This window comes from Sceloporus undulatus, chromosome 6, assembly GCF_019175285.1.
Source record: "Sceloporus undulatus isolate JIND9_A2432 ecotype Alabama chromosome 6, SceUnd_v1.1, whole genome shotgun sequence".
Taxonomy (NCBI): Eukaryota; Metazoa; Chordata; class Lepidosauria; order Squamata; family Phrynosomatidae; genus Sceloporus; species Sceloporus undulatus.
Window position 1 is genome coordinate 161930580 of NC_056527.1, and position 72089 is coordinate 162002668.

The following is a 72089-nucleotide window of genomic DNA, read 5'->3' on the forward strand; positions in this document are numbered from 1 at the left end:
TGAACTTCCTTCTCTTTTAGTATTGCTGACCATGGGATCATCCCCAGCATTTCTTTACGTTACTAAAATCAGCTTTCCTAAAGTCTAGAATGTGTGTCTGACTATGCCTGGCTTCTCCTTTCCACTGTATAACAAACTCCAGGAGAACACAATCACTCTCATCTAAGGATCCCACCACTTGCACCCCATTAACCAAGTCATCCCTGTTGGTTAGGATCAGATCTAAAATAGCTGATCCCCTTGTTGCCTCTTCCACCTTTTGGACAATGAAATTGTCTTTGAGGCAGGTGAGGAATTTGCTAGACCTTGAGGATTTGGCTGAGTTTGACTTCCAGCAAATATCAGGATAGTTGAGTCACCCATCACTACTACATCAGTGTGTGGTCATCTATTTATTGAGGAATAAGAAAAGCATAATGTAGGTAATATTCTTTTCATGAGTGATTTTTAATTAATATTTAAGTTGGACCTATGTTGCAGGCATTGTTAAAGGTGAGGAAGATCTGAGTTCTATGTCTCATTTAGAACTAGATGGGGTTTTGGAGAAGAAAAGCCCAGTTGTGTAGCAACATGGCTGTCTGTCCCTCTGCTGCCAGCCCCCAGCAGGTTAGTACATTTTTTAAAGGCTAGTATCTTTGGGAAATGCAGCCTAAATACCCTAAAAGGCACCAGAATCCTGTCTGAACTTGAACGCTCAGGAGGCCAAACCCTGGCTAATACTTGGATGGGAGAATACCAACAAATACCAAATGCTGTAGGCTACATTTAAGATGAAGGAACTGGTAAGGCCACCTCTAAGTATTCCTTGCCTAAGGAAACCCTATCAAACTCATGGGCTTGCCATAAGTCAACAGACAACTTGAAGGCACGCATAGATATACACAAGGTCTGAGAACATGGATGTCATGCACTGCTGTGCAAGCTAAAGCTGAAGAGCAGTTAATATTTTTAATAATAACAGTCACCACCAAACAGATGTCCAGTGATCAACAGTGGCTGCATGAAAACTGCTATAACATTAATACAATATATATGGCTTTAAAAAAAGGAGTTTAGTAGTACCAATATTATCTTTCTCTGTTCTCCAAAATATCTTAGCAGAAAAGTGTCTTTGCATATGCCTCTTTGTGAGAGGAATATAGATTTCCCACTAAAGAATAAACATTGAGCCTATATTAACCTGGTAATTCCCTACCTGACAACACACTGATACACAACACATACAACCTGGCTCCATATTTACTCATCTGCTTCTTTCACAGCAATGAAATGTTAGGATGCATTCATCTGTTCCATTTGGCATTTGGCATTAAAGAAGGTGGGAATTTTAAAACACAATTGCATGAATGAAAATGAGCCCATATCTGCTTATACCTTCTAATATGACAGGTACAGGGCCTTTTAACATTTATTTTAGGGAGACTCTGGAGCTGCAGAGCAGTAAGAGATCTCATTTTGGACTAACAGACATGTTCCAAGCATGTGGAGCATGAAAAATAACACTATCCATAGCTACTAGTCATGATGGCTATATATTACCTCTAGCATCACAGACTCTCATACTAGTTTTGGGGGGGGGGGGGGAACACAAGCTAGAAGGTGATACTGTGTTTGTGTCCTGTGATTTCCCATAGGCATCTAGTTGACCACTATAGAAACTGTACTGGCATAGGTAGACTGCCTTTCTGACCTAGTATGACTCTTCCTCTCATATTTTTGGAAGCTTCTAGGGTAGTGGTTAGTGTGTCAGAATAGGACTAGGAAATCTAGGTTCAAAACTTCATTTAGTTCTAAAAGTGATTTTGTAACTGTGAACCAGTCACTCCTTTTCAGCCTATTTTTTCTTACAGAGTTGTTGTGAGTCAAAAAATGGGACTAAGAACAAACCATGCCTTTTTAATCCAAGGATGAAAAACCAGGATAAAATGCAATTAAATAAGTGTAGTTGAGGACAGATTGACCTTAGAAACCTATCTTACGCTATGAGTCCATTGAGTCCAGTATCAGCCTCTCACATTGGCAAGAACACTCCAGGACATCAGGCAAAAGTGTCCCAGGTCTGATGCCCAGGATCTTTTTAAAATATCAAGGACTGAATGTGGGGCCTCCTGCATGTAAAGAATGTGCTCCATCCCTGAGCTGTATGGCTCCTCTCCAAATATTGATTTGAACTAACTGTCTGTAGGTCCCTGGTGACTTGGAAGACATAAAGTCTTCTGCCTGCACTGTAAAAATATAACACAGTGTGGCCTCATTTCAATAATTAAGAAAGATTTAGTCTTCAGTTCTTGCAACATCCATAATGCAAAAATGCGATAGAAATATGGAAGGGAAAACAGCTTTTGGTGTGCCAAGGTGGTCAGGCAATGGTTCACCCCATCTCCTTTCCCATCTCATGGAGAATGTAATAAATATCACAGAATGTAATAAATATCACAGTCAAAGGGCTAACATTGTTCTATGTCATCATTTATCCCATGGTTGGACTCTCCTTAGGAGTTGCTCTGTCGGGGCTCTGGCTGAAGTAGGGAATCCCCATGTTTCTTTAATTTTCCAGGCACAGAGATAAATCTCAGGGCACTGTAGTACTAGAGGAGAAGGAAGTACTGGAAGAAGAGTAGTAGTAGTTCATATTTTGTATGTGAGATGGATTTAAAGCTTCTGCCCATTCCCAGCTGGCACCAGATTTCTCTGGCTTGGTGTGAAGGTGTTTCTGTGTATGTTGCATTAATACAATGTCAGTGTACCAAACAGCCAGAAGTGAAGGTAGCAGTTTTGGAGAGAGAAGTGTCAAAATGTAAAATCATATTTGAAGCCAGATGGGGAGTGCAGGATCACCAGCATTGCGACTAGTGAGTCTTCTTGTTATGCAAGCCATGGTAACAGTGGTGCATAACTTGAAACAACTCTGTATGTCATGCGTTGCTAAAAGTGTGAGATGTACTTTGATCAGAGGCAACTGCTGTAGCAGGATTGTTGGGCAGGGTCCCCCCCCCCCGGCTCAGGATTTTCATACAGGTCCAGTCTCTTTAATCCAAAATGTTTGGGACCAGAAGTTTGGGGGATTTTTTCCCAGTTTTGGAATATTTGCATATACACAATGAGATGGGACCCAAAGCCAAACATGACATTCATTTATGTTTCATATACACCTTATAAACATTGCCTGATGGTAATTTTGTAAACAATATTTTAAATAATTTTGTGCATGAAACAAAATTTGTGTAGATTAAACCATCAGAAAGCAAAAGGTTAATTTCTCAACCACCTGTGTGGACAATTTTGAAAGTTGGAGCGTTTTTGATTTCAGAATTCTAGATAAGGAAAACTTAACCTGTATTATCTAAGTGGTTGAGTATTATCCAGTTTCTGGGCTCATGTATCCAAATTCTCCTCATGCCTATTTCCAGAATCAACTGACCCAGAAAGCAATTCTGTCACCCATGTCAACCCTTGACTGCTACACTTTTGTGACATCTCAGAGGTTTTATGTTTTGGCTATGAAATCTCACAGAATGGGATGCTGCTGATGTTGCAACCCTACTCTCACCACATCACAGTCCTGTCACAGGTTATAAATAACTTTGTTGTTATGAGTAACTGAAATCCATATATATGTTGGTCTAAATAGGGCAGTACTTCCTATACAACACAATTTGACATGTTGCAAATACATAAGAAGTGCTCACAGAAAAATATGCACACAGTATAAGGAAGGAACCACCAAGAGCAACTGGATGATGTAGGTGGGGATGTGTGCCTCAAGTCTGGTTTATTAACCAGACATAGCAGTGGAGCTGCTATGCAGACCTCTCATGACACAACTGGAACACAGGAGTTTGAACTCTGCAGAAATGGTGGGTTACATGAGTTGGGTGGTGATGTTGAGTTTTATCTGGATTCATGTTTATGTTCCATTCTCTATCAAGGAGACCTCAGCTCCAGACCCTCAACACATTCATCTTCATGAGATGCAACTACAGCTACCAATGAGACGTGGTGGTTTATTTCTCCAGTATGCAAAGACATCTTGCAGCACCTTTGAGACTAAATGAAAGATAGAAGTTGGTAGCATGAGCTTTTGTAGACTTGAGCTGACTTCCTCAGATGCTCAGGTGAAGTGGAAACCCCAGGGATTGACTGTCTCCGCCAAATCAGGACAATTGGAGGGTATGCAGATAATTAAAACACCTGGAGCAGCCATCCCTGGTTGTAAGGACAAAAGTCCATGTGAAAGAAAATAGTCTTAACTATTTGGAAAATCAAAAGGGTGGACCGTGCTTGACATCCCTTGGGAAGAAAGTCTTGTCATGTGTACCCTAGTCTCTTAGGGTGGTGTGGTGGGAAAATGCCTCACAGATCTAATGGATACTGAGGCCTCCATTTCAGTTAATTCAAGCAGATTATGAAAAGTAAGTTTCCACTCTCCAAAAACAGACAAGAACTATGAATCTTTTATTGTTAGGAGAGTTCTTGTCAAGGTCAGAGTTGTTGGCAGGAAGGGGGAGACCCACTGAGTTGAGACAACATGCTTAACCAGAAGGCATAGAATTTTCCTTTCCTTCCTGTCAAAGATGATGAACGCTTTCTCAATGGCAAAGAGTGCAAGCATCCCTTAATATAAAAAAGAACTCTCTTGAGCACTGTCAGTCCTATTTCTTCCATTGGTTGAGAAATGATTATCTTTCTAACAAAAAGAAGCTCAAATATGTGCATTTCCCTTCATTCAACCTAAAGTAACTCTTGCCTTCACTTGCAATTCTATGTTCCTGTTTATCCTCGCATCTCCTTACTCTGGTTTGCACTATTCTCACTATTCTGCATTGAAATTTTTAGACTGATAATGACCCGCCTTTGTAGCTGTTTTTATTCACATGCACACATGTTCAGTCTGTTGCTTCATAATGGTGTGGAAGCGATTCTGGGCTTCGGAAAACTATGGCTGGAGAACAGATGCTCTGAAATGGAAATCCTATGAATCTCCAAGTCACCCTGTCATCATCAGTGCTGCTCAGGTTTTGTTGACTTGGGGCCATGGTTTCTTTAATTGAGTTTATCCATCTGGAATGTGGTCTTCCACTTTTCCCTACTGCCTTCTATCTTACCAAGCTTTAATGTCTTTTCTAGTGAGTCATGTCTTTTCATGATCTGGCCAAAGTATGACAGTTTTAGTTTATATATCCATGAATAGCTGTGTTGGCCATAAAGCGAAGTACAATAACATCCAAAATCTACAAAACAGTGATAACTTTATTGGAACAACCAAAATGCATAAAATATATGTTGCAAGCATTTGAAGCTCCACTGACTTCTTCATCAGGCAAAGGTGTTTAATATCATATAGGACAGGAAAACATGATGCTAGAGTCACAGGCCTATGTTTTGTCAAGATATTGTTCTCTGTTAAGATGGCAGGGAGGGATAGGCCATTCCTTTTGGCCATGTGAGTTTGGGAAACAATAGTCTTAAAGTCCAGACTTTCACAAATGCTATGTTTGTGCATAGAAGGGAGTTGTACTAGATGGCCCTTGGGATCCCTTCCAACTAAGATTCTATGATTTTACCCCAGGTTTCCAGTGATCTCTCTTCCAAAAGGATGCCCAAACCTGTTAAACACTGTTCCCTGCCATTCTTGCTACTCAAAGAAATAACAGTATATTTATTTATGCTTATAAAATAAGGCTTCAGTTCTAAACATACTTGCCTGGGATTAAGCCTCCACTAACAGTGAGATTTACGAACATGAAAAAGAAATACATAGGAGGACTTTGGTGTAAATCCTCAAAGAGCTAAACACTTGTTATATTTTTCACAGTCATTCAGAACAGAGTATTTAGGATGGTGGGATGTTATGCAAAATGTTATCCCTCCCCCCACTAGACGTGTTCAGATAATTTTTATTTTTATGGCCCTATGAAAGACATATCCATTTTTGCAAGTCTTTATGGTATTGGTCAGCCTATAATATGTTTTATGGATGACGGAGACATCACATATTGGTTGCATGTGTTGCTTTATATTGTACGTTTATGAAAGCTGCACACTGCTTTGAAATCAGTTGATGTAAATGGTTTATAAATATTCAGAAATATTCACACAGAAAGAAAGAAGATGAACATGATCAGGACTCTCTCTTATTTCCCCTTTAAGGTAAAGGTAGTCAGTTGGCACACACTTTTTTAAAAATTGTGCCTAATGTTCTTTATCCTTTGGACTTTGGATTTCTGTTTTTATTTTTGAATGGCATCTCCCCTCAAATCCTGTCTCCCTCCCGCTATGGCCCGACAATGCTTCCTTTAACACACCAGACTAGAGAGAGATAACTTCTAATTCCTTGTCACCTCCATACCATGCATTTAAATACTGAACACCTTTCCTTAGCCTTATTATTGTGTTAGAAAATGCACTGGCAAATTTAGCTTCCAAGATTGACTTGCAAATTGCAGGAGGGGGAACACAGAGGTTTAAAAACAGGTAAAGTGCCCTTCAGATGGTGCAAGAGTGCCAATTAGCTTGTGCGAAACACACATACCCTCATCCTTTCTTATCTGATCCTCAGTATTGTGCCTTTTAATTTCTTTCCCAGTGGGCTGTTTGCTTATCAAAAACCAAAACCTATGGCTGAGGCAAACAAGTGACCACAGTTAAGGCAGGGGTGTGAAAGTGATTGTCAAGATCACGCAGACAGTCAGGAGGTGAATTGTTCCAGACAGAAAAGCAGGGAGCCCTTCTGGCTCTTGACACAAGCAGGTGTTGCTTGGAAAACCAGGCACTCTCTCGCGCCACTGTGAAAGCAATGCAGTAAGCGATTCTGATATTGCAGCAGACACTGTTTTCTGTGATTAGTTAGCAGCAACTGGGGAAGCCTAGCTGCTTTGTAGCAACAAAGCAAGTGAGAGAGAGGCAGTTTCCAGACCTGGATCAGTGTCAGAGCAGAAGGGAATCTCTCATTGGTCCTTTGGGGTTCGGGAAGCAACCAGAGGAATTTCACCGCTATGCAAGGATGCTCAAAGATTGTGCATCGCCTCTACGCATCGCAGGGGAGGGCTTGCTGCTTTGATACTCCTGGACTGAACAAGTTCTGATAGGTTGGTAACTCCGTATTTTCTGGCTGTTTCTTAGAGGGAGAAGGATGCTTCACAGACTGCCGCCTTTGCTCACCTGTACATTGCATTTGCAATAATGAAATCTATTGGCTATGAAGGAATAAATAAATAAATAAACCTGCATGTGTAGATTGAAATTGAGCTTTTAAGACTATGCAAGGACTGTTTTGTTGGAAAAGGAAGGCACTTGAGAGTTCCAGTAGTCTACATATGGATTATTTGATAGAGAATGAGATTCTTTAATTGACTGTAAGTGGCTTTGGTCAGTTTCTGTTTAGTTTTACCTGAGATTCTAGGTTGCAGGTGAATTTTCTACGAAGCTGCATCCTTCCCAAAATATGTGTGTGTGTGGTTGTGTGTGCCTGGGCAAGCACATCTGTGTGCAAATGCAAATGTGCAGAAACATTATACAAACATTTTGATATAAAGGTGACTAATAGCATGATTTAAAGTTTCACTTTGTCATGGCGCTAAGGATTTGTGTCTAGTCAATGAAAAAGAAGGTAGGAGAGAAGAGTTTGGAATCTGAAAGAATACTTGACATAAAAGCTCCGGGCGAATGGGATCTCTAATCCTGAAACGATATACTGAATCTGATATCATTCTGGGTTGTTTTGTGGGGTTGTCTTTTTTTAATGTTGTCAACTCATTGCAGCAGTGGATTTTTGCAGAAGGAAATAGATGGAGTTTGGGAGGAAAGTACTGCCGGTACTTTGGATGCTAAAGTATGGTCAACTTCATATATTGCAGTAATATCAGTCACGAATTGGTTACCATATGAAATGCTATGATTCAGAGAGAATCAATATTCACAGTTTCAGCAGGTCTTTCTTTCCCACACAGATTTGTTCTCAAGTGCCACCGCTGATTTAATATTCCTTACTTTTGCAGAAACCAAAGGAAATCATAATATAGTCATCAGCATCACAGCATGGTAGCAAACTATCTGCATTTATTGTAATGAACCAAATCTGTTTTTCATTTTTCCATCTAAATTCACCATGGAGCATTAAGTTTAGGAATACCTCTATATTGTCTAATGTACAGATTTGGCTATGCAATATTTGTTTTGCTTTTGTATTTTTATTCCTGTTGTAATCCCACCTTGATCTGCAGGGAGAGTCGGGAAATATAAATACATATTATTATTATTATTATTATTATTATTATTATTGCTTCTCCCCATATATTTTTGTGACAGGGTGTTGTTTAAAACTTCTTCTGAGCTTTATAGCTTGCATCCATGCATGTTTATTTCGACAACAGTCTTATTGTGTTCACTGGTATTTACTCCAAAATAACAATTGATAAAGCTATATTTTGACTCTTTGCAACCACAAAGGTACTGAAATTATATGGCCAGTTGTAGCAAGTGTACTTTTTCATATGCCGTGTGTTAATGCCAAATGTTATTTAAGTAGTGATGCAGACGGTTTTTCCCAAGTTTTTCCTTTTTGATGGAACAATTATAACATGGTTCCCATTCAGTCTTACATTGGATGGCATTATCAGACAAAAGTAATCAATAGCAGTCTTGTACACGTTTACTTGGAAGTAAGCTTTGCTGAGTACAGTGGGACTTCTTTGGTATAGGATTGCATGCTTGGACTTCACTGCAAGAAAAGAAAGAAAGAAAATGTATGCATTAAACTTATTCTACTGTAGACTAACTGCAAATGTGACAAATTAGAAAAAATGAGATTCTGAATCTAAATAAACCCTCTCACCATGGCTTTCCAATCTGGTTCAAAGGAATATGCTAATTTTCTGTGATTTATGCATAAAGTAAAATCTGGAGGTATTATATGTAACTTGAATGAAGTACAATTGGAGTGGCATGTACCAGCTTCCCAAACAACTTCCTGCACCTTCATTTCATAAACCCACAGAGTTTAGAGCTAGTTCAAAGGCCATTTAGTCCTCTGGCTGCTCCAGGAAATCCATCGCTACACCACCAAAGCACCCTGATAGTCATCCAGCCGGTCCTTAGAAACCTCTAGCAAGGAAGAGTTTATTACCTTCTGAGACAGTCTGCTCCTTGGCCAATGCAATGCTACATCTTACAAAGCATACTCTTGCTACACCTATTGGTGGCCCCTACCTTAAGAAATTTCGAAAATGGATTATTCATCTTTATGGATTATAGGCCTTTTACCATTAGACAGAAACTCTAGATAGATCACTAGTCAACAAGCAGAGAAGATACCCTCACCATCATGCCAGTGTTTGTGGACCAGATTAGATAGTCTAAGGAAGTGTTTTTCAAGCTACCTGAGATCATAGAATCACAGAGCTGGGAAAGGCCCCATGGGCCATCATATCCAATTCCCTGCTGAATTCAGGATCTCCAGTTAGAAGCAGTGATTCCCAAACTTTGGTCCTCCAGATGTTTTGGACTTCAGCTCCCAGAATTCCCAACTCTTGACCAAGCTGGCTAGGGCTTCTGGGAGTTGAAGCCTAAAACATCTGGAGGGCTAAAGTTTGGAAATCCCTGAGCTAGAGCATCCCCAGCAGGTAGCTGTCCAGCCACTCTTTGAAGATGTCCAGAGTAGATGCCACTATCTCTCTAGACAATCGATTCTATTGCTGAACTGCTTTTACTATCAATAAGTTCCTTCTGATGTTCAATTGATGTCTATCCTGCTGTAACTTCAGACCATTAGACCTGGTTTTACTCTCTGAGGCAGCAGTGAGTAAGCCTGTTCCCTCCTCTCTGTAACCCTTCAGGTATTTAGAGATTGCCATCATATCATCCCTCAGCTCTTTCAACTTCCCTTCATATGTTTTTGTTCTCCATACCTCTTATCATCCTCATTGCCCTTCTCTGAACCCGCTTCAACCTATGTCCTTCTTAAAACGAGGCATCCCTAAATGAACACAGTACTCCAGATGAGGCCTGCCTAGCACAGAATATAGTGGGAATATTACTTCTCTTGACTTGGAAACTATGGTTTTATTAATGCAGTATAAGATAGGAATTGCCTTCTTTACTGTATCATCACATTGCTGGCTCATGTTCAATTTATGATTAACAATAATCCCAAGTTCCTTTTCTCATGTAGTACTGCTGAGCAATGTATCCCTCATTCTATACCTTTTGGCCTATATGTAGAATTTTGCATTTCTCTCTGTTGAATTTCAGGCTGAGACACTATGATCTGTTGGATTCAGGACTTTAATGGGAAGGAATACTATGATAAAGGCATTGTGCTGCATAACATTTCCCCCAAAAGAGCTTGTTTGAAAGGCAAATCAGTGACAAGAAAGAAGAGTTAGAAAATCCAGATAAAATGGTTTATACAGAGGAAGGTATCCAAGTGGGGGAAGTGAAGTGTGAAGAACTGAAGTCAGAGGAGGAAAAAAAGATAAGAATCTTCACTGACACTACCTTCAAACTACCTTCCTTTGTCTTTTTAAGAACATAAGGAAAAGGCCTGCACTGGATAAACCCAGCAAATCTATAGGTCAAATTGATATTATCTCTTATACAACCAGCAAATTCCTTCTGATGCAGCCGAAGCAGAAACGTTGTTCTTACCCAAGAGGGAAATCCAGGTTTTGCAGGGATTGTTGTTGTCTGCCTCCAAGTAATTTCTGATTTAGGGTGAACCTCAGGCAAACCTATCACTGGATTTTCTTGACAGAATTTGTTCAAGGGGTTTTGCCTTTGCATTCCCCTGAGCCTGAGAGAGTCTGACTTGCCCAAAGTCAACCAGTGTGTTTCCATAGCTGAGTAGGAATTCAAACCTGATCTCCAGTGTCCTAGTCCAACACTCAAGCCACTACACCACACCATTCTGGCTCTCTTGCAGAAGTACAAGAACCAAATTTTGTGGTAGTGGGGGGCTCAGCATGTAGGGCAAGGACCCCCAAGAGCACTATGAAGGATGAGGATGCTCAGTGGGCATAAAATAATGATTTACTATTTCTGGAATCAAAACAAAACCAAAAAGCAGGAAAGGGGTGAAATGATCATGAAAATCAGCATAGCTGTCTAGATGGCACCCAGAATAAGTGCATGGCACATTTTGTTTCAGATCTCTCTAATATTGTTGCCCTAGTATATTCTAGAATTCAAAGAGATAGCCATGTTAATCTGTGGAATCAGTATGTAGAGAGATCTTGTAGCACCTTTGAGACTAACTGAAAGAAAGAAATTGACAGCATGAGCTTGCTTTGCATCTGAGGAAGTAGACTGAAGTCTACGAAAGCTCATTCTGCCAATGTCTTTCTTTCAGTTAGTCTCAAACGTACTACAAAATCTCTCTACATACCAGTATATTCTAGTTACTCTGGTCATTCCTGGATGGGTCAGTGTCAAAAAGTGCTAGTGGGAAAGTTCTATTCTACCCCATGAACACTGGCTTATAGAGATAAAATTCAAAGATATAGCAATGTTAGTCCATAGAATAGTATGTAGAGAGATCTTGTAGCACCTTTGAGACTAGCTGAAAGAAACATGGCAGTGAAGAACAAGGCTGAGCGTGCCTGCCCTGATTCCCTGGGGTAGCGGAGGTCTTCTCATGAGGCTGCCGCTGCAATGGCACAGCAGTGAATGAAACGGAGTGGGCATGGCATTTTGGCCATGCCCCCAGTAGCCCCGTCCCCCACATTGGGATGCCACTGGCTATAACTCATGGAAACTGGGGTTGAAATCTCCACTCAGCCATGGGAACACACTGGGTGATCTTGGACAAGTCACACTCTTTCAGTCTCAGATGAAGGCCATGATGAACCCTCTCTGAACCAATTTTCGGTCTAACTGGTGAAAGGAAATGCTATTCCCTTCTCATTATGGGTGACTCATCAGTTTCACAAACATGGCCATACTTGGTTCTCCTGGAATAGGTCCCCAAATGGGATTTCAGAGGAATGATGGACTGCCAACTGTCTAGCAATCCAAATTAATCAAATTCATGTCACGCATGCTTAGATGGGAGTGATGTCAGAAGCCAAAAAACTCAACAGGAAACCCACATTCATATACCTGTTTTGGATTTCCTCCCTGAATAAGACACTAAATTGTGGCTAGGTGTGAAATACATTGAAAATCGCAATTATGATTGTGTGTCTTTCAGTCATTTCCAACATGGAAACCCTTAGACAAATCTATCACAATACCTCAATCAAAAATAAAGAAAATAAATTACATTTCAAAGAGGTAATCTCTAAGAGGATTCTGACTTTATAAAAAGACCACCTGATGAAAGGTTTTGGGTTGTTCTTGGTTAGCTTGCAGAGGTGTGTGTGTATGTGTGTGTGGTGTTTTAGGAATGAGTAAGTAAAAGAGCAACCGAATGCCCTCTTCCCTGCAGCTTGTATCGTTTTCTAGTAATGATATTTGTGGTCTCAAGACGCACTCAGACATTTTAGATGACTGCAATATGTGGCTTAAATGCAATAATAAAAGAGCATGCTGAGGATAATAAATTTTTAATCCAGTTATCCTACTCCATTCAAGATCTTATTACGGCTGCCCAGGAAACCACCCATTGTGTTTATAGATATGCGACCATTGCAAACTGCCTTCCGAAGTCATATCCCTGTGACACATATTGTATATGTTAAAAATAAATAGTTAATGCAAGTGAAGCAGTTAAAATGCTGCCCCAAACTCGTGGTCGTTTTCAGATGTGTAGTAGCTGTGTTAGTCTGTTGCAGCATAAGGGGAAAAAGAAAGAGAAGGGACAAAGAAATCCTGCAGCACCTTTAAGACTGATTTTTATTTTAACATGAGCTTTCATAGATATTAAGCCCATGTCCTCATTTGCAATGACTGAGTGACATTAGCTTCAGGTTATTAAGCATAGTTATATAGTTGTGGGACTTGGATCGAATGTAACAGGATCCAGAAAGATGCAAATCATGACTCACAAATTTTCAAGGGACTGCATGAGCTTCACAGAACACAAGCCTTTCAGACCTTTATAGTGGTCAGTTAGTACTGAGATGTGAAAGCATTAAATATGCTTACCTTGAGGTCAGAGCCTTCTCTGACAAGAGTCCTTTTGTAATGTGTGCAGTTTTGAGGACTCACACATTAATATATGTACTGTGCCATGAAACCATTATCTTTGTTCATGCCTCAGCTGTTTCTCTTTCCAGACTTCCTTTGTAATTTCCTTGTCTGAGAACCACTACTTGTAAATCTCAGATTGTATGTCCAAGAAGGCTGAAATGCTCAATAACTGGTTTTGGGGTATTGCCATATCTAGATTTGTGTCCATTTATCCTCTTGTGTAGAGATTGTCCTGTTTCTCCAATGAAGAGTGAAGGCATGCATTGCTGACAGAGAGTGACATCTATCACATTGGAGGATAAAGCAAATAAATAAGTGCGCATCTGACATTGCGGGTGATTTATTAGCCCCTGTAATATTGCTCTTAGAGTAGATTTTGCCACATGTTAACAAGGCACCATGATGCCACTGATGTATAGGCAAAGAATGAAGAAAGAGGAATTTGTTGAGATAGGACAACCCCATCAAATATTATTCCACACCTAGGCACTCTGTTTGATGGCAAAGGACTGTATCAACAAGGGAGCTGGAAACAGCCTCTAGCTGTTCATTACAGAAAGTATGGAATTCACAGAACACAAATGTAAATAATAAAGGTAATTTAATATTAGTTAATATGGTAAAAAGGAAAACTCTATAGTGGAAGTTTTCAAAAGTATGCAAAGCATGTATCTCTATATTGTGAAGTCGAAGGCTTTCATGGCCGGCATCCATAGTTTTTTGTGGGTTTTTTGGACTATGGGTTTTCTCCAGCAGACAATGGACTATTGCCTGACCTGTGATGATCTTAGCTTTCATGCACTGTGACTTCCATTCACCTTTTGCCAGAGAGAAGAAATTGATATGTCTGCAATTTCTATGGCATCTGAACCTGAAGGCAATGTTTTGTCTTAACTGGAGATAAAGAACAAGCTGGGATCTGGCTAGTGTTGCCAGATTGGAAACCGGAGAGGGCTTCTATACCTTTAATAGTTGTATAGAAGAGGGAATTTCAGCAGGTGTTGCTTGTCATGCAGTCAGGTAACAAGTAACACCTACTGAAATTACCCTTGCTGCACAACCATTAAAGGTATAAGAGCCATTTCCAGTTTTCAAGTTGGCAAACCTTGATCTGGCTCATTTGAACCATGGTCTGATCCTGACTACTACTGACTAACCATAGTTTAAAGTTGGGATGGACAACTTCCCAAGGCTAGACTCTCTCCACCTAGAAAGAGACCACAGTTACGACCAGCAGTGTGCAGCAGATTGTCTCCTCTGTCTACAAAAAGGGAAGTTTAAAAAGTGTTTCAAAAATTAGAGAAGGCCAGATTCTTTACAGTCTGTCATTTTTTCATGTTTGTGATGGTCAAACCATTGATTTGAGTGGTGGCAAACAGGCGAATGAGAAGAAGCAAAAAGCACGTTGAAGGCTGCATGTTGATTTACACAAACTACAGTTTCCCAGATTTGGAAATCAACAGGAACTGCAGTTTAGCTTAAAAAGGAGAATGTTTTTGCTTACCTCCTCTGATGTGGAAATAAAGGGAGGAAAGTGTACAAAGTGAAACCTAAGGCTCATTTACACAGCAGGAAATCATTTTGTTACATCTGAACCAGAACACACTGTTTAAAACGTTCCTTTATGTATATATGTTTGAAATGAGGAAAAAACAAATTGGAGTCATCTAATTTTGGTGACCTGATGACTATTAATTTTCTGCAGTTATCTTTCCAAATAGTAGGGAACGTCTGAGGAATTTTACAAGCATCAGGAATATTTGGGTCCGGGGAGATATTTGTAGAGCCAGAACAGTATAGTGGTTTGAGCATTGGACTAAGACTTTAGAGATTAGAGTCTGTTTTTATCTATGTTTTAGTTGTTAGTAGTGTTTTATTTTTAGCTTTTGTATTCAATGTTTTAACCTTGTATTTTTTGATATGTTGTGACCAGCCTTGAGTACCACTGTGGAAGAAAGGTGGGACATACATTTTGGACATAAATAAAGAGTCTGGAGACTAGGGTTTCAATCCCCACTCAGCCAGGGAAACCCATTGGTGGGTTTTTCAGGCTATGTGGTCATGTGCTAGAAGGGTTGATGTTTCGCCAGCATCTGTGGCTGGTATCTTCAGAGAAGAAGATGCCACAGATGCTGGCAAAAATGTCAACCCTTCTGGAACATGGCCACATAGCCCGAAAAACCCACAAAAGGCTATGGATGCCGGCCATGAAAGCCTTCGTTTTCCCACTGGGTGATCTTGGGCAAGTCACACACTCTCAGCCCTCTCTGAACAAACCTTGCCAAAAAAATCCAGTGATGAGTTTACCTTAGGGTTGTCATAAGTTGGAAACCACTTGAAGACACACAACAATAACAAGGTTTTTGTACATATTTAACTCCATCTGTGGAGCCTCAGTTCTCACTGCTTTTTCTCCCACATCAGCATTTTCACATTCTTTATTCCAATATTTCTTGATACTCTTCTCACACTCCTCCTTGCCTGAAAATAACAAGTGCTTAAATATAGGTGAAATGCACTTTTTTTTTCATTTTTAAAGGGGAAAAAACCCCTATGACAGGGAGTGTATGAAACAGCAGTGCAGTAATGTTCAAGGAGGATTAAAGGACTCCAGCTGAACACTTCCCAAATGTTGCTGACTGAGTGGTTTTCCCTAAAGGGAAGCAAGAAAATAATAATTTACTCTCCATTTTCTAAAGTGAAAATTGTAGCATGGCTGAGAAGAACTGTTCATCTGCAAGAAAAAGAGAATTAGGGAAAGCCTGTGGAAGGGATGATTACTAATGATTCCTGAGCGGTGTGCATTGTGCAACAGTGATTTGACCTTCAGAGGAGAAATGGCCAGTATTTCCCAAATCCAGTTTTCTACAACTCAGATGGTGCTTGTTTTCAATGAGGTACCTGAGCAGGGAATTGCAGGGAAGCTCAGCAGCTTTGGCACTTTTTTCAGAGCAGGATCAATGATGTCCCCAGACAGAGCAAGCAAATTACAAAGGAACAGGGCTTCCAGGTTTTACTGTTTTTGCAATGTGTTATCACATAGGAAGTCACATTGTTCAGAAATCAGTTCAGCAGAGGTTGGATGCTTTCCCCCATTTCTTTGACATAGTTCTTACCTGATGTAAGTCGCTCATAACCTGCAACTGTTCCAGTCTGTCAAGGAGAGCTGCTTTTAAAAACTCAGGCCTGTTACAGACTGCCAAAATAAAGCTGCTTCGGGTCTCTTTGGAGGTATGCTGTTTAAATGATGCATGCACCCTAAGAATCCGGAAGCTGCACCAACACTGCACTCCGGTGCTTAGGAATGGAGTGAGGCTTTGGGGCAACCTCTGGACTCTTAGGACCCATGCATCATTTAAATAGCATACCTCCAAAGAGACCTGAAGCAGCTTTACTTTGGCAGTCTGTAACAGGCCTCAGTTTCTTTTCCTTCTCTCACTTTCTCCTTTCTCCTCTGCTTATTTCAACAGCTGCATACTGAGTTCAAAGTGGAAAAGTAGTTTGTATGCCACTAATTCAGCAAGGAGGTGAAAGGGGGCAGAATCTTGCCCTTCCCAGTAGGTTTGGGTAAAAGCAACATTGAGGGTGGTCAAGATAGTACATGTTATTAAAACTTGAGACTTAGGAACATATGATGGCACAGATGCTGGTCCCTGGCAAAACATACCAGCCAACATTTCTCAGTCTGAACTCACTTTGCAGCAACAAAGTAAGCAAGGATTAATGGGGAAGTTGAGAAAAGGAGAGGAGAACATTTTAAAAGCAGCCGAAAAGGTGGGATGGCAGAAGATTAATAGTGACTTTCTTTGCCAAACTGGGACAGTTTGGAGGGTGTGATATCCAGTTTGTATTCTTCGTGCCATCAGCTGGGGGGAAAATGACTAGGGACAGATGCACAATCGTTGAAGGGGAAGGATCCGGGTTGACCCTTTGGTTCTGTAAATTAAAAATCTTTTTAAAGGGGGAGCTTTGCAGAATGAGGAGGAAAAATCAATGACACCAAGCTTCACGCTCAGAACATGGCCTCGGGGTGCTTAGAGTGAAATATGACTTTATTAACATCCTCTCAGTTTAGGAAGATGAATTCAATTTCTGGGAAGACTTTCCAGCTCACAGTTAGTTTATAGGAATCCTCTTATTTGTATGAGACCATCTTTCTGCAGTTTTAAGCTAGCATCAGCAAAGTGCAAATGGCTACTGTAGCTGACAAATAAAGGCCAGGAAACAAATTACATTGCTTTGGTCAACCAATGACCCCCCCCATGTTCTCATTTAATGAAAAAGGACCTATCTGGTGGGAATGAAGCTGTGAGTTACAAGCTGTTTCTCTTGTTTCCTATGAGTTCACTGTTTAATGACTGATAAACTGCATTCATAAGCAAACCCTAATGACAGCCAGTATCTAGCAATCCCACATGACCATGCCAGTGTCATGGTGGCAGTGCCACAGGGAACCTTAGAGATGATCTCACTGACGTTCTTTCTCAGTGAAAGATCTGCAATGCAGGATGTAATCACAGCATTCCTGAAAGCAGAGGTGTTTCTCGGAGGGCGCAGGATGTGTGGATCGTGCAGGATGACACCTCAGAGGGTGGTTTCTGCCTTCCAGTGTGGGGTATACTGCTGCACCTCTCTGTGGGTAGAATCATAGAATCTTAGAGCTGGAAGAGACCACAAGGGCTACCCAATCCAACCCCCACCATGCAGGAACTCACAATCAAAGCACCCTCAAGAAATGGCCATCCAGCCTCTGTTTAAAGACCTCCAAGGAGGGAGTGTGTTCCACTGTCGAACAGCTCTTACTGTCAGGATGTTCCTTCTAATGTTGAGGTGGAATCTCTTTTCCTGTAGCTTGCATCCATTGTTCCAGATCCTATTCTCTGGAGCAGCAGAAAATAAGCTTGCTCCATCCTCAATAGGGTAGACTGGAACTTTTGAGCTTTGACACTAAGCACCCTGTGCTCCTAAATCACTGAGGGACCTGCTTGTAGAGTCCAAATGACTTATACCCACCACCTATTTAGAACATTCAAAATTATTCACATGGGAATCAATCTAACATGCCAAAGTAACTGCCACACATAGTGAGAAAATCCATATTAGCAACACTGAATGGATACACTTGGAGGCAACTTTTGACAAATCTTATTTCCAGTCACTTTCTCTCCATGATAGATGACTTAATCTTGCCACATTAATTGGCAACATCAAACAGAATTCATTTGTGTCCTTGTGATTTGTTCCTCCTTCTGAAACCACTTGCAGCCCTCCTCCTGTAATTGGACTGGAATTGTCTAAAATGTGGCAGTAAAAACCGGGTGTCTCATTTTATGTTTACATGAAAGGAAAATTGTTTGCAGAGGCCCTGGGCTGAGTAGACAACTTGCTGGTCTCTGGATTTCCTGCCAGGTGAAGGGGCTGCTATATCAAGTAGCTGAACATAAAGAAAACAAAAATAATGACCATGGAGGATCTGCATAAATTAAACCAAGGCAATAAGGAAATCAAAATAGTTAAAATGGTTCCCGTACCTTGGATCAAACATTGATCAGAGCCTCTACCCACTCCTCTCTTCACTGCTCTGCGGAGATAACTGAGTACAAACGAAATACACAGGTTCCATTCACACTAAACAATTTTGTTCTTAAATGCATAAATGGCTTCAACATATGGTGACCATATGAATGAGAAATCTCCAAGTCAGGGCTGTGGCTTTCTTGATGGAGTTTATCCACCTGTAATTTGGTTTTCCTCTTTTCTTGCTGCCCTTCATCTTACCAAGCATTAATGCCTTTTCCAGTGAGTGAGGTCTTCTCATGATATGGCCAAAGTATAACACTCTCTGTTTAATCATCTTGGATTCTAGGGAGAGTTCCCTCTAGATTTGCTCTAAGACCTTTTTAAGTTGTCTTTTTGGCAGGCCAGAGTATCCACAGAACTCTCCTCCAGCACCCCATTTCAAATGAGTTCATTCTCTTCCTAACAGATTTCTTCACTGTCCAGCTTTCACAATCGTATGTAGAAACTGGAAATATAGTGTCATGGACAATCGTAACTTTGGTAATCAATAATATATCTTTACATTTCAGGATCTTGTCTAGTTCCTTCTTAGCTGCCCTTCCAAATCCTGTGGTGCATCTATACTGTAGAGATAATGCACTGACACTGCTTTAAATGCTGTAGCTCCATCCTATGGAATACTGAGATTTGTAGTTTTACAAAGTCTTTAGCTTTCTCTGCCAAAGAGTGCTAGCACCTCCAAAAACTACAAATCCCAGAATTCTATAGGATGGAACCATGATATTTACAGTTGTGTCAAACTATATTATTCTTACAGTGTATATGCACCCCTCATCTATTTTGATTTCTTGATTGCTGTCTCCAGTTTAATGACAAAGCCACAGTATAGGAAATCTTTCACTGTCTCAGTGTCTTCACTGCCTACTTTAAAATTATGGAAATAATCATTATTTTTGTTTTCTTAATGATCAGCTGTAAAGCTGCCTTTGCCCTTTCTTCCTTGAGTTTCTTCCGTTGTTGTTGCAAGTCTTTACTATTTTCTGCTAGTAGTATGGTGTCATTTGTCATACCTTGGGCAAGTCACACACTCTCAGCCTCAACGGAAAGCAATGGCAAACTTCCTTTGAACAAATTTGGCCAAGAAAACTTCATGAGTCAGAAACAACTTGAAAACACACAACAACAAATTCTACGTTAACTGCCATGTTTCCACCCTATGCAACCCTGGGGTTTGTAGTTTGGTGAGGCATGGTAATGGTCTGCCTGAAAATTCAAAATCCTCCTCCTGAAACTACAAATTCTAGGCTTCCATAGGATGGATCCCTGACAATTAAAGTGGAATGATAGTATATAACTGTGCAATGCAAATGGCCCTATGTCTGAAACCTATCAGCCATTGTGACACAGAACTAAAGGGACCCTATTAACAGCAGAGATGGATTTAGGTTTATCAATATCTTGGGAACTACTGGCAGGGGTTTCTTAGCTGCCTCAGATAAAGCCTCCATTTCCATAAAGGACGCTAGCAAAAAGCAGGGGCCAAATGGTAGGCCATGGGTTAATGTCTGCCCCTACCTGGCCAAGTCATGCTAAGCTTTCTCCAAACAGTCATCTACCCCCCATACAGCTTCACACTGCTAAATGTCATCACATGAATTACAACTTTTATTGAAATTTGACATACACCGTGTGGATTGGGTTTAATGATATTGGAATGAGGCCAGTTTTGAATTTTCGATGCGCTGCATTATTTATGTACTTTTGTTCCACTAACCAGCTACAAATACTTCTCAGTACTAGCAATTAGTGCAGTTAAAGCAAACCCCAAATTATTAACATTTCCATCTTCGAATTCATTTAAAACAGTTAATGGGATGAGGGTTATTTAATGAGCAGAACTTTTGATACAGCAAATAGTGCAAGTTCTTGCAGCAGTGCTGCCTGAATTCATAATTTTAAATTGTAAGCTTGGAAAGCAAGAAGAGTCATCATTATCAAAGTTTCCCCAAAGTATAAATCCAAATGCAATACTTGGTCCCAACAACAGTAGGTCATACTCTCCAACTGTTCTAATTCAGTAGGAACAGTCCCCGTTCATTTTCTACAACCCACCTTTTCAGATGTTTCTAAAGATCTCACTCTTCCAACTTTCCCCCTTTTGTCCTCAGTCTAATTCAATTACTGCAAACTGAATGCAAAGTGCAAAAGTAGTTTGCACTTAGTTAATAACTGAATGCAAAGTGCAAAAGTAGTTTGCACTGAGTTATTTCAGCAGGGAAGAATGGAGAAGAAGGGCAGAATCTTATCCTTCCCAGGATACTCAGGCAAAAGCAAACTGCTGCAGCCTAGTATGTGTGCACTTCCTCAATAAGATCTTTTGCCATTTTCAACTGATGTTGCTTGACCAGGATTCCTCTACAAAATGTTGGAAGGCCAACATGGGGTAGTGGTTTGAGTGCTGGACTATGACTCTGGAGACCAGGGTTCAATTTCCAGCTCAGCCATGAAAGCCACTAGATCAGTGGTTCTCAACCTTCCTAATGCCATGATCCTTTAATACAGTTCCTCATGCTGTGGTGACCTCCAATCATAAAATTGCAGTGTCTCGGTTCCCAAAACCATTGGAAATATGTGTTTTCTGATGGTCTTAGGCAACCCCTGTGAAAGGGTAATTCGACCCCCAAGGGGGTTGCAACCCACAGGTTTGAGAACTGCTGCACTAGATGAACTTGAGCAAGTCACATGCTCTCAGTCTCAGGGCAAGGTAATGGCAAACCTCCTCTGAACAAATCTTGCCAAGAAAACGCCATGATAGGGTGGGTCGCCACTAATTGGAAACAACTTGAAGGCACACAACAACATCAACAATTAGTCCATGAAATCAATGGAAACTTGGTAATTCAGCACTTACATAAATGCTATTGATTCAATGACTCAACTGTGGTTGGGAATAATAATTTGATTTGGGCCATCATCTTTTCTTTTTATTTTTTAATTGCCTCTCTTATTGATGACTGATTAGTTATTTGTGACACAATGTCCATTGAAAGCCCTGTTTATTCTTTACAGGTATACCTTAGTTAACAAAGCCTCTGGCAAAAAAGTTCCTTATTACCAAGTCTTTTTATGTCCATTTAGGCCCTTCTTTTCCTTCCTGTTCCCTAGTTTGAATTTCGTTTAGCTGCATCAACACTGGGAGGATGGTGGAGGGCTGGAGAAATAGAAAGTTTTAGTGCCATGTGGAAGCACTGTCTGCAGGAAACAATGCAGTAATATGTGAGCTGGGGAAGAATGGCATTCTTCTCTACTGATCCTACTGTAGCTGTGTGCCTGTCTACTACAGGCAAAAAATCAAAGACATAGCCATGTTAGCCTGTAGTCTGTAAGATCTCTCTATATACTGATTCTAAGATCCTACTACAGGCAAGTTAAACAGCAGCTGCCTCTAGAATCTTTTACTGAGCATGAATAAACAGCAAAAGAAAACTGGTGGCTGGTGAAAATAAAGATCATCCTTGGATGGATGGAATTGTAGAGGAAGCCTTCAAATGGTCTCTAGAAGGTCCAAAACATTTTTGTTTACTTATGCAAGGCTTGTCTGACCTGGGTACTTCATTCCGCAAGTTAGTTTTGTATTAAAAAATTGCTGAAACGTGTTGGACTGATTTTCTTTTTTGTACTATAGGAACCCATCCCTATTCTTTCCATGTCATATCTGTCTCTGGAACCCAATTTTCCATTAAAGCAGCAATACTCAGGAACACAGCTGCTTCTGTAACTAAGGTATTCACGTAAAGTCGTTCTAGGCACCTTTAGATTTATATCCCTCCTTTCTCCAAAAACTGTACTCAAGGTGGTCCACAAGGCAATACACACACAAACACACTATATATAGGAAAACACAATTCAATTGAAGTAGTTAATTAAAAGAAAATGAAAGGGAAGGTAATAAAATATGCATCACTCCCTAGTTAACAGCTGCTTCTTCAGCATCCAGTCAGTTGCCAAAATGCAAAGGTCTTAGCCTTTTGTTGAGAGGGAAAAGGGGAGGGAAGCAGCCTCTTTGGGAAGGGAATTCTGCAGACTCAAAGCAGTAGCAGACACCACTCAGAAGGCTCCTATGCTTCCCCAGACAGTGCTAGGTCCAGGAACACTACCCAACTGTGAACGCTGTACTTGACTCAGTCTAGGATTGAGCAGCCCTTCAGCTAGCGCAGAGATGGGAATACTTTGCCACAGCCTCCAGCATTTCACAGATGAAAACCAGGTTGCATATGGCCACACCTTAGAGTGTGGTCAAGATGGCAAACATTAAATGAAGAAGAACACACAAGGTAAGAGAAGCCACAGCAGTTTGCTTCTGCCTGAGCATGGGGCAAGGTTCGGTTGCAGCCTCTTCTCGTTGCTAAATTAATTGAGTGAAAATTTCTTTAGTGCTATGAGCCAAATTTGTAGCAGTTGAAATAAGCTGGAGACATACACAGAAAGTAGGAAGATGAAAGAGAAACTGGAATGTTTTAAAAGTATCTGGAAAAGTGGGATGGCAGAGGATTATCGACATGTTCCCTGCCAAATAGGGGCAGTTGGAGGGTACACATTGCCAGCATGTAACTGCATGGCCAATTTTGGTATGCATTACTGCCACCAAAATCAATGATGCCACCAGTGCCATTGACAGAATGGTGGAGTAAAATAAAATAATGTGGTTTTTAAAAAAATAAAACCTCTTGGACTTCCTGTTACTTCTGGATGCAGAGGAGATGCTTCACCCCACCAGTCTGCAAGACCGCCAGATGAAAGAGCAATCTGGATTTTTCCTGCTCCACAGAGAGTTACCATATTTGCTGTCAAAATATGGTAGCTCTCAAGATCTGAGTCCCTCATATTTTCTAACATAGCTGCTTAGTGACTTTTCTGCTTACAATATTATTTATGATGGATGATGGGATGGGATGGGATGTGTTAATGATGTTATTGACTGCTTACATTCCTCAGCATGGTTAACAAACACATGTGTGGTGAATAAAGATCTCACCAGGAGCTTCAAAGCTTGTCCCATGAGAATGGCTGGTACATTTGGGGTGACACAATGGTATTATGCCATTGAATTAAATAGGACTTGAGTATTCATGGATTTTGGTGTCCATGGTGAGTCCTGGAACCAAACCCCAGGAGATACCAAGGGCCCACTGTATTAGTTGGGAGTAAATCCCATTAAACTCACTGAATAATACTAGTTAGAAATACCACTAATCTTGCCACAAAAGAAAAAAGAAAGTTCATTTAAATATCCTATTACCATGATACTGGAATTGTATAAATGAGAAGGACACTAGTATCATGCCTTAAATATATTACCTTTCTAATGTTCTAACTTCCTATTTGCTGATCTGTCACAAAGAGTACAAAATGTAATGCTTGTTATCGCCTCATTTGCTTGCCACAGCAAACAATAGTCTGTTATACTTAGTGTTCTGGCCAATGTCAAGGCTTCTGCTCCGAAAAAAGTCCTGGGACTATGCTGCAGCTATGCATCTTTTCCCCTCTTCCTATTCCCATCCCATTACACAATGTGAATGCCATTTAATAAACGGGACCTGCATTTTTATACATATGCTTTTTAAAATTAGGATTACACACTGCATTGTACAACACTGTGCATTTGAATTTTATGTCCCCTTTTCACTGGCTTAGGAATAATCTTGTGAAGGTCTTCTGGAATATAGCCCCAGCCCAAGACTAATACTATAGCATCTGAAGCAAATTTATTTTGACAAAGGTATAACCTAAGGTGTAGCAGAGATGTCTCACACTGAGCCAAATTGTACACATGGGTTAATGTCTGTAGATTGCTTTTTAAAAAGGTATTTGAAAAGGTGCTGCTGCATGTGTTTCAAGAGAGAGATTATTTTGGTTTTGCTGCCTTCATGCCAGCCATTTAGATCTATGCAATTAGGGCAACTGCCATGATCTCCTCCCTGGAATTGCATTATTAAATTCATGATTGATTCAATTAACTTTAGAGGAAGGGAAACTAAAGGGAGCATTAGTCCTACTAACACATCACCACCTCTTATGTCAAAGGGCCCACTGAGCATGGACCACCTATAGGGACCACATGCAATAAATAAATGGAGCATTCCTGCTTGACTCTTGCATGAAGAGTAGGGTTTGTAGATTTCAGGAGCTGGCCCCTCTTCTACAGGCAAGGGGAGGAATCTCAGGACAAGAGAAGTGTCTTGGAAAGTCTATATTCAGGACTAATAACAACTTGTCTGTAAAGTCTTCAGAAATATAAATAAAAATAAAATTGGAAAACGTATGTGTTTTCCTCATTACTTATTTGTTGTTGTTGTTGTTGTATGCCTTCAAGTCATTTTTGACTTATGGCAACCCTAAGATGAATCTATTATGGGGGTTTTCTTGGCATAATTTGCTCAGAGGAGGTTGGCCATTGCCTTCCTCTGAGGCCGAGAGCTCAGTGGGTTCCATGGCCAAACTGGGAATTGAATCCTGGTCTCCAGAGTCATAGACATTAGTGATACATGATTTGTGTTTTTTAGTTTGAATGTCATACTCTGAGCAATTGTGGTTATCTTAACAGCATAAATAGGGGACGTTCTTTGTAACATCACACATACCCTTCAACTGTCCCAATTTGGCAGATACTGTCCCAAATAATGCTCTGTTGTCCCACCTTTTCAGGCGCTTTTGAAATGCCCCAGTTTCTCTCTCCTACTCCCACTTTCCCCCTTTGTCTTCATCTTACTTCAGTTGCTGCATATGGAATTCAAAGTGCAAGAGTAGTTTGCACTAAGTTAATTTAGTGGGTAGCAGTGAGAAGAGGAGATAGTTGAATCTTTCCCTTCCCAGTAGGCTCTGGCAAAAACCTCTCCTAGACTGTGTGTACTTCCTCATTCATAACTTTTGCCATCTTGACCACACTTCTTTGGAGCTTTTTAAACAGAGGCTGGGTAGCCATCTGTCAGGGGTGCTTTGATTCTGTGTTCCTACATGGCAGGAGGTGATGGTCCTTGAGGTCTCTTCCAACTCTATGATTCTATGATGTTGCTTGGCCACGCGTGTTCTCGTTTTCACCTGCAAAATGTTGGAGGGTTATGCATCACCAACCTAGCAGTTGGAAAACATGCAAAGGCAAGTAGATAAATAGGTACTACTTTGGCAGGAAGGTAACAGTGTTCAGTGCAGCCATGCTAACCACATGTCCAGCAGTGTAGTCCTCGAACAACACTGGCTCTACAGCTTAGTAACAGAGTTGAGCACCACCCCATACAGTCGGTTACGACTAGGCATTCGTGTCAAGGGAGTTTTCATAACATGGAGGTAACAGCTCACCTGCCTGCAGATCAAGATGCTGTTAAGAGCAGGCCTTGGCCAGCTGTGTTTTGAAGGTCAGCTGGCAACCTCAGGGGCAAATTATGATCTGAAGTTAAACTTCTAAGTAGTGTGTATATTTATCTTTGCTCAGAATCAGCATAGAGTATTAGCAAACTATTCTAGCTATATAAAATTTTATCTTAATCAACCATGCCAATCCAATCTGTGGACGCAACCCTGACGAAAATATGAACATCACGGGAATCGAAGAGAAAGGGAAAGGTTTAGGTCATCCCCTTCCCCCTTGCTTCTAAATCTGCCGCTTCCCAGATGAATTAAATACTTTTGCACTATGCTCATTTCTGAAAGGCTGGCTCCAGTGTAGCCTAATTAGACAGAACCTCCAAGGTTTCCTAGGCAGGTAACCTTGAAACATTATTAGCAATTTAATGTAGAATTAGACATGACTGCCATAAATCTGTTTATCAGCTTACAACACAATCCCAATGTTTGGCAGTGTATATTTGCCCACCGTGTGCCGAAAGGCCGAAGGGACATTGAATGAGAAAGACCTGCTACGATATATGTAGCAGAGTGTATTATAGCTATCACGGTTATTGTTGAAGTTCAGGCACTCATCACAACACTCCCCATAGCTATTTTTCAAAGGACAGTTTTAAAATGCAGGCAGCTGTGCTCATTCATCTCCATAAACCAGTTCTGGCAGTTTGAATTTTCATAGTGAACAGATCTTTTGTAAAGCTAAGGACTTGTCTTAGTTGTCCTTTCAAGACCAAGCCACTGCAAAATGCATTCCAATACAATAACGATATACTATTGCTAGCAAAATCCATCTCTCCTCCAAGCTACAATGAAGATTTCACCTAAGCTCAGATGGAACAATGAAATCTGAGAGGGTGATAGATCTATCATTGTCCCTTGAATCTGAACTACAAGGCAACAGAATGCTAGCTTGTTGTTGTTGTTGTTGTTGTTGTGTACCTTCCAGTCATTTCAGACTTATGGCAATCCTAATTATAGGGTTTTCTTGTCAAGATTTGTTCAGAGCAAATTTGTCATTGCCTTCCTTTGAGGTTGAAAGCATGAAACTGGCCCAAAGTCACCCAGTGGGTTTCATGGCTGACCGGGGATTTGAACCTTGGTCTCCAGAGTCATGATCCAACACTCAAACTGCTACACCACAGTGGCTGCATACCATTCCTCCTAAGAGGAGTGCTTTTGTGGGCATGATCATCATACTCTCTTACATAATCATCCACACAGACAGGTTCCACCAGTGTCCTCTTGGCTTTAAATCCATACTTAGATAGTTCAGTGGCATAAATAAACTTGCAAAATCCTGTCACCTCCTTCAAGGGTGAAGGATGCATTCAGTTGACACATGCTTTGACAAAAAATGTACAAGGACACTGGCTCAGCCAGAGCTGCCTCCAGGCACTTTGAACACAAACAACTCTCATTTAGCCTCTCTTTGACCCAATGTGCCACTAACCTTCATAAGAAGTAAATGGGTCATGTGCTCTGCTCAAGTTGAATTGTTTTATGAAGGGTTTTTTAAAAATAAAATGTTTCCTCCAATCTGTTAAATGCAGATCGAGGGATCTTTTAAGCTGGAGTTTGGAAGCATAGCTTTCAGAAGGAATTAGTTACAACCAGGGTACCAAGTCCACAAGCAGTTTTTTCATTATGGTACAGTGGCTTCATTTTCAAAAGTAACTATTCCATTTGACTAAAATATTTGCTTTTGATTACTTTTTTAAATCATTTGAAGGATACAAGGCATTGGCCTGTCAAAATATATATATATATATATATATATATATATATATATATATATATATGAGCCCATCCTCTCAAAAATATGAACACACCTAGAGTAATATGTAGAGTGATCTCATGTTTGAGACTGAGAAAACAAAATTTGTAGTATACTGATACAGACTAGCATAGCTATGTCTTTGAATACCATGCCTAGAACAATTACTGCCATACTGCAAAATAGCCAGTACTGTATACAACACTGGGTTCCTTCCATGTAAATGAAATGGCTTATTTGTTAGCAGAAAGTAAAGGGCTGCACTTGGATATAATGTTGTTGTTTGTTGTTGTGTGCCTTCAAGTCGTTTCCAACTTATGGTGACCATAAGGCAAACCTATCATGGAGTTTTCTTGGCAAGTTTCTTCAGAGGGGGTTTGCCATTGCCATCCTCTGAGGCTGAGAAAATGTGACTTGCCCAAGGTCATCCAGTGGGTTTACATGGCTGAGCCAGGATTCGATCCCTGGTCTCCAGAGGCCTAGTCCAACACTGAAAATATTACGCCACATTGGCTCTTAGATATAGTGTTGCAGGACAGGAAAAAATGCTCACTATTCCTGGCAGAAAAATCTGCTTTCCATTGATCAGGTGGTAATGCAATGTAATCCTCAAGGTGTTTCTGAAATATATAGCTTCTCTGCTCATAGAGGCATACTGGCTGTGGGATTCTGGAAGCTATCATCCAAAAAAAAAACGTAACTTGTTTATAGCTTATAAATTGCCCATATATCAAACATTTTCCCTCATTTCTTTACACATCTGTTTGGATTTTGCAAATAGTTAAGTTAGGCATTACGGTTTTTTAACTGATGCCCTCAGCATGCACATCTCAAAAGGTGAAGTAAATGAATAAGCTTTGCGGAAGTTGTCATTTCTGCAAGCCAGGTTGATATTTTACCATCCCAGTTCTGTTTTTGTTTAAAAGACTTGACTATCATGCTTCAACCTGAGAGATGTAGCATTGCTGGAAGATGGTCTGGCCAGTTGCAAGCTGTGCAGAGTGGACTATTGGGGGCTTGGCATTAAAAGAACATTAACCTTGGCTTTGCAGCTGCGCTTCATTTATCCGTATATTAAGCTCTGCAGCTGCCAGTATACTGACAATTTGATGCTGCAGGCTTACCTGCAGATTGCATATGCAGAAGTCCCAGTAAAGTGGATGAGCTTTGCTCAGGTGTATTCTATGGATTAGTAGCTGAATGTCCATATTGCTGTCCTGTTTGTGTATCTAAGGCAGAAGATTCTGGGTGCAAGTTTTAATTCGTACCATTATTGGCCTTTCCCTCTTCCAGATTATGTTTGCTGACAAAGAAAATATGACATTGTGGGTGATCAGCACCATCTGACATTAAATACACTGGTGAAGAAACCAAGCCAGATATATTTGGACCATTTAGAACATAGGAATCATGATGGATCAGACTAAAGGTTAATCTAGTCCAACTGTAGCAGATCCATAGGGGCCAGTGAGACATCTGTGGGAAGCTGAAAGGCAGGACATGAGATCAGAGTCACCCTCCAACTCATATTCCCCAGTAACCTTTATTTTCTGTCTTTCCTCCAGTGAACTCAGGGTGGCATATATGGCTGTAATCCAAAATTATGTTTTCCAAGCTCTGGGTTAGAACATGGAAAAGTTACCTTTTTGGATGGCAGCTTCCAGAATCTTGTAGCCACTGAGCGATACTTAGAGCCATATCCCCAAATATCACCATATTACCAATACCAAGATAAGATGGAACCACTACTCCAGGCAGCTTCTGTATGTAAAATGAAATGGAAGCACATAACTGTGTCTTTCATCTCAAAAAGCAATATCTTGACACATGAGACCTCAGCTGATCAGATCCAAAAAGACAAAAATCTCATAACCAGCAATGTCTAAGAGGGCTGGTCTGTTAGCAAAAGAACAGAGCAGAAGGTGTGCATGCTAAGGAAAATGAAAAATGATGGGATGCAAGATGTTTATATGTTTCCCCATTTGGTGAGAATTTCCCAGAGTTTTTACATAAGGAAAATTAATGCAAGGAAATACTGAAGAAGAAAACCCCCATGTCTTCTCTCTTTCAGGATGAGTGCACTTTGCAAAGTAGTGTTAAAAATAATCCTGTTAAAGTGTTTCCCACCCAACAAAACCTCTAGACTGTATATCCAAGGTAGCAATTTGAAATTAGTAAGTGATCTTGTGTAATAAATGGGGGTGACATTTAAACCTGCTGCCCGAGGCCAAGATAATGGCTCCATAATCAGAATTTCAGGACCAAATCTTGATTATGTAATTGGGGAACTGGCTAACTGTACTTTCCAGCCTAGGCACTGTAATATCAAAGGGACTCAAGATGCTGTCCATACTATGAAATTAGCAAACAAACCATGTATCAAGAGGGTAGAGGGAGAGAGGGGTTAATTTTGACAAGTTGTATAATGTGCTAGACTTAAATAACAGTCTGACAGGTTTGCTGCTTGAATGGTTTTTAAATATAGAGACGGAAATCATATTATGAATCACCCCAAGGATTATTAAAATGCAGGCACCAGATTGATTGTGATATATGGACTAGAGCCCAAAACTGACATGAATAATTGTGTCAGGAAAGAGACTGACAGCACTGGGCACCAGACCTGACAGAAGGAGAAGGAGAACTTTCAAACAAATCTTATGACCATTGACCACAGAAATGTTAACATGTTTTAAATGCCAACTCCAGTTTCTCTTTCTAAAGATAATGGGAGTTATTTAAAAGTAACATTAAGACAACAACCAGTTGGTATAGCAGCTTGAGGGTTGGACTACGATGCTGGGAGATCAGAGTTCGAATCCCTGCTTAGCCATGGAAACCCATTGAGTGACCTTGGGCACACCACCCTGAGGCTGCATCCGCACTGCAGAAATAATGCAGTTTGGCATTGCTTTAACTGCCATGGCTCAATCCTGTGGAATTCTGGGATTTGAAATTTTGTGAGGCATGTAGCCTTCTCTGTCAGAGCACTCTGATGCCACAACAAACTAAAAATCCCAGGCCTCCATAACACTGAGCCATGAGAGTTAAAGCAGTGCCAAATGATTATTTCTGCAGTGCAGATGCAGCCTCTTTCAGTCTCAAAAGAAGGCAATGGTGAACCTCCTTTGAACAAAACTTGCCAAGAAAATCCTGTAATAGGGTTGCCGTAAGTTACAGTTGGCACATAATAACATGAAGAATAGAGTTAAGAACAGTCTTCCAACCTGAGTATTTTAACAGATAATAAGTCAGGATCTGAATCCCTCAAAGTTCCTTTCATGTTTGTTCCTCAGTTAGGCTTTTCTCTCTTCCGGTTTTATTTCATATTGCTGGATGCTGGGATGTGCCATACTGGTGATGTTGGGAGGAAGGGAATGGTTATCTATCCTGAGGATGGCTAATGCACAGATGTGAAGGGAGATGATGGACACTGGGAACTGCTAAGTCAGTTCTTTGGAGGTGCCTGGTACGAGAGAAGACAACCAGGTAGTGTGAGCAAATAAAAGATGTACTTTTATGACAAATGAGCTTTGAGCACATTAAAAGGTTTGGCTTGCTTTGTGCTTTTAATGTACTGTATAACTGCAATTGCTAACAATATCACCATACCATAAATTGTTTGGGCTTCTGAATAAAGCTTGCTATTTTACACTGAGGTTTTTGGTTTCTGAGCTAAAGTCTGCCAGCGCATGACATACAGTCTTCTCTCATGAGAAAAGAAAGCCAGAACAGATTGGAGTGGGACTTACTTTTAAGTAAACATGTACAGAATTTGGTATATATTGCAGTGTATTTCAGGAGTAGATCCCAGTGGGTTGCCTTTCTTTCAAGGGTTTGCATAGATATTTACTTTTTCTTTTTAAAATATTTGTATCAATGTATAAGGACTTACCTCTAAGTAACTATATTCAGGACTGCAGCCTAACTGTTATTGGGATCAACGTATTACGTTGTCTCAAAACTTTTTTCACAAGTGAAGCGTTGGCAACACGAACCATTTCCATGGCACAGGTGCCTATGAAATCTAGAAAATATATCTGACCCAAATGTCCTTTTATTCAACCAATGTGACTGTAGCTGAAGTCTCCAGTTATAATTACCAATACAATTTGATAGAAGCAATATAAAAAGAAGAAAAGAACAAAGAACGGAAATAGCTGAGAGAGGGTCCTTTATTGCTTGAGATAAGACATTACATTGATGGCTAGCCAGTCTGAAGCGCTTAAAAGGTAAAGGCAGACACTTATATGGGTTACTTAATGAGAGGTGTCTTCATCAGATGTTCTTAAAGCATGCTATGAATTTCTAACTATGGAAAAGATGAAGGGATATTTGCTCAGGCCCCACGATTCCAAGACTCCATGTTAGCGAAAAGGTTTTAAGTGAGAGACTTATGTCTCTTTCATAATGCACCATTATAGTGCTATGGTTTCACTTTAACTGCCATGGCAACATCCTTTGGAATTCTGGGATTGTTAGTTTAGGAAGGCATATTTAGCATTCTCAGCGCTAGTCCCTTCCCTAACTGTAAGCCCCAGGATTTTATAAGACGCAGTCAAGGCGCTTAAAGTGGAATTTTGTTGTTGTTGTTGTTGTTGTTGTTGTTGTGTGCCTTTAAGTAATTTCTGACGTATGGTGAGCAAAATAACTCCTGGTTTCCTTTAGTTCAAGCCAGAAAACGTGCACTGTCGCATCAGTGTGCGGACTGCATGATCCTGCTGCGGGCATTCAGGAAGACCCAGGCAGTTGTCTGAAGTGATGCAAAGCATGTGCCTTGGGCCTGGCCTGATGCAGCTGCCAGCACCATTACTTTCCATAGGGTTTATTTTTTGTCACCTGCTTGTGTGTTGACCACACTGGTGCAGGAGTGCTCAGATACACCATTGACTCATTGCATACCCCATGAAGTGAAATGATGACAACCATGGCAGGTGGCCACCAATGTAATGAGTTTAATAAAAAACATTAATGAATTAGCTGGTCCAAAAGGGGACCATGGTGCAAAGAGAGGAAATAGAGCATGCACAGGAAACCTCCATGATCATGCTATATCACTGTGTCAGGTGGTCGATCACTTGTGTGGCTATGTGGCTGGTAACATGGCCAGCCACATGGGAAGTCTAATGGGTGGCAGCTGGGAAGGACAAGGGACACAATTGTTGGCTACTGGTAATGCACCCATGCACATGAGCACATGCCTTTGGGGCAGAACAGAAGAAAAATAATGGCATTATACACTGTCTCATTTTGGTAGGTCCGTCCTTTTAGAAAAAGAGGACCAGTGCGGACTGCTTGTAGGTGTTTGACCCATTCTGGGAGTGGGCAGTGCAAACAGCAGTTTCTCCCCGTGAATCAGGAAACCCTGGAGGTAAGCCACATTTTCCCCTCCATCTGCTCAGGCCCTAAGATCTTCTTCCCCCTTCCTATCAATGTTTAATACTTGAGAAAGATTCCAGAGTTGGGTGAATTAAGATAATTTTATTTAGAAAAATGCAGAGTACAGTCCTATACAATAGCAATCCACACAGGTACAGCATTCAGAGCTAACTAAAATGGAAATATGGAAACTATAGCAGAGTTTGAAAGGTTTGCAGTGTGTGTAATAATTTCCTGTCCAATGAATCCAAGCTATCCAACCATGGAAAGCTGGAGTGTTTCAGACTGGGCGGTCTGAGGATGACACACAGCATAGAGGTGTATGCCAGCTGTGTGTGAAGAGGCTAGATTTTGAGACCAATATTTATTGTTAAAACTGAACTTGTCACCTCATTTTCACACCCCCAAAGTTTTGCATTCATATGGACATTCTCACACACAGACTGATATACAGGTCTGTCCCTGGACTTTCCGCTCTACCCCATGCATCTGAGGAATTAAGCTCAAGTCTATAAAAGCTCATGCTATCAACTTATCTCTGTCAGTTTCAGAGGTGCTACAAGATCCCTTTGCATATAGATTTTGTTTGTTGCATTTTGTAATAGCAAATATCAAGATTTTATTTACCCCCTCCTTTTCCCCCTTTGAACGTCATATATTGTATTATTTCTTATATTTCTGCCTGTATTTGTTGTTTGCTCTTTTCTGATCCTAATTTTGAACTTTTCATATTGTATTTATTCCTAAATGTTGTGATTCAAACGTCTATAATTCTGGTTCACCATACAGGGGAAAGGATGTGTTAGAACCACCAAACCATGGATTCTTTTTAACAGGGAGTGCCTGAAGGATACAGAAGAGCCATTTTTACAAAGTGTTCCCTTTCTAGACTACTGATTTGTAAAATTCCATTTTAGAACAACTCTATAAATATCCTTTGATTTCCAGAAGGACCACAGGTTGAATGTAGCCTTGAAGATAGAAGGAGCTTGAGAATTGTCATGAATTCAGTGGGCCGTGTAAGAGCTGATACAATTCTCTAAATTACATAATTAATAGAAGGAACTGAAACAAAAGAAAGAACAATACACAAAAGGAGCAAAAGAAAGATGGTACAAAAGAATTCCAGGGATGATGTTGGTTCTTCTGTTACAATCAGCAGAGGTTTTCTTTTCATTTCTTCTGACAAGAATATTAGCAGAAAAGGACAATTAATATTTCTGGGCAAGCGTTGCTTTCTAGGCACATCCAAGTTACCAGCTTGTCTACATCCATCAGTACTATTTCACTTCATAATCAAAGAAGCAAGAGTTTTTAAATCGAACTTGGATGACTATAGACCTTGCAGCATGATTAATCATTGTAGCTGCTGTTTAATGGACCTAGAACTGAAATTAGAAGTAATTGCATTGCTGTAATTTTGAAGAGGTGGCAGATAACTGAGAGGCTCTTGTACTGACTTATGGGGAGATTTGTTTCACAGGAATGTTGGGATGAGGTGGGTTTTGCTAATATCTGAGGCCTGCCACACTGCAGAAATCAAGCCGTTTGACCCAGCTTTATCATGGTTCCATCATGTAAAATCCTGGAGTTCGTAGTTTGGTAAGGTATTCAGCTTGGTCTGTTGGAGAGCTCTGGTGCCTCACCAGACTACAAATCCCAGGATTCTGTAGGAGAGAGTCATGGCAGTTAAAATCAATGTCAAACTGCTTTATTTCTGCAGTGTGTGTATACGCATCGTATCGGAAGGTTGTTGTTTTTATTCTGTATGCTTGTGATACATCTGGAATTGTGGATTCTAAAGTATTTCTTGAGATCGGTGGTTTGAATGCTGTGTTCTCCTCAGAAAATTAACCAGATACTTCAGTGGGAAGATCTTCAATAGTGGAACAATTGGTCTAAGAACAGCTTACTTGATCTTCCCTTCCAATGCATAGTTCTAAGGTGTGATGAGTATGTTGGATTATGTGTGTGTACAGAGCTCAGATTCCTTTGTTTTTGTTATAAGGGCAGGCAGTAGATAGATTAGGATTTACTTGCCAGAGCTTGGAAAGTCACTTCTTAAAAGGAATTGGTTACAACTACAGTTGTGAGGCCCCCAAATATAGTTACTGTTATAGCCAGAAATATAAAAAGTAATTTACTTTCCCGTTACTCTAAAATTAACTAATTCAGTTGCTTGAGATTGCTTTTCACAAGAGGAGCCTAGAGCTTTTTGTTCCCTATCATAAGGCACATAATAAGCCAGCCTTTGAATCTGTGGCACCATACTTGTCTTATTTCTCCAGGACGATGAGAAATAATTGATGAGCACTCTTTCTGTTTGGTCCGTCAATTCTATTGAGAAAAGTAGGACAAATGTACAAACCACTCCTCCTTCCTTTGCACTTTGCCTCCCCTTGTATCTACTTATACATTTCTTGCTGCATTCTCTCATTGCACCTTTGACCCTCTCTTTCTTCCTTCCCTTCTCTTGCCTTGCCTCTCTTGTTTCTTGCACTCCACCACTTGTCCGTCTCATCCCTTCTTCCCTCTTTCCCTTCCTTCGCTTGCATTTTGTGCTGCCACACTTCTTGAGCTCAGTATGACCAGAGACATCCTTCTTTTCCAGGACATGTCTGGTATTTCAACCTTCTGTCCTGGAAGACTTCCAAAAAGAAACCCATTGAGTAATGCCATGTTTGCACTTCCTCTTCGAGAAATTTGTCTACTTGGCAGACTGCCCTTGCTGCAAATAAGGGAACAGGATGGATCCTTCTAAAGTTTTTCTTTTCCCCTTGGAGCAACAGCAGACAAGACTTGCCGCCACTGCTCAGGGCATGTTTGTTTCTTGGAGAGTAAAAGGACAGCAAATGTGTTAGGAAGTGGGCTGCTTGCGGACACAATGCAAATGTTGGAAGAGGTTCCCCCCCCCCCTTAATTTCAGCACAATAACAAACGGAAGGAATAATTTAAATGTCGACTCAGTCAAGAGTCTGTTGCTAGTAAAGTACAGTTTTAGCATTTGTCTTGTTCAGAGTTCTATAAGCGTATCACAAGCCGACAGGGCACTTTAATGAAGATAAGTTAATCAGAAAAATACGGCTGAGTACACAATAAAATATTGTTTATGTAATATAGCTGTAAAGAAACCCTATCAAGTGTATTTATATTTACACTAGTGTTTCTAGCTTTTATTGTGTAGTGCTTTCCATTTTTCTTGAACGTCCAACATTTTGCAGTGCCTTGTCCACCTTTGTGGTTAGGACATCTGGTTACTCCTCTTGATCTCACCCGCTATACTTCCTAACCTAACCCCCTTTCCCTTGCTCCATGCCATGCTTCCTCCCCCTCTACCAATGGTAGTGATGCTACCATTGATGCAAGACAAACATCAGGCAGTGGGATATCATAAAATGGAATACGATTTTTTCCCCCTGGGCATCTAGTCAAATGTATAATATTAGTACCTGAAGCAGGTCATAAAAACCAGCAGACTCCACGGAACCTAAAATACTAATCATTGAATTGCTGCTTTTACCCTGCTTTGCTGCATCTCTCTTCCTTCACTCCTGTAGCTGCATTGCTCCCTGTGTAGTCTTTGCAGGGTGCTCTGCAAAACAGACTTCAGCAAGACTTTCCTCTAAATGCTGAATTTCCCTCCAAAGTTGTAACTTTGACCGGGTTAGAAACTGGAATCGGGAGACAATGGGTCACAAATGGCCTTCATAGGTATGAGAGTGGCTCATTGGTTAAACACACTGAAAGGCAAGGAAAGGCTTATTTCTCACAAAGCGTTGAAGAAAGGAACGATAGGACACTTTACCCCCTGATTTTATCCTTACCTGGACTAGAGGCTTGCTTGTTTTAAAATGAACACTTGGAATCCAGACCAGATGATGGTCCAAACAGGCACTGGGTGACCTGCCTAGATACTATAGGAGAAACCCAACCAACTTGGTGTCATGGCAGCCCTATCAAAGCACTCTATACGGCAAGGAGTGGAGAAGTAGTAATATTGATCACAGTTAAAATTGGTTCGCCTAACTCAGCAATATCTATACTAGCCTTCCCTAATTTCATGCCTGACAGATATTTCGTGCTATTCTGTTCAACATTTTTAGCTGGGTGGGTCTGATGAAAGCCATGGTCCAAAGCACCAACTTGAGGGAAGCTGGTGGCATGCAGCAGATAGGATTTCAGGTTTCTTTTGTCATTTAGGAAATGCCTGGAACTGAAGAGGGGGGGGGTTCCTCGTGTATGAAAAGCAGATACTCTTGCACTGAGATAGGTTGTTGTACTTCATTAAAAATGCTTGTATATCATCATGCTCATGCTTGTGTGTTTGTGGAGAGCACCTGGGAAAGATGTTTGAAAGACATCCTTTAAGCACTCCCTTAAGAGAATGGATTTTGATTTTAATTTACATGCATAAATGAGAATTAATTTTAAAACAAACAAGCAAACAAAAACAAAACACTATCTATCTAATGTCGTAATTGTTTTTAGGTCTCTGCCTTTATGAATCTTCATGAAGTCCCAAAGCTACAAAAGCTGACAAGAAAAGTCAACTAACAGGGTAAGTGGCACCTCTAGAAAGCTGGATTTTGAACAGAATTCGGGGGGAAAGGTACCTTTTGGACTACAGTTCCCAAAATCTCTCCATAGCCAGAGTCACTAGTGGAGGTAATGCCTTAGGAGTTGTGGAAGCTATAATGGAAAGAAATAACTTTCTAAAAATGCCATTATAAGGTTGTGTTTACTGTATTACTGTATATAGTCATGTATAAGTCTAGCACCAAAAAGAAACATAGATCCCCTCTTCTTTCTCATCCATGCAGCCTTTAGGATGAGCACAGTTATGCCTGCAAGAATTTTCTAAGTTCTTGGGCATCATTTGCCTTCGAATCATCCTTTGCATCCTTTGTTACATGCCCCTATGTTTTACCCTCGACTTATCAAAATCCATAATTTTGCCCCCAAAATTTGCCCTCGACTTATACATGAAGTTGACTTATGGTCGGGTATATATGGTAATTCAAATGTACATCAGCCTTATGTGTGGATTTTTGTGGGCAGAAAAGCAATGGAATCTACATTAGAGTCGGCAGGGGAGTGTGAGAGGAAATGCTGCAGTGGTTATTGAGGACAAATTGGATTGATGGATTATTGAACAGCAGGAGGGATGTTTCCTACATGACAAATTGCTGCTGTTGCTTGGGGATTACAGCAGTGTGTGTTTTTCCCAGACCTAATTTCTACATATTTGTGTGTGAATTTAAAAAAAAAACACCAACACCTGTATTCATATATAACCCGGCCATTTCTTGAGAGCATCTTGGCTGCAGCACCTTAGAGCGTAAGGATGGTCCAAAACATTTTGTACCGGAGCAGTGGACCTCAATACCCTAAAGCAGTGGTTGTCAACCTGTGGGTCACGACCCCTTTGGGGGGTCGAACAACCCTTTCACAGGGGTCGCCTAAGACCATTGAGAAACACATATTTCTGATGGTCTTAGGAACCGAGACACCGCAATTTATGGTTGGGGATCACCACAACATGAAGAACTGTATTAAAGGGTTGTGGCATTAGGAAGGTTGAGAAGCACTGCCCTCGAGGAACCAGAGTTCGATCCCAGAGGGCTCCAAGATTGACTCAGCCTTCCATCCTTTCGTAGGTCAGTAAATGTGTACTCAGCTTGCTAGGGGCAATTGGCTTACAGATTGTAAACCACTTAGAGAGTGTTGGTTTATCATGAAGCAGTATAGAAATATAAATGCTATTGCTATTGCTTTAACATTCAAGCTACAACACATAGTGGATTCATGACCCCACTAACATGGGAGCTCCCACTATCTAGCAGCTATACACAATCCTTGCTATTTTCTGGCCTGGAATACTCCCTTGACTCTCATATATATATATATGACCGAGATCAGTGCTACTTTAAATGGTGATCTGTGGACCAGTGTAGGTTGGCAAGCCAGTAACTGCTGGTCTGGGGCTAGTTTTCAGGGAAGACAGAAACAGTTGCAGCCAATGGGGAAAACGTGTTATCAATACCTGGCATATCCAGAAAGGCAAATGGCCAGTCCACACATCAGATAGCTTGGCATACGCAATATAACACTCCTAGCTTTGTGTCAAGATTGGCTGGATTCAATCTGCACTCTTATTGAAAGAGTGACCTTGAAATAACAACTCAGTGACCTTGTAATAACATTTAATATTTAAAATTATATTAATCATTTAATATAATATTTAAATATTTAATATACTCTCATAATAAATACAAACAAACAGTTAATGAAGCCAAATGAAATTCATGTATACTGATACCATATTAAAACACAAAGTTTAGAAACAGTATGAAGAGAGAGGAATGGTGGCGGGGAGGAATAGCCCGGAGGAAAAAGAAATCCATGAATGATAAATTGACCAATGAAGAAATCTGGTGGTTACTTAATTCCCGAGGTAATCCATCAGGAGACTGCAAGGGACAAGGTTACTCTCACCTCCAGAAATCCCAGCCTATTGGTTTGGTCCCTTTTGCAGCATTTCCTTTTCTTCTCACTAATTTTAAGACAATTCAATACCGTTTCAATTTCAACTCCAAGATTGTATGCTGGCCACCTCTCCCCCGAGAAGATTTGCAAGTAGGTCTTACCTAAGAAGATGAAATATGTGCAGTCTGCATGCTTGCTTATAAGTAAGTCCTGCTCAGTTTGGTTGGGCTTTCATAGGGTTGCTGCTTAAGGGTTTGGGAAGAAAGGGGCTGGAGTGGGTTTGCAAGTTGGAAATTCTCTTCTCCTGCTCTAAAGTTACCTGGGAGTAATTCTCACAAGATGACATATGTCAAAATGAAAACACAATGAGTTGGTGTATGTTTTTGTGGTAGCAGCGAAACAGAGGAGTTTATCACACTGGGGCTAATTGTGGCATTAAAGAGAGATTAAAGCGCATTTAAAGCATCCCACAAATGAAGCAGAAATGGCAAGTAATTGCATGAATGATTATCACACACAATTGTGCAAATAAAGTGATATCGGAAATGCATTGTCACTGAAATCCCAAAAGTAAAAAAGATATGTCACTTTAATGGTGGGTTTTGTGCGATGTCGTGTGAAATGTTTTGCGTAATTGCACAATTTTGGGGGGACATTCACGGGATAAACTCCTGATCTCCTTCATGTGATAAACTCCTTAGAGATATATGTATGTAGCCTGGAGTGCATCTTTGTCGCTGTCATGTGCCTTCATGTAATTTCCTAAGGCAAAACCATCATGGGGTTTTCTTGGCAAGATTTGTTCAGAGGAGATTTGCCATTGCCTTCTCATGAGGCTGAGAGAGTGTGACTTGCCCACATTCACCCAGTGGGTTTCATGGCTGAGCTGAGAATCAAACCCTGGTCTCCAGAGTTTAAACCAATACACTAAACTGACACTACATGGTGGTTATAATGGTTTTGTACCCCTTTAGCTGCTGTAGCTCCATCCTACAGAATCCTGGGATTTCTAGTTTGGGAAAGGTGCAAGAATTCTCTGCTAGCAGGTTTGAGAGCATTCATCTAAAGTACAGCACTAGAGCTCTCTGTCAGAGAATTCTAAACACCTCACAAAACTATAAATCCCAGGAACCCACAGTATGGAGGCATGTCAGCTGAAGTGGTATCAAACTGCTACAATGATGTAATGTATATTAACTCATAAGGGGCTGTTTTGAATGCTGTCCAGTGAATTATTTACATGCTTAAACTCATTTGTTTAATGAGAGTTTAAGGATATAAACGAACTCAGGAAACAAGTATTGTCTTTATAACCCAAACATTATCATGTAATAATCAAAATATGCAAAGAGAGGTGCTGTTAACATTAGTGCGAAAAATCTGAATCAGGCTCTTTTTAGACTCCTGTCGTTGTGAGTTAAATGGATTTTTTTGGTTCTCTATTTGACCTTGTACTTTTTAAGTACAACATTTTTGTACTTGTCATTTCTAGGCTCCTTGAAGCAGGCTAGAATCTGATGTAGTGCTATCTTTCTCTGTGTATATTTTAAAGACTCTGAAATATCTAACGCCAGACTTATCTTTGTAATAGCTATATATGTGAGCAAGGGATTAGTAAATTTCAGCAGAGTGGCCATAGATAAGTCAAATGGAGGAATGAAATGTTCGTCACTACAACTGCAGGAGATATTGCAAGAGTAATATTTGTTCTTCTTTTCCCATAGGGGTCCCAGCCTTCGCCTAGCAGCCTGATTCAGAGCGTATGACAAGGACACATTCCTTACACAACAGTAGCCCACCTTGTGGATCAGGTCAGTTCCTTTTTGTAGCCTCAGAACTCAAAAGCATCTGGCTTCTAAAAAGTGCTGACGGAGCATGGTGGGGATGCGGCTTGGACCCAGGCTGGTGGCAGCTGGCATTTTGGTGGTGATTTAGTGAGCGATAATCCCTACCTCCATCCTAGCTCCAGAGGCTGGAGCCGGTTTAGAACGGTGATCAATAAGCTCCTTGGTGGAAATGGAAATTGCTAGAACTGGACTTCTGGCAGGGATCAAGACTGCTTCCTATGCTTTTGGTCTGTCCTTGGGAAGCATGACAATGTTGTAATGACAAATGCCTGCTCTTCAGACCCTTAGAATAACACTACTAAAGGTGAGCAACTATCAGGGTTGATGGCTTTTTATATTTTTCACCAGGACTCTGAGGTTATGTGAGCTGAACCAGCTGCAAAAATATCAGACCACAATCTCAGTTATGCAATTTGGCATTAATACCAGGATCAATATCAACAATCTTTTCACAGACATTTACCCCTGGTTTCCCCTCTCCCCATGTTCTTTTTGAGAAACCTGTTGCTGATTTTAGACAAATGAGAGTGAGAAAACTTGTTTAGAACATGTTTTTTTTTGTTTGCCTTAGTTTTTATGCTGGCTCAGTGTTTCAAATTATCTTCCATGTGACTATCTTTTTGGTCTTAATCAGAAGTGGAAATCCTCAAAAAGAAATAAATTATAACAACTTGTCCCATGGATTTTACAGCCTATTTTGCTCCTTTTTATCACACCTTTGTCATTTTTTTTTGCAGGTGTAAAATGATGGTAGCAGTAGAAATTAAACCTGATGTGGAGAGACATAAACAATGGAAGGACCTACACCCGAACCTGCCTTTGTTGATGTGGACAAGGGACTAACCTTAGCATGCTTTGTCTTCCTTTGCCTCTTCTTGATCGTCATGATTATCCGTTGTGCAAAAGTCATCATGGACCCTTACAGCGCCATCCCAACATCCACCTGGGAGGAGCAGCACCTGGATGACTGACAGGCCAAGGAGGCAGGGAAAAAGGCAGGCAACACAATGTTGGATCAACTGGAAACTTGCGTGAGACAGCACAATGCGGAAGTCCACTTCATTTGTAGCGGGCACAGAATATTCTCCTGCTTGTTTGAGATGCACAAGGCAATGACAATTCACATGAGAACATATGGATCAGCATTTTCTGTATAGCCTCACTGTGTGATCCTCCAGCCTATTTCTATGTAGTGACCTCCAGGTTTTAATGAGGAAAAGGATTGTGGTTGTATATCAAGTAGCACAAAGGCTCTCTAGTCCCTAGCACTGTCTTCCAAGCTTTTTCTAATATAATCTCTGTTAAGCACCTTCTCTCTGTTTAGATCATTATTTCTAACTGAAATGAGCAATAGATGCTAGTGTATGTACACCGCAAATACCTAGGCATAGATACCAGCATATAGACTTCAGGAAATAAGGCTCAAAGGTGCTACTGTTGGCGCCAGTGAGTCTGTTTTGGAATAGATTGGCAATAAAAGGCTGTCAGATTTGTTTTCTTCAAGGTTAATAAGCTATATTTTGCAAGTGTGTTGTTTTTTTTTAAACAACCCCATTTTAATAATAGAAGTATAAAATATGAGAGAACACTCATTTTCCCTCTAATACTAAATCATGGGTGGCCATGCTGGAGCCAAAATAAGATTGCTGGACTTCCAGTCAAGTACCATAAAGGCACAAGATTACATCCAGTCTTGGAAGCTAAGCAAGATCAGCCATGGTTACTACTTGGATGGGAGACTGCCAACCAATACTGGGTACTGTAGCCTATATTTCCTTTTGTAGGTTGGTAAAATGAGTACTCAGCTTGTTGGGGGCAATTGGCTTACACATTGTAAACTGCGTAGAGATTGCTTAGTTCAGTATGAAGTGGTATAGAAATGTAAATGCTATTGCTATTTCAGAGGAAAGAACTGGCAAAACCATCCCTGAGTTGCCTAAGAAAACTCTAAAAAATCCATGCTGTCTCCATAAGTTGACCTGAAGGCACATAGGCACACAAGGTACAAGAAAAAGGTGTGACCAGGTTCCAATGAAAGCTGAGTATGCAGAAGCATGAAAAAGAAAGCAGGAAATCTTTTGATAGCAGATGGTGGGCAGGGGACAGGACAGTCATGAACTGGAGTGTACTGGGATATAAGAGTAGAAAGAGGAGGGAAATGGCACACCAAAAACCCTTCCCCCTTGTGTCATAGTACTATGTGGGTGGTGGTGTGAGGAGTTACTTTGTTGTTACTTGTCATCAAGTCAGTTTGGATTTATGGTAATCCCTGTTGAATGAGAGACCCCCAAGTCATCAACAGCCCTGTTGAGGTTCTTCAAACTCAGGGCCATGGCTTCCATGATGGAGTCTATCCACCTGTAATGTGGTCTTCCTCTTCCTCCTACTGCCTTCCATGTTCTCATTATTGCCTTATTTAATGAGATATGTTGTCATCTGTTGGTCATGGCATTTTTTATGTCATGGGTCCTTGCCTGTAATCTCAGTTCAGCCCATCTTTACTTGCTAAAATTTAATCTGTTGTGCTGCCATTGAAGGCATGGAGACCAAGTTGGCAACCTCATCAGTGGCAGACAAGGGATATTGCTCTCTACCTTCCTTCCTTCCTTCTGTGAGCTGGGAAATTTTCAACCCTAGCTGAGTAGCACACAGAGAAACAAGTAGCTCTTGGGCCTTCTAAGTACCTCACCCCTGGATTCTTCTGGTTATGCTTCCACATAAGATACCCATATATTTTCCAAAGGCAACCCAAGTTGTACACATTGGAAGGCCATAGTTAATTTTGCCTCTACTGGGGCAGCAACTTTGGGTGCAAGACGACGATTCTGAACTGCATGAGACCAAGTGCCTCTGCAAATTTTATTAATTTCCAGTCTTTAAGTAGTTCTGTCATGCCGGTTCCGTCAGTTAACTTACTCTCAGAGAAAGAATACCTTGCAGAATCCTTGTTGCAAATTATTATGTAATGCAATAAATGCCTGATGGAAAGTTGTTTGACATCTGTTCGGTAATTTAAAAACCAAGTCAAACCAAAATGCACTTAACTTTTTTCTTCATGGTTTATCATCGTTGTATTAGACAGGATGGCAGTTCCTTGGGGGACTGTCCAATGTGTAAAATTTCTTCCCCAGATTTGAACACAGGACGCAACTAAGCTGTGTATTGTGCATGTTTATTAAAGTGAGAAAAATGGGAGAGAATGAAGAACAAGTCCCTTCATGCCAGCATCTTTTAAAAAGTGTTTAATATCATCTGTCAAGTGACTAAACTCCAGTCTGTGGAACAATCTAAAATCCGACATTTTAATCTAATCCTGTGCCTGGCGGATCATCCGTACCTCAAGCATTTCCTTGATCAGGTATTTCCCTGAGTGATGTTACGTTACTTAGGCTTCTCCTTCTGACTACAATGCTTAGCAAACGTCTGAAAGTCTCTGGCCATCATTATTTCTAAGACATTTAAATAATGGACTTTCCGTTCTCTTGCTTGCTAGCTTTCTCCAACTAGTTATGGATCCCATAAGATACACAACTGAGGAGAGTCACCACTGTCACTTCAAAATAGATAGACGGAGATGACATTATAGAATGGGTGGGATTCTTTTCTGTATATTAACTGAACTCTGGATCTGTTTATTATTTACAGTTGGACCTCAGTATTTTTGAGATTTAGTTCCAGGATCCCACGTTCAAACCAAAATTCGTGGATGCTCAAGTCCTGTTACAAATAATGGCATTGTAATAAAGTGTCCCCCACGTAAAATTGTAAAACCAAGGTTGGCTTTTTCCATGGACGCAGAATCTGTGGATGTGGAGGGCCAACAATTTTATTGACTAAATAAGTATATTTCACACATTGCTTCAAACGAGTACAAGGTGGTATGCCTTGATTTTGATTTCCTTTTCCTCCTCACCCATTTGTTCTACCAATAATCTTTGGAGCGGGTCAGATCAAGAGAGAGTGACTGGTCCCAGGTCACTGAATCGGTTTGATGGCTGAATGAAGATTGTGTTTCAGAATGGTGAGCATGTGCATCTCATTTGTTTCAATGGGCATTCCATGAATGATTTAAATTCAATTTTCATCTGAGCTAATGTTGGCACATTGAACTCAGTGGAACATACAGTCAAAAGGAGCTGGAGGAGATATACTTGTTTCCCAGAATCTGCAGCTCAGTGAAAAAGATGATGATGACAGCTTTGCAGGACTGCAGATGGAATGGAGAAATCTCAAAAGTCAGATCAGGAACTGGACATATGGAAAATGTGATTGAGATTCTGTTTAGTTTTGTAGCTTTTGTGCATTTCCAGGGCTGCTCCATGTCAGATCCTGAAGTAAATTTGACTCCCAGGTTCACACAGGTTGTCATCCCTTCATTTTTACAAAGCCATGTTCTTACCCCATTGGGATTATTCTGTATAATTTGGCTCATTGCAACTTGCAAAGGATATTGGAGAGCTAAGTTTTTGGGAACAGATGGTTAAGAAGAGAAGGGGTTTTATAGTGCTGTACTGTTTTTAAGTTTTAAATGGTTTTAATTCTACTGTTAGTGTAATACAGGTTGGGCACCTTATATCTGGTATTACAAATTCCAAAATATTTCAAAATCCAAAATTGTCTACATGGGTGGCTGAGAAAATGACACCTTTGCTTTCTGATAGTTCAATGTAAACAAACTTTATTTGATATACAAAATTATTAGCCGCCTTGGTTCCAGATAAATAAATAAATAAATAAATAAATAGTGTATAAAATTACCTTCAGGTTATGTGTAGAAGGTGTATAAGGATATATATAAATATCATGATTAGACATGAGCCCCATGTCCAAAATGTCTAAGCAAACATTTCAAAATCTGAACAAGTCCAAAATCCAAAACACTTCTAGTCCCAAGCATTTTGGATAAGACCCAACTTGTCACAATCAAAATCATAATCATAATTTCCTTTATATTCTGCTTTTTTTGTGGAATGGAAGCCAGCTTTTCCAGTTTCAGAAGTAAAAAATTATTTCGTTCCATTTCTATTTCAAGTGGGACCCAAGGTGGCTCACCAAAAGAATCAACTGAAAACAATGAAATTTTAAAACGCAACTGAAATCATCCCATTGAAAGTGATGTAAGCCATCTACTTGGAGCTGGTGGGGAAGTGGACAGATGGGGCAAAGCAGAATGGAATGTTCAAGGAGGTCACAGAGAATTTTGGCCAAAGTGGGAGTTGAGTCAGTTGAGGCTGAGAGGAGGTTGAAGGTGGACAGACCTCAACAGACGTGAGCCACAGCATTAGTTTGGCTTCAGTCACCATTATTCATTTGCGCAATTCTGTTGACTTCTCTGCCTGTTTCCTATTCATGGTGAGTGCTTTCTTTACATGCAACCTACTACTGCTTTGTATAATCTACAAATGTTAAATGGGAGGGAAAGAGGAGATTGGAGGAAAATGGCTTGCAGACAATAGTTGGTGACTCCCATGTTAGTGGATTGGTGAATTTGCTCTGTCCTTTAGTCTGAATCTCTCTGTGGTTCTGAATCTATCTTGGAACTAGGATCTAGCACCGTGAACTAAAACTCAATACCCCGATATCATGGAAATTCAATGCCCCAATAACATGAAAGTCAGAGTCTGCCACAGTGTACATTGTTTGTAATGTAATTTTTTTGTTTCTTTTTTGTCTGTCCTGAACTTCCTAGCTCCACTAAATGACCCTAAGTTCATATAATAGGAGAGAAAGAGAAAACTGTATCTCCTTCCACTTTCTCCACCCCATGTAGAAATTTATGCACTTTTTTCATGGTCATCCATATTTACAATTTTGCTCCTTAAAAACCCAATGGTTTTAACCTTTCACAGAATACATACGGTATATATTCAACTATAAATTGACCTCACATATAAGTCAAGGGCATGTTTTTGGCCCAAAATTATGGATTTTGCTATGACCCGTGAATAGGGCATATAGCAAAGGATCTAACGGATGTAGCAAAGCAAAACAATGTCAAATAACGTTCAAAATTCCACCAGACATAACTCTTTGTGCTCACACTTAAAGCTGGATGGATGAGAGAGTAGAGGGGGGTCAGTGCTTCCAGGACAGATTATACTCTTGCTTTTCACCAGGAGATGGTTCCTTCTTTTAAACAAGAGTTAAGATACAGTACTTACATTGACCTGTGGATAAGTTGACTCAGGTTTTTGGGGCCATTTTTGACCTAAATTTCTAGACTTATACATGAGTGTATACAGTATTATTTGGGAGGAGGTTCAAGACAAATCCTACCAGGAGGGTGCCATCAATTCATTTCCCAAAGGCATAGAGGCTGCACAGTTATAGGGAGCAGGTGGCCTATACCACCCTTATGGAGGTGGTTTATTGGCCTTTTCCAGGGCCAGGATACAATTTCCATTAAGCCTACAGAATTTAAAGGGTTAATTGCAAGAATAGAGTGCCAATGTGATTTGAGTGTTGGTTTGAGTGTTGGACAAGGATGTTGGGAGCCTAGGTTTCAATCCCCATTTAGACATGGAAACCCTGTGGGTGACTTGGGCAAAATCATGCTCTCTCAACCTCAGAGGAAGGCAATGGCAAACCTCCTCTGAAGAAATCCTCACAAGAAACCCTAGGATAGGTTCGCTTTGGGGCCACCATGAGTCAGAAAAGACTTAAAGGCACACTACAAAAATATTATAAGAATATCACAATTCTATGAACTCAGGTATTTCTCTTATGCCATGGAGCAAATAATACTTGGGAGGATAAGAAGTGGAATAGTACTTTCTGGAAGCCATTTTGCCGATCCTTCTTAGCTCTTGCAGGCTCAGGCCAATAATAGAGATTCAGGCATTGAAATGAAGAGGAGTCTGCAGAAACCGGCTGGCTCACAGAGCAAGACAGAGGCCATGCATGATGCCAAGAGGCCAGACCTCCAAGGGACGTCCCAGAGCATCCCACAGTACACAGTAGATGGATTCTCGGATGCTGAACTCAGGAGGTTGGTACTAAATTCAAAGGTCCATGGAAGAGGTGCTGATTTCTTTATTTATCCCCCATTCCAGCATCTCTGTCAGGATCCAATGTACCCTTAACTCATTCTCTTAAAGAAAAATATAATAATATTAACAAAAAGTCTAAAAGCACCTCTGTGAGATGTGATGTGATAACATTTGACGGGATTTGCAGGTTCCCTCACAGGCAGATGTAACACAGCCATTGTAATATCAGCTAGGAGTTGCAGTCCAACAACTTCTTTAGGGCCAGAGTTTGCCCCATCCTGTCTTAGAAGAGAAGAAGATGGTCTATGAGTCAACTGATGGGTCCATCCAGCTTGACTAGCCATGGCTTCATTCTGTCCTAACCCTAGAGCCAGTGTGGTGTAATGGTTTGAGTGTTTGACTATGACACTAGAGAACAGGGTTGTCTCAGCCTCAGATGATGGCAATGGCAAAGAAGCTTGCCAAGAAAACCTCATGATAGCTTCTCCTTAGGGTCATCATAAGTCAGAAATATCTTGAAGGCATACAACAGCAGCAGCAACAACAACATCTGGGGAGACGTTAAGGGTAGAAATTGGAAAATAGCAAGATTTGAGATGCCAAAATCCTATGGTATCTTGGGATTTGCAGTTTAGAGAGGCCTTAGAATTTATGGCTGAAGATTCAAAGCATGCTTTCTTAAACTTTCAGTCTTGGGGTTCCATGGGAAGTTGCCATTGCATTTTTCCATGGCATTCAAACTGTATAATATAAAAAGTCCCTTGGACCCATTGAATTAAATAGGCATGAATTTGCTGGAAATCTCTGATAGTTCTTGCCATCTTTTTGTTTGAATCCCACAGGTTTGTTAAATCCTATGTGAAGTTTGCAGTTCCCTTGGAGCGGTAAGTGCCTTTGGGTTTTTTGGGAGATGCTGGGAATCTGGTTTCATTAGGAACTGTTGCTGATGCTACTGAACCTATTGTAGTGATTGTCACCTTTATTCCTATTCCACCTTTTCTCCAAAAGCAGGACTCTGGTCTCTCTTCCAATGAGTGATATTTACTTAGGAATTTTTTAGAGCTAGATAAGCCTAGATGGACAGGTTTTGGGTGGTAGGACTACTCAATGCCTCATCCCAGGGCGCTAAGCATCCTTGTTGTTTCCTTTCCCATCCCCAGTCTTGAGTTTGTTGCCCGAGATGCGCAGCTGGTAGATAAGTCTCTGGCTGATCTGAAACATTTGGGGGAGCTTCTTCACAACAGTTGTGCCTCAGCCATACAGGGATATGAAAAACAGTTGAAAGACAACCCACCAGAAGGTAAGCAAAGGACCTGTGCTCCTTCAACCGTCTGATTGATTCAGCTTTGGAGGTCTCTGGGCCAGAGGTTTGGAGCAACTTCTTCAATACCTTTTTTAATTTCCAGGTTGGTTCCTTGGCAGAGCTTTGAGGTTCCACAATGATGTTTCTGTGGCAGCTAAGTTGGAATTCTTCAAATGGCAGAAATTATGCAAAATACATACCTGTGTTTTCACAATTTACACCATTTCTGCTAAACCAGGGGTGCACAATGCCTGAGGATGCTCTTCTGTAGACCATGGAGGGTTGCAGACCCCAAACGCTCCTCTGGCCACCCTAAAATTTTGGGAAGGAAGTAAAAATGGCAAATTGTGGTCTCCAGAAACCTCTGGGGAAGGGCAGCTTCCGTTTTTATGTGGATGTAGGGCTGCACTGAGCTCAGGAGGGCTATATGGGGCTATGATTTGCCCAAAAGCAGCAAATGACAGCAAATTTCAAGAAGAGTGGGATTGCAAAAAACAAAACAAACCAAAAAAATTGCCATCTACTTGACCACTAGGAAACCTGTTAAAAGTTTACACACATAAAGAGAGTTCTACCTGATATATCTTATATCAAGAGTTTCATTTACTTTTACTAAGCTATAAACGTATTTATTTGTTACACCATTCTTAGACTGTTTTTTAAATGTTCTTCAGACAAAGGACCAGGAAAGACAAAAGGTGCCTTTATTAAGATCGGTGGTGTCAAAGTGAATGCCAAAGTCATTAGCCAATATGAACAAGAGATGGAAATGTTGCAGCGGACAATTCCTACTGACCCAGAGGAAAGAGCCAAGTAAGTTTGGGAGACTTTATCCAATAGGTTCTTGGCCTTAGGAAAAGAGCTGCAATATGGAAGAGGGGCAACACCTCATCTTTCTACCCTTTGGTCAAATGTACAGGTTTTGTCTGACCTGCCAACCCAAAGCAGCCAATTTTGATGTCGAATGGGGCCTGGAGGACGACTCACATTTACTTCTGGGAACTTACAAGCATGGCTATGAGAATTGGGAGCTCATCAAATCTGACCCAGAGCTCAAACTGACCAAAAAGGTAGAGAAACAGCCTCATGCACTTACAGCAGGCTTTAGACACAATGGGACACAGGCCTTTGTAGTGAGAACCGTGTAATGAATTTTACAAGACAAGTCAGGTTTATTTGCACATCACCTTTCCACTGGAAACTAATAATAAAAAATAAAATAAAAACAAAAATAAACACACAAGTAGGTAAGAGTTACTAGGGATTATTTAAGCACAAACCCTTTCTTTTTTGGAGGTTTGGGATATCTGTATTGGATACATACATAAAAATAAACACATTTCCCTTCAAACATACTGCATCTATTTGTAGAAAGGAACACGGGATCAAACTATTTGTCTTGCTATTAACATGATTTTGAGATCATTGTGGAAACACCTTTCCTTGTTTATTGTGTCATTTCCTTTATGTGACTGTTACTTCTCATTGTTGATTTTTATATGTTATATTTATTAACATAGAATGAGAGGGAGAAAAAACAAGCAATCGCAGATCTTATTAAAAAAAAACAACCAGTAATACCATTATGACCACATGAAATAAATGTGTTACCTACAGCCACTCCCAGAAAATAATGTTCACATCAGTTTCAGAATCTGGCTTCTGACCCTTCCTTGCCTTGCAATGGTAGGGGATCTTTTTCAAAAACAGATGAGGGTTTTATTTTGTTTTTGTGTATTTTCCCATCCAAAGATCTTGCCAGCTGAGACAGACAAAAAGCCACAAGGGAAGCAGCTCCAAGACCGGGTGGACTACCTGCTGGATTTGGTCCAGAAAGAGAACAAGAAAAAGGAGAGTGTGGAAGAGAAAAAAGAGGTCAGTTGTGCCTAAAACCTAATTGAGAAGCCAAGAGGTGCTGGACCTTCAAAAGAAGGTGTAGCATCAGCTTTTCTAGAATTGATTGCCTTCCACAGATGCATGGAGTGAAGGGGTGCCAGGAAGGACCTTAGGTCACTCCATGCATCTGAGGAAGGAGACCGAGTCTACAAATGTTTATGCTACAAAGGCTGGCCATTGGAAAACAGCTGGTGGATGACATCTTGGATGCATTCCAGGGTACAACCTCATACTGAGAAAGGTGAGAGGGGCAGGCTGACTTTTGTGAGCAGCTCCATTGGAGCCAGCCAGAAGGAATGTTGCAAAGGCCTCCCAGCCAGTCTCCTACATGGGCCGGCCAGCTGTTTGCCGATGGATATTGCTATTGCTAGTTCATTGCTTGATTTGATTTAAAAGATGTTCCTTGGCATCTTTTAGCAGAAAGAAGAAATAAGAAGCATTCCCTTTGTCTCCTTTCCTCCTTCCTTTTTTCTAGGAGGATGGACAGGATAAGAGCCCTGCGAAAAAGAAGCAGAAGAAAGCAAACCAAGAAGATCAAGAGAAACAGGCTGCAATCAAGAAGAAAAAGGATGAGAAGGAAGGAATAAAAACAAAGGACAAAATAGAGAAGGTAGAGTCAGCATTGCATGGCTGTTAAAGCATTAAACTAGGACACTGGAGATCAGGGTTTGATTGCCTGATCAAGCCTAAAAACCCACTGGGTGACCTTGGGCAAGTCACACACTCTCAGCCTCAGAGGATGACAATTGCCAAGAAAACCCTATGACAGGTTTGCCGTAGGGTCTCCATAAATCAAAAATGACTTGGAGACACACAACATCACCGCCAAGAACAACAACAACAAGGCAAGGCTGTGCCCACTTCCCCTCCTTTCTTTCAATGGTCAGATCCCCGATTTTGTCACATCCCTGATTTTGCGTTAGGACTAAGCTGCCCAATTTTCTTCTTTCACAGCCCAAAGACAGTAAGGGGAAAGCTGGAGACAAAGGGAACCCATGGCAGGGCCCTGTCCACGTTACAGCCAGAAGCAAGCCCATCCCTATGGCAGGAAAGGAGGAGGAGGAGGAAGAAGAACAGGAGGGAAATTTAAACGTGGCGACTTTTGACATTGTAAGTCCCCCCCCCCAAGCACACAGAAAGGGTATCCATAGAACTCTTCTCCAGCATCACATTTCAGATGAGCTGATTTTCTTCCTTCCTTCCCTGTCCAAAGTAATAGGCAGGTTTTAAAAAATTCCTCCCACCTTTGCTCCCACCTTTCACTTGCACAAGGCTAATGTGTAGCTTCTGCTCTCTGTTTGTTCTCCTCTTCAGTGCAAAGAGTGGATGCGGCCAGTCAAGAAGGCCCTGCATGAGTTTGAAAAACCGGGCAAAGAGCTCTCAGTGCCAGAACAGATGGAGCACACCCATCTGTTGAAGATAGGCGACCACATCCGCAAGTGCTTGAATTTTTTTTCTGAAGAGGAGGACAGGGCTCTCTGGCGATGGTAAGCTTCACCTCTGTTCCTGTCAGGCCTTTTGCCATGGGATCAAGTGACCCAGAAAGAAAACCCAAGACAAGGCTACAGAAATGGAGCTTGTTTGGCTCTTGGTGGCTCCCCTTGAGGTCCAATGGACAAGGCAGATTGCAGTCTGGGCCACAGTTGAAGGGAAGAGAGCAATGATGGGTCACAGCTTCCATGTCAGGGGTTCATTCAACCTACTCTCGGTTTTACTACCCATGCCTGTAAGATGCTGAGTTTGAGGGATACGGTTCAGCACCATGGGTAGTTCCCTTAAAACCTGAAATATAATCCTGATTCTACACTTCCATGACACTGAAGCCACTAGTAATCCCTGGATGGTGATAATGAGGGTGATACCTTCTTCTCCTTCCCTCTTTGGGTAGAGAAGCTTCTGTCCTGGATGCATAGAATTCCTTCCTTATGTCTCAGAGGTATGGCCCTATAGGTGCTAGGAGCCACAAATGGGATCTGCAGTAACATTTTGCAGCATGGAGTGATTCTTTTGATCATGGTACTAGCTAGCCAGATCTTATTCCAGAATAACCCATTCTACCATCATCAGTCTCTTGGCTGCTCTTATTTTCCATCTAATATTGTTCCTATAGGGCAGTGATTCTCAAACTCTAGCCTTCCAGGTGTTTAGGACTTTGGCTCCCAGAATCCCAGACCACTAGTCAAGATGGCTGAGGCTTCTGGGAGTTGAAGTCCAAAACATCTGGAAGACCAGAGTTTGGGAACCATTGATACTAGGGGCTGAGATGGCATCAGAGTTGTTTGCCCCTGGTAAGCTGTGGAAATTTGTGGCAAAGACTGGATTTGAACAAGGTGACCTGAGTTCAACAGCCCACAATTTGATAGGCCAGATCTATACCGCCAGTTAGTGTAGACCAGTGATTCCCAGACTTTCATCCTCTGGATGCTTTGGACTTTAGCTCCCAAAAACCCAGACTGTGGCTCAAACTTATTGGGGATTCTGGGAGTCAAAGCTCAAAACACCTGAAGGACCAAAGTTTGGGAATTAGAAAGTAACCTGGAATTTTGTTGTCAAATGGCTTCTTATTTCATTTCCCAGGAACCTGTGGGTATTTGTATCAAAGTTTACTGAATCTCACGCGAGGAAGTTGCACAGGGATTACAAGATGGCATGCAGAAAGCGGGCCAAGGATGAGGAGGTGAGGTTGAAAATCAAAATGTGCAAAGGGGATGTGTAAACTGTTGTGTGGACGCTTGTTGGTGAATGGAAACAATATGGCTTTTCTGAATAAAGAAAGTAAGTAAGTAAGAAGTTGGCAAAAAACATATAGGAAAACATCCATTTACCCCTTGTTTTTTGTAAACACACTGCCACATAGCCTGAAAATCTCTCCCCCTCCCAGATAAAAACCTATGGAAGCTGGTCATGAAAGCCTTTGACTTCACACCTTTAATTTCTCGCCTGGATACAGTGTTCCTCTTTTAGAGCTTATTTTTAAAAATAAAACATACAGTCATCCCTCCCCTCCACATATGCAGATATGACTTTTCCAGATTTGATTATTCACGGATTGTATTAATATGTTCTCTCTAGAATCTCCAGGTCCTCCAGTGCAACTCTAGGTCAACTTTAACCAAAATTTGCACTGTAGGACATAGAGATTCCTAGAGAGAACAACCTATAGGCATTTGTAGCTCCTCCAGCACAATTCTATGCTCAATGCCTGCAGATGTTGACTGTAGAGTTGCACTGGAGGACCTAGAGATTCGTATGGAGGTGTTCTCTCAGTTAAAAATGGGATATTTTTGTTATTTGTGGTTTTTCCACTTTTTGGCCAGCTCGCTCTTAAGTTTCTCACGGACATCTCCCTTTCCATCCTCTTTTGTTCTGAACAGGATAAGAAGAAGAAGGAGTCGGAGGGAGTCAAGAAGCCAGTTCAGCCAGAGCCTTCTGGGACCAGCCAGGTTTTTGGAGTCCCTCAGATACCTCCTAGTCCTCCTCAGAAGGTCCAGCAGTCTCCTTCTCCTCCTCCCCAGATGCAGGGACACCAGCATGACAACTACAATGACCCAAACCAAAGACATTCCAATGGTGCAGGTTAGAGACCAAGAGGAAACTGACACAGTATTTCTCAGCAATGTAGCCAGGCAACTCAGGAGGGGAAATTTCAAATTGAGAGAACCACAGCATAGAGGTCCCTTTTCTAAGTCCTTGCTCTGTAGGGTTGCTGGAGTGAAAACTGGAGAGGGTTCCTCTTTCTTTAATGCTTATGTAGAAGAGGGTATTTTGACTGCCCTTCTTGGTGTATATGAAGAGAAGGACTTCTTCACTTTCTGAGGTTTCAGGCTGTTTGGGGCCTTGCATGCTGAAACACTGCCGAAATTAAGTGATTTGACACCACCTTTAATGTCCATGGCTCAATGTTACAGAATTCTGGGATTTGTAGTTTGGTGGAGCACCAGAGCTATCTGAAAGGGAAGGCTAAATATCTCACAAAACTACAAATCCAGGATCCCTTAGCATTGTGTCATGGCTGTTAAAGTGGTGTTAAACTGCTTCATTTCTACAGTGTGGATACATGCTTTCAATGTCATTAGCAGTAAGAAATAACTGAATTTGTATATAGCCATCCACTGATGTATAACTGTATAACTAATGTTCTGTAAGATTAAAAAAAAAAACCTCAGCACAATGGTAAAAATACATTTGCCTGTCTGCTGCATCACAGAAGCAACCTGTAAAATAGCATGGAAATTGCACATTACCTATGTGTCCTTACAAGAAATTGCCCGTACTGATGTACGCTGGCAAAATTCCCATTTCAGCTGAGGCAGAACCCCAAAGGTTGTATGCAATCCTTTTCAGGACACCCCCCCCCCCCCAACTCAACTCCTGGGTGTCTTTCAGAAGAGACTGAGACCTTTCTCTGCCCCCTTCCTTTGTTAGCAAAGAGATGCATCTGGCAGGACCAGAAGTACAGCTACTATCGCAGTGGCAACCGAGCCTGGCGTTGCCTACGTGGAGATGAATATAAACAACCCTGGGACTATGGAGACCGCCAACCACACAGGGAGCCTAGCCGCAGCTGGGGCAATTCATCCTGCAAGCAGCAAGCGGATCAGTCCAACAGTGACCGAGAGCACTGGGGCCACAGGGACTCTTATAACAGGTGAGCCCTTACTTTCTACTTTGGGACCTCCAGTTCGTGTTGTCCAGCAACCAAATTTCCCTCGTGTGTTGTATTTTTTTTTGTGCATTCCTTCCAACACATGTTGGAAACTAGGAGGAGCCGAGGGCTCAAAGCATTAAACTTTTCATAGGAGTTGGACCTCGGCAATATGGACATTACGCATCCCATACTGCAACTGTGCATTGCCTACTGTGTGATTAGCTGACTCTTAGGTGCACTCACCATTTTTCTTATGTTGCAGAAAAGAGGTATCTTGTATAGGGCTGGCATAGCATGACTCCACTATCAGATATTTATTCTGTTCTGAGACAGAGAATGCATCGTCTTGACCAGAGAGCACCAACCTCCTTCCAATTCCCTATTTATGGCAGGGATGGAATTGATGCAGCCTTTCAGATGTTCCTGGACTGCAACATCCAAAGTTCCTTGTCATGTCCTGTGTTGACTGGAATCTCTGGAACCCAGTCAACACATGGAACCTGATTTAGGAGAACAACCTGAACATAATTCCTAAGACTCCCAAGGGCAGAAGGTTTTCCAGGATGTCTCCTTCTGAAGTGACACCTTTCTGTGATTGTCTCTTGTTCTGTCCAGGTATGACCAAAACTCCAAGCGGAGACCATCAGATGCATGCCCGTCTCAGAACAATCCACAGCAGGATTTTAGACAAGTATCTGACCCCAGGCTTTCCATCAGCTACCAAAGCCAGGGGCCTTTAGGCCATTACCACTCTTGCCATCCAGAGAAAGCCACTGGTGACAAGAAAATGCTCCCACCTCCTCAGTGTGAAGTCTCAGGCCCAAGTGCTCCACCTGCAAAGAAGTGCTGCCATGAACCTCTCTTTGTATACCGGTCTCCCCTAGCAGGTTTATATAAAGAGCCGAAAAGTCTAGGATATAACTGGAACTGGAAACCGAGGAGACCCACCTCTGAATAAATTTGATCTGAAGTATTAATAGCAGCGACTGCTGGTCCATCATCAAAAAGCAGAGACTCTAAATGTGCTGCTGTGATGGTTTATGTTTTTTTAAGGGAAGGAATGTAGGAATTAGATTTAATGGGGGCATCTGGGTTTCCCCCAAATCCCATAATCCCACACTGGTTGCACACTGGGCATTGGCTTCTCTGCCCGGTTCTTTGGGCCTGTTAAGAAAAGACCAACCCAGTACTGTTTTTTTGTTTCTGAAAGGCTGACTAGGACTCCTGCAAACATTTCATGTAACTTGGAGGGACAACTGCTGAGGACATGAATGGAGCAGAATGCAGGATGGCTTTGGGTGCTGCTGGAGAAAGAGAGGCCATCATAGATAGGGAGGCGGACAACACAGACTGCTAAAGTCAAGAGCAGACTAAACACATACTATTTGAAGTGAGTCAGAAGTAGGGAAGGAGTGTTGGATTGGTGCCCATTTGGGATGGATTATTCATAGATTTGGGAGTGAGTAGTAGGAGGGGAAGATTTAGTGACCCATAGCTATCCTCCACATTGCAGTCCTGTCCTGTCCTATACATTTCCCCCAAGATCCAGAGCTGAAAGTACATTTGCTCAATAAAAACTTGGAGTTAAAGGGGAAAGACCAACTAGTCCTGTAACCTTAGCAAAGAAACAAACAGTACTTAACATTAATTTATATTTGTGACAACATTCTGCCAGTGTCCTAGTGGTTTCTGATGTAAATATGTTATTTGAATATGTACTAAATTTTCGACTTTGGATTCTTCTATATTAAAATGTGAGATGGACATTTTCACACATCTGTTTGCTACTTTGTATTTTTGTTGTTACTTGTTGTGTTTTGGCTATTTATTTATATACGTATTTATTTCTTGCTGCACTGAATTAAAGTTTTGCATATGTGAGTTTTACATCTGGTGGTTTTCAAGCTCTTAATGGCAAAAAGATTACAAAATACATTCCCCATATAACGTGCAAAGGGATCTTGCAGCACCTTTGAGTCTAACTGAAAGAAAGAAGCTAGTAGCATGACCTTTTGTAGACTTGACTCTGTTTCTTCAGATGTAGATGTTGACTCAAGTCTAGGAAAGTTCATGCTACCAGTTTAAAGGTACTTCAAGATCCCTTTTCACACAGATTTTCCAGATTAACAGGGCAGTCCCTTTGAGTTTTCCATACAGGAAGGCAGTTCTCAGGGGATGGTCCAATGTGTAAAATTTCTTCCCCACATTTGGACACAACTAAGCTATGTATTATGCATGTTTATTAGAGTGAGAAACATGAGAGATAATGAAGAATAAGTCCCTTGATGCCAGCATCTTTTAAAAAGTGTTTAATATCATCTGTCAAGTGATTAAACTCCAGTCTGTGAAACAATCTAAAATCTGAGATTTTAATCTAATCTTGTGCCTGGAGGATCATCTGTATCTCAAACATTTCCTTGATCAGGTATTTCCCTGAGTGAAGTTACCTGGGCTTCTCCTTCTGACTACATTGCTTAGCAAAAGTCTTAAAGTCTTTGGTCATCATTATTTCTAAGACATTTAAGTAATGGACCTCCCACAAATTGTTCTCTCACTTGCTTGCTTTCTCCAGTCAGTTATGGACCCCATAAGTTACACAATCCAACACTACCATTGGATATAATGATGCAGAAATGCAACGGTCAACCTTCAAAAGAGATAGACGGAAATGACACTGAAGACTGGACAGATACTTTTCTGTGTTTTAACTGAACTCTGGAGCTGTTTATTATTTGCAGTTGGATCTCAGCATCTGTTGAGATTTGGTTCTAGGACCCCACGTTCTAACCAAAATCCGTGGATGGTCAAGTCCTATTACAAATAATGGGGTTGTAATATGATGTCTCCCACAGAAAATGATAAAACCAGGGTTGGATTTTTGGATACACACACACACACACACACACACACACACACACACACACACACATATATATAGAGAGAGAGCTATGGATGGCAAAATCCATGGATGCAGAATGGGTGGATGTGGAGGACCAACTATTTTATTAACTAAATAAGTATATTTCACACGTTGCTTCAAAAGAATACAAGGTGGTATGTGCTTCAGGATGGTGAGCATGTGCATCTCATTTGTTTCAGTGGGCATGAATGGTTTAAATTCAATTTTCATCTGAGCTAATGTTGGCCCATTGAACTCGGTGGAACGTACAGGCAGAAGGAGCTGGAGGAGATATTCCCAGAATCTGCAGCTCAGTGAAAAAGATGATGATGACAGCTTTGCAGGAATGCAGATGGAATGCATCTGTGGCTGTTTGGAATGCATCAATGGTTGTCAATCAATTGAAGCCTGAAGAGTAAATATGTCACTGGCCTTTTAGTAATGAAATTTTGAAAAGTTGTGAGGCTTCCCTATACCCAGTTTTACTTAAAAGCTCCACTGCTGGGCAATGGCTTTCTCCAGCCAATACCTGACACAACCAAATCTCATGACATTGAAAGCTAAATATATCCATCACTTGGGGCAGTACATCCTCAGTACATGGAATAGCTTTGCAAAGAGAGAGAGAGAGAGGGACAGTGAGTCAGATAGCTGTCCATCTTGTGGCAGCGCTGCTGGCACCAGCCATATGTATTGCTGGCAAAGTTAAATTGATCGACTCTCCTTTCTGCAAGGAACTTTTATCATTGCACCATTTTGGCATTTGCTGGAAGAGCTCTTCTGTAGACAGTGTTCAGTTACAACTGATTTATCTGTTCTGACACATTCTTTTCATTAATCTTCATTATAAACACATTTTTCTTCTTTAGATGACAAAAGGTCACATGCAGCATAAGCAAATTTGAACATAGTTGTCCTCCCTTCCTGTCTTCATGGGATGAAATTAAAAAGTACCGGGGCTAAACAGTAAGCAAGGAACCTGTCTTCTTCCAGGTGTCCAGAGCTAGAAAATGAAGCTAGGGACTCAGCGTTGAGAAACACAGGATGTAAAGAGTATTCTGAAAATTGCTCTTCCTAAAAAGAAGGATGTTTGGGGAAGTTGAGAATCCAATAAAAATAATGTTGTCAACCATCATTAAATTGTTCATCTCTACATGAGAATAAGAGTATTACACTTTTTGGTGTGTGTGTGTGCGTGCATGTATGTCAGGAGCAGCAATAGAAAGAAAGAGAGTAAGAGCACACAAAGTATAAACAAGTGGGCTCAAAAAATAATTCGTTGCACAAAAGCAATCACCAGTATCCTAGATTAGGAACTTGGTGACAGGGACATTACTCAGTATCATCTCCTGACTTGAAACCTCCTCCTCCTGCTTGGCCACATCAAAAACCAGTTGTCACATCAGGAGGTCCATTCAGCTTCAGATTGTGGTGCAAGGAGGGTGGCTTTTCCACTCCCCTGTAACCAGCAAGTGAGGCTAAGATAATGACTTGCAACAGGGGTCCTTATAGAATCAGAGTTGGATGAGACCATAAGAGCCATCCAGACCAACCCCTGACATTCAGGAATACACCCTCAAAGTACTCCCAACAGTGGGTCATCCAGCCTCTGCTTGAAAATCTCCAAAACAGGAGACTCCACCACACTCCAAGACAGTGTTCCACTGTTGAACAACTCTCACTGCCAGGAAGGTCTTTCTAATGTTTAGGTGGAATCTCTTTTCCTGTAGGTTGAATTCATTGCACTGTCTCCTATTCTCTGGAGCAGCAGAAAAAAAGCTTGCTCCAGCCTCAGTATGACATACCTTCAGATATTTAAACATGGCTATCATGTCACTTCTTAACTTTCCCTTCCCTAGGTTAACCATAGCCAGTTCCCTAAGCCACTCCTCATAGGGCTTGGTGGTTTCCAGGCCTTTCACCATTTTGATTCCCCTCCTCTGGACACACTCCAGCTTGTCAATATCCTTCTTGAATTGTGGTGCTCAGAATGGGACACAGTACTACAGGTGAGATTTTATCAAAACAGAATAGAGAACAGTGTTGGTTCATTAAAAACCATGAGGACACAAGCGGCACCCCAAACTCATGGCTAAACTATATGTTACATTAACCACACAGGCTGGCACTCTGCTGGGAAGTTACCTTACCACAAACCAACTTAGAGCCTTATCACATGAGAAAATAAAGCAGAACTGGAGCCAGAGAGTAGCGGGAAATGGTTGTAAAAGTACATCTTTTTTTCTAGCTGGAAAAATCAGTTCAACAAAAGACATGCTTTTAAAACTGTCTCCCATGGGAAGAGAACTGAAGTGCTACTACATCATGCAGTAAGGCACAAAGAAACATGCTACTCTCTGGTTCTGTTCATGCTTTGTTTTTTCATGTGATAAAGCTCCTAGGGTCTCATAGAGTTGAATTGCTCCCTTACATAATATTCATTTTCTCAAGAAGGGAGAGGAGCTAAAGGTATGCCATTGGGATCACTGCACAAGATGAGCTAGTCGTGTGGCCATGCGCAATAGTCTCAATGTACAAAATGTTCAATTGCACAATGGGAGCTCAATAGCGCAATAGGAAGTCTTGCACAGGGCTCTCTTGCGCATCATTGCAAATCAATACAATGGTTGCATATTGTGTCAGAGACACAGATCTTCAGGGTCACGGTCTTAGTTTGGTTTCGAGTGAAAAATTTTCCTTGCTAAAACTTTTAAGGGTCGAGGATGGCTGGAATATGCTGTAGAAGCAAGGAGGCTTTAATTCTTTTCCTTGATTGTTGTTTTGCATTGGAAAACAATTTCCTTCCTCTGTAGGTGCAGAGTCCTAATTGCAATTGGGATCATAGTGTGTGTATGTGTGGATGGGTGGGTGTTAAAGTCCTTATGCCCACATAAAGATGCTGATCTGGATTATGCTGCTATTTGTGGAAGAAAAATTCTTACACTCAAGGAGAAATCAGAGGATGAATATGAAGCAATTTGGTCATCCAGGGAAGACATTTAAAGCCAGGAAGGGAGACATGTGACACATTAAAAATGAACAGATTTATTGTGACATAAGCTTTTGGAGACTAGACTTATATCGGTTGCACTGGCTGTGGCAGAAAATAAGTGTGAACACTGTTATTACTTAGAAGAGGCATTCAGGACATTTTTCAGAAACATGATCATTTCCTGCAGACTTCTAGATACCAAGAAAACTATTATGTATCTGATAATCTATGGCAGTATCCACATTGCAGAATTAAGGCAGTTTGACACCACTTTAACTGCTATGACTCTGTCTTACAGAATCCTGGGCTTTGCAGTTTGGTGAGACATGAGAATTCTCTGACAGGACAGGCTGAATAGCTCACCAAACTATAAATCCCATTATTCTGTAGGACAGAGTCATGGCAGTTATAGTGGTGTCAAAGTGCTTTAATTCTGCAGTGTGGATGCACCCTATGACACAGTTGAAAGAGCTTTCAGGATCCAGATGGAGCTTCTTTAATAGGTTCTAGCTTCAGTTAATGCAACCTAACATTGAGAACTAGATTCACTATTGAAATGTGCACTGTTAAGACATATTAGTGCCTTATATGTATTGTTAATACATATTGTTAAGATGTAGGGCATAGGCCCTAGAATGCTGGGTTCCTGATAAACCCATAGAATTTTAGGAACTTAATACAGAAAATATCTACCCAGCATTGTGATTTCTGCTTCTTCATGCCGCCACAAAAACAACATAAGCTGGAATCCTCCTTCCTCCTTTTTCCCATTAGGATGCCATCTAAAGAACTTTAGATAAGTCTGGCTGGGAGCACTTTTCCAGAACATTCACCAAATCCAATGCAGTAACCTTTTCCTTGGCAATAACCTAAGGAAAAAGAAACCTCATATTGGTCATCAACTATGGACAAATACGATTGAAAAAACATTGCATATAATACAGCAGGTGCCCTATGCATGAGCCCTACGATTAAGATAGGGTCTTTCCTACTGTGACCCCAAAGTTGAGGAATTAAGTACCTATAGATGTTTAATAGAGTGCTTGTTTTCATTTTAATATTAGTGTTTAGTATTTAGAAAGACTCTTCTGGTTCCAATAGGAGCAACTGTATTTTATTGCAAACTGACTTACCCTGCCCAGTATGGAAAGTGGGAACTTATGGAAGTTGTATAATCCAAAAAGTAATATCTATTCCCTGTGAAAGCAATGCAGTTTTCTACTTCCCAGCCATTGTACCACCTAAAAAGGCTCATTTGAATCCTCTGTGCTTTACAGCACCCAAAAGATTAATTGGTCGATCCTCTGTAGAGAAAGACACTTAACCTTTGCAAAGAGTCAATTAGATCAGCCACAAACTATATATCAAGTCTTTGGCTAGTTAGCAAGTTCTCTGGCTGTATTTATTTTCTGTTGAAGTCTTTTTAGCAGCTACTTTTCAGGAGTGATTTTGTGATTGTGGGTTTGTTTGTTTTTTGGTGTGAAGTATTGTCAAGTTGATTTTGGTTTATGGTGATCCTACAAATAAGAGACCACTAACATCCCCGATTATCAACTGCCCAGGTCTTGCTAACTTATAGCCATGGCGACCTTTACTGAATCAATCCACCTGTAGTGCAGTTGCCCTCTTGTCTTACTGCAGTCTACTGTTGTAATAATTGTTGTTGTTAACTGGCCTTGAGTTGTTCCCGACTCATGGTGACCCTGTGGATGAGACATCTCCAAGCCTCCCTGTCCTCCACTGTTCTGCTTACATCTTGTACATCCATGTCCATGACTTCCCAAATTGAATCCATCTGGGGTGTGGTCTCCCTCTCTTTCTACTTACCTCCACCTTCCCTAGCATTATTGTGTTTTCTAATTGATGTGGCCAAAATATGGCAGTCTCAATTTGATCATATTGACTCAAGAACCCACTTGTTTGTCTTTTGGCTTTCCATGGTATCAGCACTTTCCCTCAACACCACATCTCAAATGAGTTGATTTTCTTTCTATTGGCTTTCTTCTCTTTCCAGCTCTCACTTCTGTACATGGTGATGGGGAACGTTAATGGGTTTGACTATCCTTACTATAGTGTTCAGTCGTATTTCTTTAGTATTTTGTCTGGCTACCCTTACCAGCCCTTGTCTTCTTCTGATTTCCTAACTCAGACTCTGTTCTGATCAATATTTGATCCAAAGTATGGGAAATCTTTAGCTATTTTAATTTCCTCGTTGTCAAAATTGAATTTATGCAACTCCTCCATGGTCATCATTTTTGTTTTCTTAATGTTCAGCAGTAAGCCTTCCTTTGCGCTTTCTTCTTTAAATTTCCTTAGTAATTGTTCCAATTCCAAGACACCAAGTGTCAGGTGAAGTCATCAGTTTTTGTTTACGGACTCCCTGACTCAGGATCAGCTCAAGACATTTGGTGGCCTGCAGTGGATGACAAGATCGCATCTTCTCCTGTTCTATGTTCAAAAGCCAACTTGACTGGCTGTTCAGTCTTTCTTCAATGCTGGCAATGGAACATCATCTTCCAGCACACATGAAGCTGGAAACCTAGCTCAGGCGGTGCAGGGTGTGTCAGGACAAGAGGAATCTGAATGTTTTGTACTACAGGCCTGTCTTGTGGTATTAATGTTTTAAAAAGGAAATAATATATATGCAATTTAATTGTTTCTGGGAAATAGAAAAGAGTTACTTGTAATAATCACAACTACTTTGGAGACTTTAGAATTATAGCTGTATGCAACTAATTAGTTTCAAAGACTAAATTCCCAAGCTCTGTTCAAGACCATAATGCTCCCATAGAGCATTTACTTCTGCAGCCCCTAAATTGTGGGATAGTCTACCGGAAGAGATCCATCTTATTACCAGCTTAGATGCCTTTAAGAAGGCACTTAAGACGGATCTCTTCCGGGGGCTTATCCACCTGATTCCATGTAAGAGCTTATGGTAAATGCTCCACCTCTGATTGTATGATCATCTGATGATTGGATATTTTAAAGAACTAATAGGAATGCTGTAATTCAGTGTTAGTATTTGATAGATTGTCTCTTTGTATTTGTATTGTATTATTTTAATTAATGATGTAATCCCGCTTCAATCCTTGGGAGAGGCAGGAAATACAAATACAAATAATAATAATAATAATAATAATAATATTGTAATCACAAGTTGTCCCTTGTGGTTGTCCAGCAGCTGAACAGGAATGACAACAGGTTTGACATTACTTTTCATTTTCCCTGCTTTGCCCTTCACTTACCTGTTATAATGACTTCATCTCCATCTTGTAGAAATTTACGGGACTGGCCATTCCCCAGGTCAATTGCTTTTGTTCCTTTCCACGACAATTCCAGCATGGAACCAAAGTTCTCAGGGTCCTTCGAGCAGAAATTGAAACAAGAGCTCACCATCAGCTTTCCGCCTGGCTGTCCTACAGCTAAATCTCTGGCACCATTGGTTTTCAGTAAAACCAAGGATGCTCTGGCATCCTCGAGAGTGGAATTCTGCCAAAAACAGTCATTGATCCTGTCTGCTGACATGCTAGGCTTAGTCATTTGGCTGTAATTTAATCTTTTATTCCCTAGAAGATGTGATTGCCTATAGAGTGGGTTGGGATTTTTAGCTAATGCCTTCAAAATCTTGGAGCAGACTATGAAAAATAAAATAGAGCAAAACACTCCCCAAAGAATCCTAATTAAGTACAAACAGGGGACAAAGCTAGGACAGTGGCACCTTTCAGGATTCTAGCTCCCTGTGCAGAAAACAAAGCTTGGCACCATTTCCTTCTTCCATTTGGTACTTTTCATTACTTATTAGAGGTGAAAGGAGGGCAGAAGGGCTCCATTTATGATGGAAAAAGTTACAACAGTCCTGGATTTAACTATATGCATATTGCATTCAGGGACACTAGGAAATAGGGGGACTTCATTTTCCATTGGTCCCAGCTTCCCAGATGGATGAGCCATAATATAGAGCTTTGGCATCTGCTAGAAAGCCAGTGTGGCATAGTGATTTGAGTGTTCGACTACAACTCTGGAGAGCATGGCTAAGCCATGAAACCCACTTCATGATAGGTTTGCCTTACGGTTGCCATAAGTCAGAAACGACTTGAAGGCACACATCATCATCAACAACAACAACTGGTCATTACTAGCATCAGAATCCTCTCAGATGCATCTCCATCTCCACTAATGCTCACTTGTTCAGGTCAGATAATTTTCTTTGACCCAAAGGGTTTCCTTTCACCCCAGAACAGTTCAGCCTTGCAATCTCTACCAGAAGTTCAGGCTTTTCAGTGAGTCAATGATAAATAAATAAATAATAAATAAAATTTTTATTTATATGCCGCCCTTCCTCCGATCAGGGCGGCTCACAACATAATTAAAATACAAACAGTTCCAATAAAAACATATTTAAAACAACCCAACAGTAAAGCCCCAAAGCCCAACCTCTTGGCCACGAAAGAGAGGAGGGAGGCCCACAGGATATTTACTCGGGGAATGCCTGTTGGAATAGGAAGGTTTTGAGGTCCTTCCTAAATTGGGCCAGGGTGGTGGACGAGCGGAGCTCTGTGGGCAGCGCATTCCAAAGGGCTGGGGCAGCTATGGAGAACGACCTCCGAGTAGTGGAGGCCAACCTAGCCCTGGGCACCTTCAGTATATAGACCACTTGGGGATAAGAGGCCAGAATGGGACTTATGCATGTAAAAATTAGAATTGATCAGTTTCATCAAGTCCCTATCCAGTAGAGATCCAGTAGAGCAGAGCTGTTACATTACTATGCAGCACAGGTAGCAAAGTGCCCGATATGCACCAATGCGCATTGCATATCAATGCATATCACACAGTCTTGTTGGTGTCCTGATATGCATCTTTGCAATTCATTAACAGGGTTTCATAGCTTAATACTGTGTGTGTGTGTGTGTGTGTGTGTGTGTGTGTGTGTGCCTTCAAGTCACCTGTTGACTTATGGTGACCCCATGGATTTCAGAGTGTTTTCTTAGGCAAGGAATACTCAAAGGTGTTTTTGCCAGTTCCTTCCTCTCAAATATGCCCTGCAGTACCTAGCTTCTAAGATCAGACAGGATCTCATGTCTTTAAGATATTTATATTAAGTTAAAGCTGATATAATATTTTGGCAAACATTCATATACTGGGCCTGGAAGCTTCAATGGGCCTTATTGGGATCCAGTTCAAACCAGATCAATTCAAACCAGACCTACCCCATGAATTGTCTGGGATCCAAGAGACTCTTCAAATCCATTTTAAAATTTGGGTTTCATAGCCTAAATGCAACTGTTAATCCCAACTAGAACAGACCCACTGAATCTATGCTGCTTATATAAGCCCTGACCACACGTTTTCACTTATTCCATTAATTTGCTCTGGTAGGTTTTAATTGGATTTAGGTCAAAATAATGAAATGCTTACTGGTCCACTGATGGTTCCAGATGCCAGAAGGTCTCCCGGTCTGAGGTTGCAGCCATTGATTGTATGGTGAACGAGCTGTTGCTTCATGGTCCAATACATGTACTATGGACAAAGGAGAAAATTCAGAGTGGGGGATTTAGAGCACTGAGCATCCACAAAATGCATTATACAATTGGATAAACTATGTTGTCTAGTTCAGGATGCTCTATTATTCCTCATTCTCTTCTCATTGGTTCTTCTTATTTGAAGAGACATTCAAATTGGGCCTTTCTGCATTCAAAACATGTGCACTGTCACTAAGCTATGTTGTCTCCCCAAGTGGTCTATATACAACAATGAGCATATTTAATTCCTTCTGGAACTTGCTATTTAAAGAATTAGCTCCCAGTAACAACATCTTTTTTCTAACCAATAGACTGCATGGCAGCTGTAATTCCTTGCTTATGATTTTTTAAGATTGATCCATGAAAGTCATTGATTTGTTCTCCAGATTTGTGCCCTGAGTCCAATCAGTTTATGTTGGGAAAGGTGCTAAAAGACTAACTGTGGCTCTACCCCTATGGGATAGAATAGAATCTTTATTACGGTCATAGAACAACACATATAAAAAGGGGATACAGAATAAAAGAAGGGAAGAACATAGGATAAACATAGGTATTTAAAATACCCTTTCAGATTAGACAGCTTCAGTATAGCAAGACAAGATTGCTACTAGTCTACTGTGGATGTCATTGCTCAGGGATCTGGCAACATTACTGTATGTGTTGTGTCAGGGCAGATGTCTGAAAGCAACAAAGAAGTGTAAAATTGATTGGTGTGTCCTTGGTATTTATGTGATAGAGGTGAAACTATGGAGAATGCATTATTCCCCTCCTGAAATTTTGGGAGGAGGTGCAGCTTGCACTGGAATGCTAGGCCACTAAAGTTACTCGATCTACAGAGAGGAAGGCTCTGAGTAAATATCTATTTGTGCATATATGAGCTGATGCTTTTGCACAAGATGGAAGCCTGGTAGCACATGGGTTTGGGAACCCTTTCACATTCCAATGATTATACCATTTTGAGTCCACTTTAACTGCCATAGCTACATCCAATGGAATCCTGGGAAGGATATTTAAAATTCTCAGCCAAGAGCTCTAGTGCCTCCCCAAATAACAAACCCCAGGATTTCACAAGATGCCACAAAGGCAGTTATAGTATAATCAGAGCACTATAACTGTGTAGTGTGGAAGGGCTCCAAGTTTACAGATACCTTTTCACATAAATTGCACCTAGGGAAGACCTCTATATGCGAGCATTTTCCTGCAAGCACAAACAGGAGGAGCTCAGCACAGCCCTTGTATGTTGGGTAAATACCACCCCAGACAACCTCTGCAAGGGGACCCTAGAAGACCTCCTGAAATAAGTGTGGCAAAGTCAAAAGCTGGTGCAAGTTTTCTGTGGATATTCAGCTCAAACCTTTCTGAGCCAAGAAATTAATAAACAAAAAGTGACACTGGAAACAAGTATTTTCTCACCTTAAAGTTTGAACTGCAAATGTTAGCTGGTTTGCTCATTCCATCTCCTGAAATCAAATACACATTGTCTGCAGTGAATTTTCAGTGCAATAAAACACACTCTAATACAGAAACCTGTATAAATAAAAATTGAGCATAGTTGCCTAATGTCTTCTCTGTCTAGTTATAGGCCAGAGCAGCTATTTGAGATTTGGCCAGCGGATCTCTATGCAAAATATTTAGGTGCAACTTTTGGAGTCCTCTGACCATTGTTCTATAGATGGAGGATCGTTTTACCCCCTTTATTTATCTGTCGTTTTCTTCCTTCAGATACAAGAGGCAGAAGCAGCACACCATTCTGTCATCAAGTAACACAAGGTATGATTTGAGCAGAAAGGTTTGTAGGTGGTTGAAGCCTAGTTCAATTCATAAATCTGCTACTCCAAGGGAGTTTGAACTTGGCTGTTAAAGTCCAGTTTAAAAAGGATGAATCAGGTGGTGACCATAGACCTGGCATAAGATGACGGTTATTATATCATGCCCTTGGCATTTAACTCTTTGAAAGAGCTTTCTGAAATAATGCTTTTTCTGGCCTGCTTTTGCATCATTATTTTCTTCTGTATCACGTTGGGAGTCTTTGTAAACACAAAAGTGATGCATAAATATTTTATTGAGATACCTTTCAAACAGGAATAGAAATACAAGAAATAAAAATGTCATTCATCTCATCATAGTGACAAGCTGGCTAGTACGTTTGCTCAGTCTGCTGTCCAGCTGCTAAACGTTGTTGTGCAACACCCTGTTTCTCCTTCTTAAGGTCCTTTCCCTTTAAGCAGGACTTGGAAACTAGACAGCCCATCAAAGAGAGGACTCCCTCTGCAAAATAGGACACAGGGTGACCCCGGCTAAGCATGTGATGTGACCCCAATTGCATCCCAGTGCCAAGAGACTGCAGCATTCACTTCTTTCTCTTCCATTTTCTAATTTCTTTATTTTTTAGCCAACATTACTGCAGCTGTCTCCAGCTGCCCATTTGATCAGACACCAGACTGACAACCCTCTCTGTCACTGTCAAAACTTGCTGTCTCCAGACTGCTGACAGCTGCAGGAAATACTTGAAGGGAAAGAAGAGGGCATGAAAGATAGCAGAAGGGGAGAAAGAAGGAACAGAGGAAAGAAGAGAAAGAAAAGGAGGGTGCATACAGAACTGTATGATATTGAAGCAGCAGTTAGATCAGTGGTTCCCAACCTGTGGGTTGGTGTTGAATGATCCTTTCATGGGGGTCGCCTAAGACCATTGGAAAACACCTATTTAATTACAGTTATGAAGTAGTAGTGAAAATAATTTCATGGGGTTGGGTCACCACAACATGAGGAACTGTATTAAAGGGTCACGGCATCAGGAAGGTTGGGAACCACTGAGTTTGCTGTGCTAACAACTTAGACTAATTTCTAATTTCAAGTAGAAAAACAAAAACTGATTTATTTATGAGATGCACTATAGCTGCCAAAAGCAACTTTACTTTTAATACATGAAAAAGGCAACACATGCTAAGAAAATATTGTTAACATTCTGACACATACGACTTCTTTTCAAGCAAGGATGGGCAACTGCGGTGGCATGAGAGCCGATTCCATGCTCCTTGGTCCTTCTGGAACCATACACCACTTTAAAAAGCCCAAAGTGACTGGCAATCCACTTCTGGTTTTGGAAAACAATTTTGTCAGGAATTTTAAAAGATATTAAATGGTGTCACGAGAGGCTTGCAACCTAATCAAACTGAGATTGCTGCTCTTGGAGCCTACCAAGAGAATGAATTTTCATGGCCAGAACAAGGACAGTCAGCTTGAATTGCCAGAGTGACAACTGGAAATACCTTCTGTATATTTAATGACTGTTTATTAGAGGGAATTTCAGCAGGTGCTGCTTCTTACCTGGCTGTGTGACAAGCAACACTGGCTGAAATCCCCTCTTCTACATAACCATCAAAGGTACAGGAGCCCTCTCTGGGTTTCACTTTGGCAACCCTATGGTAAACAGAGCATGGCATTTTCAAGGGACACGAAAACATCCCTAGGAGGCTGCTTAGGACTTTGTCCACCACCATCTTAAAGCCTCCCCCAAATATCTTTTTTAAACAGCATTTCAAGAGGCAACCTCAGCCGGAACTAAAATAGGAGGGAATACATAGAAGGGAGTACCGTACCTTTAATAGCAACGAAGAGATTTATGTCAAATGTATAAGGCTGATCATCGCAGAGGTAGGGCAGAGGCTTGGGATCCTTGAAAGAACACAAAACGTGTCATTCCCTCCTATAGCAAACCCAGGAGGTTGAGTGCTAATCAGTTTGCAAACAAAACAGAACCTGCCCAAAAGTTTATCTCATTGAGTGATCTTCTAGGCAGGCAGAAATATAAAGTCTGTAAACTTAAAGGATTAAAAAAAAAACCCCACAAAACTTCCTGTGAGGTTATAAGAACCTGTGAGTTTATAGTACGCTGATGGTAGTTTTAAGTATGGACTATTATAATGTAATGGTCCATGCTTAAAACTTTAATCAGCATTATATAAATTCACAAGTTCTTATAACCTCACAAGAGTGTGTGTGTGTATATATATGTGTGTGTGTTAGAAAATTATTATTTTGTGCAGGTTCTAAATACTCTGAAGACACTAGATCTGGTCTGATCATGAAAACTAAGCAGGGTCATCCCTGGCTAGTTGCTGGATGGGAGACTGCCAACAAATGCCAGGTGCTGTGGGCTATATTTCAGAGGAAGGGACTGGCACAACCATCTGAGTATTCCTTGCCTAAGAAAACTCTATAAAATTCATGGGGTCACCATGAGTTGACAGGTGGCTTGAAGGGACATATATACACATACACACTATATTAATTAACATACACAAAAAGGAA

The 72089-nt window shown here is 41.0% G+C and overlaps 3 protein-coding genes across 8 annotated transcripts in view; 2 read left to right on the top strand and 1 right to left on the bottom strand.

The window, feature by feature from the left end:
* The first annotated feature begins 496 nt into the window (after nt 1–496).
* CTXND1 (cortexin domain containing 1) lies at nt 497–42550 on the top strand. Of its 6 annotated transcripts, XM_042476621.1 has the most exons (5): nt 21483–21540; nt 33078–33191; nt 37688–37757; nt 41410–41496; nt 42270–42550. In XM_042476621.1, the coding sequence occupies exon 5, from the start codon at nt 42324–42326 to the stop codon at nt 42501–42503; it is 180 nt and encodes a 59-aa protein (XP_042332555.1). In that variant the 5' UTR covers nt 21483–21540; nt 33078–33191; nt 37688–37757; nt 41410–41496; nt 42270–42323; the 3' UTR covers nt 42504–42550. The 6 variants fall into 6 exon arrangements, with proteins under 6 accessions (XP_042332558.1, XP_042332556.1, XP_042332560.1 ...); XM_042476624.1 differs by lacking the exons at nt 21483–21540; nt 33078–33191 and adding an exon at nt 497–606; XM_042476622.1 differs by lacking the exons at nt 21483–21540; nt 33078–33191 and adding an exon at nt 6858–7088.
* Nucleotides 42551–46810: 4260 nt separating this feature from the next.
* Nucleotides 46811–57326, top strand: LOC121934037 (chromodomain-helicase-DNA-binding protein 2-like). Its single transcript, XM_042474012.1, has 14 exons — nt 46811–46884; nt 48336–48520; nt 49364–49405; nt 49682–49821; nt 50499–50637; nt 50744–50894; nt 51577–51699; nt 52196–52330; nt 52675–52830; nt 53035–53207; nt 54298–54397; nt 55095–55296; nt 56146–56368; nt 56984–57326. The coding sequence occupies exons 1-14, from the start codon at nt 46882–46884 to the stop codon at nt 57324–57326; spliced, it is 2115 nt and encodes a 704-aa protein (XP_042329946.1). The 5' UTR covers nt 46811–46881.
* Nucleotides 57327–62292: 4966 nt separating this feature from the next.
* Nucleotides 62293–72089, bottom strand: part of FAH (fumarylacetoacetate hydrolase) — a 20624-nt gene continuing 10827 nt past the window's right edge. Inside the window, exons 10-14 of the mRNA XM_042474189.1 lie at nt 71378–71453; nt 69192–69238; nt 67675–67776; nt 65505–65622; nt 62293–63128 (exon numbers count right to left, since the gene is read on the bottom strand). Coding sequence (XP_042330123.1) covers nt 63052–63128; nt 65505–65622; nt 67675–67776; nt 69192–69238; nt 71378–71453 — 420 coding nt within the window. The 3' untranslated portion in view covers nt 62293–63051. The remainder of the gene's footprint in view (nt 63129–65504; nt 65623–67674; nt 67777–69191; nt 69239–71377; nt 71454–72089) is intronic.

What these genes read in the sequence shown, in the direction of transcription:
- LOC121934037 (XM_042474012.1), top strand. An exon ending in GACCCAGAGGAAAGAGCCAA is followed by an intron (nt 50,638 to 50,743) that starts GTAAGTTTGGGA and finishes TCAAATGTACAG; the next exon opens with GTTTTGTCTGACCTGCCAAC. An exon ending in CACAGGGACTCTTATAACAG is followed by an intron (nt 56,369 to 56,983) that starts GTGAGCCCTTAC and finishes TGTTCTGTCCAG; the next exon opens with GTATGACCAAAACTCCAAGC.
- CTXND1 (XM_042476624.1), top strand. Translation starts at nt 42,324, where the DNA reads ATGGAAGGACCTACACCCGAACCTGCCTTTGTTGATGTGGACAAGGGA.